The sequence below is a fragment of the Convolutriloba macropyga genome, chromosome 11 (genome assembly GCF_964194025.1).
Source record: "Convolutriloba macropyga chromosome 11, txConMacr16.3, whole genome shotgun sequence".
NCBI classification, from domain to species: domain Eukaryota; kingdom Metazoa; phylum Xenacoelomorpha; order Acoela; family Convolutidae; genus Convolutriloba; species Convolutriloba macropyga.
This window is the reverse complement of record NC_134478.1, coordinates 49,151,055-49,222,940: the sequence shown is the minus strand read 5'-3', so window position 1 is coordinate 49,222,940 and position 71,886 is coordinate 49,151,055.

Sequence of the window (71,886 nt, the reverse complement as noted above, 5' to 3'; positions counted from 1 at the left end):
TTCACGTGCGTTATTTTGAGCATGTTTTTGGTGCTGCCAGATTTTACGGGCACCAATTTTTCTTTGTTTTTGGGGGAATTTCGGGATTCATTTAATTTTCGCTCACAGTTTTTGAAGTTTGGAGTGATGGACAATTATTCTAATGGTTTCCACAGCGTCCTGTTCAATTTGATGGCTAAAGCAACATACATTAAGAATGCTTATGGGTTTGTCAAAGGGAAAATGTTGTTTTTTTAGCGAAAACTATTTGAAAATCTGTTGGAAACATAAGTTTCTAACAGATACTCTTGGTTCTGGGGGAGAGGTCTCCCAGATCCAAGAGCGCTTTTATTTTTTTTGAGACCTGTAATTTTTCTATTTCACGTGCCTTATTTTGAGCATGTTTTTGGTGCTACCAGATACATTAAGACTGCTTAGGGGTTTGTCAAAGGAAAAATATTGTTTTTTTAGTGAAAACTTTTTGAAATTCTGTTAGAAACATAGGTTTCTAACAGATACTCTTGGTTCTGGGGGAGAGGTCCCCCAGAACCAAGAGCGCTTTTATTTTTTTTGGGCTCCTTTTTTTTCCTGTTTCACGTGCGATCTTTTGAGCCTGTTTTTGGTGCTACCAGGTTTTACGGGCACCAATTTTTCTTTGTTTTTGGGGGAATTTTGGGATTCATTTAATTTTCGCTCACAGTTTTTGAAGTTTGGAGTGATGGACAATTATTCAAATGGTTTCCAAAGCGCCCTGTTCAATTTGATGGTTAAAGCAACATACATTAAGACTGCTTAGTGGTTTGTCAAAAGAAAAATTTTGTTTTTTTTAGCAAAATTTTTTTGAAAGTCTGTTGGAAACATAAGTTTCTAACAGATACTCTTGGTTCTGGGAGAGAGGTCTCCCAGAACCAAGAGCTCTTTTCTTTTTTTTGAGTTCTATTATTCTCCTGTTTCACGTGCGTTATTTTGAGCATGTTTTTGGTGCTGCCAGATTTTACGGGCACCAATTTTTCTTTGTTTTTGGGGGAATTTCGGGATTCATTTAATTTTCGCTCACAGTTTTTGAAGTTTGGAGTGATGGACAATTATTCTAATGGTTTCCACAGCGTCCTGTTCAATTTGATGGCTAAAGCAACATACATTAAGAATGCTTATGGGTTTGTCAAAGGGAAAATGTTGTTTTTTTAGCGAAAACTATTTGAAAATCTGTTGGAAACATAAGTTTCTAACAGATACTCTTGGTTCTGGGGGAGAGGTCTCCCAGATCCAAGAGCGCTTTTATTTTTTTTGAGACCTGTAATTTTTCTATTTCACGTGCCTTATTTTGAGCATGTTTTTGGTGCTACCAGATTTTACGAGCACCAATTTTTCTTTGTTTTTGGGGGAATTTTGGGATTCAATTAATTTTCGCTCACAGTTTTTGAAGTTTGGAATGATGGACAATTATTCCAATGGTTTCCAAAAAATCCTGTTCAATTTGATGTCTAAAGCAACATAAATTAAGACTGCTTAGGGGTTTTTCAAAGGGAAAATGTTGTTTTTTTAGCGAAAACTTTTTGAAAATCTGTTGGAAACATAAGTTTCTAAAAGATACTCTTGGTTCTGGGGGAGAGGTCTCCCAGAACCAAGAGCGCTTTTATTGTTTTTGAGTCCTGTTAATTTTCTGTTTCACGTGCGTTATTTTGAGCATGTTTTTGGTGCTACCAGATTTTACGGGCACCAATTTTTCTTTGTTTTGGGGGGAATTTCGGGATTCATTTAATTTTCGTTCACAGTTTTTGAAGTTTGGAGTGATGGACAATTATTCTAATGGTTTCCAAAGGGTCCTGTTCAATTTGATGGCTAAAGCAAAATACATTAGGACTGCTTAGGGGTTTGTCAAAGGAAAAATGTTTTTTTTTAGCGAAAACTTTTTGAAAATCTGTTAGAAACATAAGTTTCTAACAGACACTCTTGGTTCTGGGAGAGAGGTCTCCCAGAACCAAGAGCGCTTTTATTTTTTTTGAGTCCCGTTATTTTCTTGTGTCACGTGCGTTATTTTGAGCAAGTTTTTGGTGCTACCAGATTTTACGGGCACCAATTTTTCTTTGTTTTGGGGGGAATTTCGGGATTCATTTAATTTTCGTTCACAGTTTTTGAAGTTTGGAGTGATGGACAATTATTCTAATGATTTCCAAAGGGTCCTGTTCAATTTGATGGCTAAAGCAAAATACATTAGGACTGCTTAGGGGTTTGTCAAAGGAAAAATGTTGTTTTTTAAGCGAAAATTTTCGAAAATCTGTTAGAAACATAAGTTTCTGACAGATACTCTTGGTTCTGGGGGAGAGGTCCCCCAGAACCAAGAGCGCTTTTATTTTTTTTTGAGTCTCGTTATTTTTTTGTTTCGCGTGCGTTATTTTGAGCAGGTTTTTGGTGCTACCAGATTTTATGGGCACCAATTTTTCTTTGTTTTTGGGGGAATTTCGAGATTCATTTAATTTTCGTTCAAAATTTTTGAAGTTTGCAGTGATGGACAATTATTCTAATGGTTTGCAAAGCGTCCTGTTCGATTTGATGGCTAAAGCAACATACATTAGACTGCTTAGGGGCTTGTCAAAGGAAAAATGTTGTTTTTTTTAGCGAAAACTTTTTAAAAATCTGTTAGAAACATAAGTTTCTAACAGATACTCTTGGTTCTGGGAGAGAGGTCTCTCAGAACCAAGAGCGGTTTTATTTTTTTTTTGAGTTCCGTTATTTTCCTGTTTCACGTGCGTTATTTTGAGCATGTTTTTGGTGCTGCCAGATTCTACGGGGACTAATTTTTCTTTGTTTTTAGGGGAATTTCGGGATTCATTTAATTTTCTTTCATTTTTTGAAGTTTGGAGTTATGGACAATTATTCTAATGGTTTCCAAAGCGTCCTCTTCAATTTGATGGCTAAAATAACATACAAGAGGACTGCTTAGGGGTTTGTCAAAGGAACAATGCGTTTTTTTTAGCGAAAACTTTTTGAAAATCTGTTAGAAACATGAATTTCTAACAGATACTCTGGGCTCTGGGAGAGAGGTCTCCAAGAACCAAGAGCGCTTTTATTTGTTTTTGGAGTCCCGTTTTGTTATTCTATTGGTTTCAAAAGCGTCCTGTTCGATTTGATGGCTAAAGCAACATACATTTATCTGCTTAGGGGTTTGTCAAAGGAAAAATGTTGTTTTTTTAGCGAAAACTTTTTAAAAATCTGTTAGAAACATAAGTTTCTAACAGATACTCTTGGTTCTGGGAGAGAGGTCTCCCAGAACCAAGAAAGCTTTTATTTTTTTCGAGTCCCGTTATTTGCTTGTTTCACGTGCGTTATTTTGAGCATGTTTTTGGTGCTACCAGATTTTACGGGCACCAATTTTTCTTTGTTTTTGCGGGAATTTCGAGATTCATTTAATTTTCGTTCAAAATTTTTGAAGTTTGGAGTGATGGACAATTATTCTAATGGTTTCCAAAGCGTCCTGTTCAATTTGATGGCTAAAGCAACATACATTAGACTGCTTAGGGGTTTGTCAAAGGAAAAATATTGTTTTTTTAGCGAAAACTTTTTAAAAATCAGTTAGAAACATAAGTTTCTAACAGATACTCTTGGTTCTGGGAGAGAGGTCTCCCAGAACCAAGAGCGCTTTTTTTTAGTTTCGTTATTTTCCTGTCTCACGTGCGTTATTTTGAGCAGGTTTTTGGTGCTGCCAGATTTTACTGGGACCAATTTTTCTTTGTTTTTAGGGGAATTTCGGGATTCATTTAATTTTCTTTCAGTTTTTGAAGTTTGGAGTTATGGACAATTATTCTAATGGTTTCCAAAGCGTCCTCTTCAATTTGATGGCTAAAACAACATACAAGAGGACTGCTTAGGGGTTTGTCAAAGAAAAAATGTGTTTTTTTTAGCGAAAACTTTTTGAAAATCTTTGAGAAACATAAATTTCTAACAGACACTCTTGGCTCTGGGAGAGAGGTCTCCCAGAATCAAGAGCGTTTTTTTTTGTTTTGGGAGTCCCGTTTTGTTATTCCAATGGTTTCCAAAGCGTCCTGTTCGATTTGATGGCTAAAGCAACATACATTAGACTGCTTAGGGGTTTGTCAAAGGAAAAATGTTGTTTTTTTAGCGAAAACTTTTTAAAAATCTGGTAGAAACATAAATTTCTAACAGATACTCTTGGTTCTGGGAGAGAGGTCTCCCAGAAACAAGAGCGCTTTTATTTTTTTTTTGAATTCCGTTATTTTCCTGTTTCACGTGCGTTATTTTGAGCATGTTTTTGGTGCTGCCAGATTTTACGGGGACTAATTTTTCTTTGTTTTTAGGGGAATTTCGGGATTCATTTAATTTTCTTTCAGTTTTTGAAGTTTGGAGTTATGGACAATTATTCTAATGGTTTCCAAAGCGTCCTCTTCAATTTGATGGCTAAAACAACATACAAGAGGACTGCTTAGGGGTTTGTCAAAGAAAAATTGTGTTTTTTTAGCGAAAACTTTTTGAAAATCTTTGAGAAACATAAATTTCTAACAGACACTCTTGGCTCTGGGAGAGAGGTCTCCCAGAATCAAGAGCGCTTTTATTTGTTTTGGGAGTCCCGTTTTGTTATTCCAATGGTTTCCAAAGCGTCCTGTTCGATTTGATGGCTAAAGCAACATACATTAGACTGCTTAGGGGTTTGTCAAAGGAAAAATGTTGTTTTTTTAGCGAAAACTTTTTAAAAATCTGGTAGAAACATAAATTTCTAACAGATACTCTTGGTTCTGGGAGAGAGGTCTCCCAGAACCAAGAGCGCTTTTATTTTTTTTTGAGTTCCGTTATTTTCCTGTTTCACGTGCGTTATTTTGAACATGTTTTTGGTGCTGCCAGATTTTACGGGGACTAATTTTTCTTTGTTTTTAGGGGAATTTCGGGATTCATTTAATTTTCTTTCAGTTTTTGAAGTTTGGAGTTATGGACAATTATTCTAATGGTTTCCAAAGCGTCCTCTTCAATTTGATGGCTAAAACAACATACAAGAGGACTGCTTAGGGGTTTGTCAAAGAAAAAATGTGTTTTTTTTAGCGAAAACTTTTTGAAAATCTTTGAGAAACATAAATTTCTAACAGACACTCTTGGCTCTGGGAGAGAGGTTTCCCAGAATCAAGAGCGCTTTTATTTGTTTTGGGAGTCCCGTTTTGTTATTCCAATGGTTTCCAAAGCGTCCTGTTCGATTTGATGGCTAAAGCAACATACATTAGACTGCTTAGGGGTTTGTCAAAGGAAAAATGTTGTTTTTTTAGCGAAAACTTTTTAAAAATCTGTTAGAAACATAAATTTCTAGCAGATACTCTTGGTTCTGGGAGAGAGGTCTCCCAGAACCAAGAGCGCTTTTATTTTTTTTGAGTTCCGTTATTTTCCTGTTTCACGTGCGTTATTTTGAGCATATTTTTGGTGCTGCCAGATTTTACGGGCACCAATTGTTCTTTGTTTTTGGGGGAATTTCAGGATGTAATTATTTTTCGTTCACTGTTTTTGCAGTTTGGAGTTATGGACAATTAATCTAATGGTTTCCAAAGCGTCCTCTTCAATTTGATGGCTAAAACAACATACAAGAGTACTGCTTAGAGGTTTGTCAAAGGAAAAATGTGTTTTTTTAGCGAAAAGTTTTTGAAAATCTGTTAGAAACATAAATTTCTAACAGATACTCTTGGTTCTGGGAGAGAGGTCTCCCAAAACCAAGAGCGTTTTTATTTGTTTTTGGAGTCTCGTTTTTTTCCTGTTTCACGTGCGTTATTTTGAGCATGTTTTTGGTGCTACCAGATTTTACTGGCACCAGTTTTTCTTTGTTTTTGGGGGAATTTCAGGATTCATTTAATTTTGGTTCACAGTTTTTGAAGTTTGGAGTGATGGACAATTATTCTAATGGTTTCCAAAGCGTCCTGTTCAATTTGATCGCTAAAGCAAAATACATTGGGCCTGCTTAGGGGTTTGTCAAAGGAAAAATGTTGTTTTTTTTAGCGAAAACTTTTCGAAAATCTGTTAGAAACATATGTTTCTAACAGATACTCTTGGTTCTGGGAGAGAGGCCTCCCAGAACCAAGAGCGGTTTTATTTTTTTTGTTGAGTCCCGTTATTTTCTTGTGTCACGTGCGTTATTTTGAGCAAGTTTTTGGTGCTACCAGATTTTACGGGCATTAATTTTTTTTGTTTTTGGGGGAATATCGAGATTCATTTAATTTTCGTTCACAGTTTTTGAAATTTGGAGTGATGGACAATTATTCTAATGGTTTCCAAAGCGTCCTGTTCAATTTGATGGCTAAAGCAACATTGATTAGACTGCTTAGGGGTTCGTCAAAGGAAAAATGTTGTTTTTTTTAGCGAAAACTTTTTAAAAATCTGTTAGAAACATAATTTTCTAACAGATACTCTTGGTTCTGGGAGAGAGGTCTCCCAGAATCAAGAGCGCTTTTATTTTTATTTTTTGAGTTCCGTTATTTTCCTGTTTCACGTGCGTTATTTTGAGCATGTTTTTGGTGCTGCCAGATTTTACGGGGACTAATTTTTCTTTGTTTTTAGGGGAATTTCGGGATTCATTTAATTTTCGTTCAGTTTTTGAAGTTTGGAGTTATGGACAATTATTCTAATGGTTTCCAAAGCGTCCTGTTCATTTTGATGGCTAAAACAACATACAACAGGACTGCTTAGGGGTTTGTCAAAGGAAAAGTGTTGTTTTTTAGCGAAAACTTTTTGAAAATCTGTTAGAAACATAAGTTTCTGACAGATACTCTTGGTTCTGGGAAAGAGGTCTCCCGGAACCAAGAGCGCTTTTATTTGTTTTTGGAGTCCCGTTTTTTCCTGTTTCAGGTGCGTTATTTTGAGCATGTATTTGGTGCTACCAGATTTTAAGGGCACCAATTATTCTTTGTTTTTGGGGGAATTTCGGGATTCGTTTAATTTTCGTTCACAGTTTTTGAAGTTTGGAGTGATGGACAATTATTCTAATGGTTTCCAAAGCATCCTGTTCAATTTGATGGCTAAAGCAACATATGTTAGGACTGCTTAGGGGTTTGTCAACGGAAAAATATTTTTTTAGCGAAAACTTTTTAAAAATCTGTTAGAAACATAAGTTTCTGACAGATACTCTTGGTTCTTTGAGAGAGGTCTCCCGGAACCAAGAGCGCTTTTATTTGTTTTTGGAGTCCCGTTTTTTCCTGTTTCAGGTGCGTTATTTTGAGCATGTATTTGGTGCTACCAGATTTTAAGGGCATCAATTATTCTTTGTTTTTGGGGGAATTTCGGGATTCGTTTAATTTTCGTTCACAGTTTTTGAAGTTTGGAGTGATGGACAATTATTCTAATGGTTTCCAAAGCCTCCTGTTCAATTTGATGGCTAAAGCAACATACGTTAGGACTGCTTAGGGGTTTGTCAAAGGAAAAATTTTTTTTTTAGCGAAAACGTTTTGGAAATCTGTTAAACGTAAGTTTCTAACAGATACTCTTGGTTCTGGGAGAGAGGTCTCTCAGAACCAAGAGCGCTTTTATATGTTTTTGGAGTCCCGTTTTTTTCCTGTTTCACGTGCGTTATTTTGAGCATGTTTTTGGTGCTACCAGATTTTATGGGCACCAATTATTCTTTGTTTTTGGGGGAATTTCGGGATTCGTTTAATTTTCGTTCACAGTTTTTGAAGTTTGGAGTTATTGACAATTATTCTAATGGTTTCCAAAGCGTCCTGTTCATTTTGATGGCTAACACAACATACAACAGGACTGCTTAGGGGTTTGTCAAAGGAAAAGTGTTGTTTTTTAGCGAAAACTTTTGAAAATCTGTTAGAAACATAAGTTTCTGACAGATACTCTTGGTTCTGGGAGAGAGGTCTCCCGGAACCAAGAGCGCTTTTATTTGTTTTTGGAGTCCCATTTTTTCCTGTTTCAGGTGCGTTATTTTGAGCTTGTTTTTGGTGCTACCAGATTATACGGGCACCAGTTCTTTTTGTTGTTGGGGGAATTTCGGGATTCGTTTAATTTTCGTTCACAGTTTTTGAAGTTTGGAGTTATGGACAATTATTCTAATGGTTTCCAAAGCGTCCTGTTCTTTTTGATGGCTAAAACAACATACAACAGGACTGCTTAGGGGTTTGTCAAAGGAAAAGTGTTGTTTTTTAGCGAAAACTTTTTGAAAATCTGTTAGAAACATAAGTTTCTGACAGATACTCTTGGTTCTGGGAGAGAGGTCTCCCGGAACCAAGAGCGCTTTTATTTGTTTTTGGAGTCCCGTTTTTTCCTGTTTCAGGTGCGTTATTTTGAGCATGTATTTGGTACTACCAGATTTTAAGGGCATCAATTATTCTTTGTTTTTGGGGGAATTTCGGGATTCGTTTAATTTTCGTTCACAGTTTTTGAAGTTTGGAGTTATGGACAATTATTCTAATGGTTTCCAAAGCGTCCTGTTCATTTTGATGGCTAAAACAACATACAACAGGACTGCTTAGGGGTTTGTCAAAGGAAAAGTGTTGTTTTTTAGCGAAAACTTTTGAAAATCTGTTAGAAACATAAGTTTCTGACAGATACTCTTGGTTCTGGGAGAGAGGTCTCCCGGAACCAAGAGCGCTTTTATTTGTTTTTGGAGTCCCGTTTTTTCCTGTTTCAGGTGCGTTATTTTGAGCATGTATTTGGTGCTACCAGATTTTAAGGGCACCAATTATTCTTTGTTTTTGGGGGAATTTCGGGATTCATTTAATTTTCGTTCACAGTTTTTGAAGTTTGAAGTGATGGACAATTATTCTAATTGTTTCCGAAGCGTCCTGTTCAATTTGATGGCTAGAGCAACATACATTAGGACTGCTTAGGGGTTGGCCAAAGGAGAAATGTTGTTTTTTTAGCGAAAACTTTTTGAAAATCTGTTAGAAACATAAAATTCTAACAGATACTCTTGGTTCTGGGAGAAAGGTCTCCCAGAACCAAGAGCGCTTTTATTTTTTTGAGTCCCGTTATTTTCCTGTTTCACGAGCGTTATTTTGAGCATGTTTTTGGTGGCGCCAGATTTTACGGGGACCAATTTTTCTTTGTTTTGTGGGAATTTCGGGATTCATTTAATTTTCGTTCACAGTTTTTGAAGTTTGGAGTGATGGACAATTATTCTAATGGTTTCCGAAGCGTCCTGTTCAATTTGATGGCTAGAGCAACATACATTAGGACTGCTTAGGTGTTGGCCAAAGGAAAAATGTTTTTTTAGCGAAAACTTTTTGAAAATCTGTTAGAAACATAAAATTCTAACAGATACTCTTGGTTCTGGGAGAAAGGTCTCCCAGAACCAAGAGCGGTTTTATTTTTTTGAGTCCCGTTATTTTCCTGTTTCACGTGCGTTGTTTTGAGCATGTTTTTGGCGCTACCAGATTTTACAGGCACCAATTATTCTTTGTTTTTGGAGGAATTTCAGGATTCATTTAATTTTCGGTCACAGTTTTTGAAATTTGGAGTGATGGACAATTATTCTAATGGTTTCCAATGCATCCTGATCAAATTGATGGCCAACGCAACATACATTATGCCTGCTGAGGTGTTTGTCAAAGGAAAAATGGTGTTTATTTTAGGGAAAACTTTTCGAAAATCTGTTACAAATATAAGTTTTTAACAGATACTGTTGGTTCTGGGAGAGAGGTCTCCCAGAACCAAGAGCGCTTTTTTTGAGTCCCGTTATTTTCCTGTTTCAGGTGCGTTATTTTGAGCATGTTTTTGGTGCTGCCAGATTTTTCGGGGACCAATTTTTCTTTGTTTTGGGGGAATTTCGGGATTCATTTAATTTTCGTTCACAGTTTTTGAAGTTTGGAGTGATGGACAATTATTCTATTGGTTTCCAAAGCATCGTGTTCAATTTGATGGCTAACGCAACTTATATTAGGACTGCTGAGTGGTTTGACATAGGAAAAATGTTGTTTTTTAGCGAAAACTTTTTGAAAATCTGTTAGAAACATAAATTTCTAACGGATACTCTTAGTTCTAAGAGAGAGGTCAGCCATAACCAAGAGCGCTTTTATTTTTTTGAGTCCCGTTTTTTTCCTGTTTCACGTGCGTTGCTTTGAGCATGTTTTTGGTGCTACCAGATTTTACAGGCACCAATTATTCTTTGTTTATGGGGGGATTTCGGGACTCATTTAATTTTCGTTCACAGTTTTTGAAGTTTGTAGTGATTGACAATTATTCTAATGGTTTCCAAAGCATCCTGTCCAATTTGATGGCTAAAGCAACATACGTTAGGACTGCTTAGGGGTTTGTCAAAGGAAAAATTTTTTTTTAGCGAAAACGTTTTGGAAATCTGTTAAACGTAAGTTTCTAACAGAAACTCTTGGTTCTGGGAGAGAGGTCTCTCAGAACCAAGAGCGCTTTTATATGTTTTTGGAGTCCCGTTTTTTTCCTGTTTCACGTGCGTTATTTTGAGCAGGTTTTTGGTGCTACCAGATTTTATGGGCACCAATTATTCTTTGTTTTTGGGGGAATTTCGGGATTCGTTTAATTTTTGTTCACAGTTTTTGAAGTTTGGAGTGATGGACAATTATTCTATTGGTTTCCAAAGCATCGTGTTCAACTTTATGGCTAAAGCAACATACATTAGGACTGCTGAGGGGTTTGCCAAAGGAAAAATGTTGTTTTTTAGCGAAAACTTTTTGAAAATCTGTTAGAAACATCGATTTCTAACGCATACTCTTAGTTCTGTGAGAGTGGTCTCCCAGAACCAAGAGCGCTTTTGTTTTTTTAGTCCAGTTATTTTCCTGTTTCACGTGCGTTGTTTTGGGCATGTTTTTGGTGCTACCAGATTTTACAGGCACCAATTATTCTTTGTTTTTGGGAAATTTCGGGATTCATTTAATTTTCGTTCACAGTTTTTGAAGTTTGGACTGATGGACAATTATTCTAATGGTTTCCGAACCGTTCTGTTCAATTTGGTGACTAAAGCAACATACATTAGGACTGTTTAGGGGTTTTTCAGAGGAAAAATGTTGTTTTTTAGCGAAAACTTTTTGAAAATCTGTTAGAAACATAAGTTTCTAACAGATACTCTTGGTTCTGGGAGAGAGGTCTCCCAGAACCAAGAGCGCTTTTAATTTTTTTTGAGTCCGGTTACAATCCTGTTTCACATGCGTTATTTTGAGCATGGTTTTGGTGCTACCAGATTTCACGAGCACCAATTATTCTTTGCTTTTGGGGGAATTTCGGATTCATTTAATTTTCGTTCAAAGTTTATGAAGTTTGGAGTGATGGACAAATATTCTAATGGTTTCCAAAGCACCGTGTTCAACTTTATGGCTAAAGCAACATACATTAGGACTGCTGAGGGGTTTGTCAAAGGAAAAATGTGTTTTTTTAGCGAAAACTTTTTGAAAATCTGTTAGAAACAAAAATTTCTAACAGATACTCTTGGTTCTGGGAGAGAGGTCTCCCAGAACCAAGAGCGCTTTTGTTTTTTTTAGTCCCGTTATTTTCCTGTTTCACGTGCGGTATTTTGAGCATGTTCTTGGTGCTACCAGATTTCACGAGCACCAATTATTCTTTGTTTTTGGGGAAATTTCGGGATTCATTTTATTTTCGTTCACAGTTTTTGAAGTTTGGGGTGATGGACAAATATTCTTATGGTTTCCAAAGCATCCTGTTCAACTTGATGGCTAAAACAACATACATTAGGACTGCTGAGGTGTTTGTCATAAGAAAAAATGTGTTTTTTTAAGCGAAAACTTTTTGAAAATCTGTAAGAAACATAAATTTCTAACAGATACTCTTGGTACTGGGAGAGAGGTCTCCCAGAACCAAGAGCGCTTTTATGTTTTTTGCGTCCCGTTACTTTGCTGTTTCACCTGCGTTATTTTGAGCATGTTTTATGTGCTACCAGATTTTACCTAACCAATTATTTTTTTGGGGGGAATTTCGGGATTCATTTAATTTTCGTTCACAGTTTTTGAAGTTTGGAGTGATGGACAATTATTCTAATGGTTTCCGAAGCGTCCTGTTCAATTTGATGGCTAAAGCAACATACATTAGGACTGCTGAGGGGTTTGTCAAAGGAAAAATGTGTTTTTTTTTAGCGAAAACTTTTTGAAAATCTGTATGAAACATAAATTTCTAACAGACACTCTTGGTTATGGGAGAGAAGTCTCCCAGAACCAAGAGCGTTTGTATTTTTTTTTTGAGTCCCGTTAATTTCCTGTTTCACGTGCGTTACTTTGAGCATGTTTTTGGTGTTACCAGATTTTACGGGCACCAATTAATCTTTGTTTTTGGGGAATTTCGGGATTCATTTAATTTTCGTTCACAGTTTTTGAAGTTTGTAGTGATGGACAATTTTTCTAATGGTTTCCAAAGCATCCTGTTCAATTTGATGGCTAAAGCAAAAAATATTAGGACTGCTGAGGGGCTTGTCAAAGGAAAATGTTGTTTTTATAGCGAAAACTTTTTGAAAACCTGTTAGAAACATAAATTTCTAACAGACACTCTTGGTTATGGGAGAGAAGTCTCCCAGAACCAAGAGCGTTTTTATTTTTTTTTTGAGTCCCGTTAATTTCCTGTTTCACGTGCGTTACTTTGAGCATGTTTTTGGTGTTACCAGATTTTACGGGCACCAAATTTTCTTTGTTTTTGGGAGAATTTCGTGTTTCTTTTCATTTTCGTTCACAGTTTTTGAAGTTTGGAGTAATGGACAATTATTCTTATGGTTTCCAAAGCGTCCTGTTCAATTGGATGGCTAAAGCAACATACATTAGGACTGCTGAGGTGTTTGTCATAAGAAAAAATGTGTTTTTTTAAGCGAAAACTTTTTGAAAATCTGTAAGAAACATAAATTTCTAACAGATACTCTTGGTACTGGGAGAGAGGTCTCCCAGAACCAAGAGCGCTTTTATGTTTTTTGCGTCCCGTTATTTTGCTGTTTCACCTGCGTTATTTTGAGCATGTTTTATGTGCTACCAGATTTTACCTAACCAATTATTTTTTTGGGGGGAATTTCGGGATTCATTTAATTTTCGTTCACAGTTTTTGAAGTTTGGAGTGATGGACAATTATTCTAATGGTTTCCGAAGCGTCCTGTTCAATTTGATGGCTAAAGCAACATACATTAGGACTGCTGAGGGGTTTGTCAAAGGAAAAATGTGTTTTTTTAGCGAAAACTTTTTGAAAATCTGTATGAAACATAAATTTCTAACAGATACTCTTGGTACTGGGAGAGAGGTCTCCCAGAACCAAGAGCGCTTTTATGTTTTTTGCGTCCCGTTATTTTGCTGTTTCACCTGCGTTATTTTGAGCATGTTTTATGTGCTACCAGATTTTACCTAACCAATTATTTTTTTGGGGGGAATTTTGGGATTCATTTAACTTTCGTTCACAGTTTTTGAAGTTTGGAGTGATGGACAATTATTCTAATGGTTTCCAAAGCGTCCTGTTCAATTTGATGGCTAAAGCAACATACATTAGGACTGCTTAGGGGTTTGTCAAAGGAAAAATGTTGTTCTTTTAGTGAAAACTTTTTGAAAATCTGTCAGAAACATAAGTTTCTAACAGATACTCTTCGTTCTGGGGAGAGGCCTCCCAGAACCAAGAGCGCTTTTATTTTTTTGTGTCCCGTTATTTTCTTGTTTCACGTGCGTTATTTTGAGCATGTTTTTGGTGTTACCAGATTTTACGGGCACCAATTAATCTTTGTTTTTGGGGAATTTCGGGATTCATTTAATTTTCGTTCACAGTTTTTGAAGTTTGGAGTGATGGACAATTTTTCTAATGGTTTCCAAAGCATCTTGTTCAATTTGATGGCTAAAGCAAAAAACATTAGGACTGCTGAGGGGCTTGTCAAAGGAAAATGTTGTTTTTATAGCGAAAACTTTTTGAAAACCTGTTAGAAACATAAATTTCTAACAGATACTCTTGGTTCTAGGAGAGAGGTCTCCCAGAACCAAGAGCGCTTTCATTTTTTTGCGTCCCGTTATTTTCCTGTGTCACATGCGTTATTTTGAGCATGTTTTCGGTGCTGCCAGATTTTACGTAACCAATTATTCTTCGTTTTTGTGGGAATTTCGGGATTCATTTAATTTTTGTTCACAGTTTTTGAAGTTTGGAGTGATGGACAATTATTCTAATGGTTTCCGAAGCGTCCTGTTCAATTTGATGGCTGAAGCAACATACATTAGGACTGCTGGGGGGTTTGTCAAAAGATAAACCTGTTTTTTTAGCGAAAACTTTTTCTAAAATCTGTAAGAAACATAAAGTTCTAACAGACACTCTTGGTTCTGGGAGAGAGGTCTCCCAGAACCAAGAGCGCTTGTATTTTTTTTTGAGTCCCGTTATTTGCATATTTCACGTGTGTTAATTTGAGCATGTTTTTGGTGCTGCCAGATTTTACGGGGACCAATTTTTCTTTGTTCTTGGGGGAACTTCGGGATTCATTTAATTTGCGTTCACAGTTTTCGAAGTTTGGAGTGATGGACAATTATTCTTATGGTTTCCGAAGCGTCCTGTTCAATTTGATGGCTAAAGCAACATACATTAGGACTGTTTAGGGGTTTTTCAAAGGAAAAGTGTTGTTTTTTTAGCGAAATCTTTTTGAAAATCTGTTAGAAACATAGGTTTCTAACAGATACTCTTGGTTCTGGGAAAGAGGTCTCCCAGAACCAAGAGCGCTTTTATTTTTTTGCGTCCCGTTATTTTCCTGTTTCACGTGCGTTATTTTGAGCATGTTTTTGGTGCTACCAGATTTTACGTAACCAATTACTCTTTGTTTTTGGGGGAATTTCGGGTTTCATTTAATTTTCGTTCACAGTTTTTGAAGTTTGGAGTGATGGACAATTATTCTAATGGTTTTGCGAAGCGTCTTGTTCAATTTGATGGCTAAAGCAACATACATTAGGACTGTTTAGGGGTTTTTCAAAGGAAAAATGTTGTTTTTTTATAGCGAAATCTTTTTGAAAATTTGTTAGAAACATAAGTTTCTAACAGACATTCTTGGTTCTGGGAGAGAGGTCTCCCAGAACCAAGAGCGTTTTTATTTTGTTGAGTCCCGTCATTTTCCTGTTTCAAGTGCGTTATTTTGAGCATGTTTTTGGTGCTACCAGATTTTACGTAACCAATTACTCTTTATTTTTGGGGGAATTTCGGTATTCAATTAAATTTCGTTCACAGTTTTTGAAGTTTGGAGTGATGGACAAATATTCTAATGGTTTCCAAAGCATCCTGTTCATTTTGATGGCTAAAGCAACATACATTAGGACTGCTGAGAGGTTTGTCAAAGGAAAAATGTGTTTTTTGAGCGAAAATTTTTTGAAAATCTGTTAGAAACATAAATTTCTAGCAGATACTCTTGGTTCTGGCAGAGAGGTCTCCCAGAACCAAGTGCGCTTTCAATTTTTTTGAGTCCCGTTTTAATTTTGTTTCACATTCGTTATTTTGAGCATGTTTTTGGTGCTACCAGATTTCACGAGCACCAATTATTCTTTGTTTTTGGAGGAATTTCGGGATTCATTTAATTTTCGTTCACAGTTTTTGAAGTTTGGAGTGATGGACAAATATTCTAATGGTTTCCAAAGCATCTTGTTCATTTTGATGGCTAAAGCAACATACTTTAGGACTGCTGAGAGGTTTGTCAAAGGAAAAATGTGTTTTTTTAGCGAAAATTTTTTGAAAATCTGTTAGAAACATAAATTTCTAGCAGATACTCTTGGTTCTGGGAAAGAGGTCTCCCAGAACCAAGAGCCTTTTTATTTTTTTTTTGAGTCCCGTTATTTTTCTGTTTCACGTGCGTTATTTTGAGCAGGTTTTTGGTGCTACAAGGTTTTCAGGCACCAATTATTCTGTGTTTTTGGGGGAGTTTCAGGATTCATATAATTTTCGTTCACAGTTTTTGCAGTTTGGAGTGATGGACAATTATTCTAATGGTTTCTGAAGCGTCCTGTTCAATTTGATGGCTAAAGCATCATACAATAGGACTGCTTAGGGATTTTTCAAAGTAAAAATGTTGTTTTTTAGCGAAAAATTTTTGAAAATCTGTTAGAAACATACGTTTATAACAGATACTCTTGGTTCTGGGAGAGAGGTCTCCCAGAACCAAGAGCTCTTTATTTTTTTTGAGTCCCGTTGTTTCCTGTTTCACGTGCGTTATTTTGAGCATGTTTCTGGTGCTGCCAGATTTTACGGGGACCAATTTTTCTTTGGTTTTGGGGGACTTTCAGGTTTCATTTAATTTTCGTTCACAGTTTTTGAAGTTTGGAGTGATGGAAAATTATTCTAAAGGTTTCCGAAGCGTCCTGTTCAATTTGATGGCTAAAGCAACATACATTAGGACTGTTTAGGGGTTTTTCAAAGGAAAAATGTTCTTTTTTTAGCGAAATCTTTTTGATAATCTGTTAGAAACATAAGCTTCTAACAGATACTCTTGGTTCTAGGAGAGAGGTCTCCCAGAACCGAGAGCGCTTTTATTTTTTTGAGTCCCGTTTTTTTTTCTGTTTCACGTGCGTTATTTTGAGCATGTTTTTGGTGCTACCAGGTTTACGGGCACCAATTATTCTTTCCTTTTGGGGGACTTTCAGGTTTCATTTAATTTTCGTTCACAGTTTTTGAAGTTTGGAGTGATGGAAAATTATTCTAAAGGTTTCCGAAGCGTCCTGTTCAATTTGATGGCTAAAGCAACATACATTAGGACTGTTTAGAGGTTTGTCAAAGGAAAAATGTGTTTTTTTAGCGAAATTTTTTTGAAAATCTGTTAGAAACATAAGTTTCTAACAGATACTCTTGGTTCTGGCAGAGAGGTCTCCCAGAACCAAGAGCGCTTTCAATTTGTTTGAGTCCCGTTATAATTCTGTTTCACATTCGTTATTTTGAGCATCCTTTTGGTGCTACCAGATTTCACGAGCACCAATTATTCTTTGTTTTTGGGGGAATTTCGGGATTCACTTAATTTTCGTTCACAGTCTTTGAAGTTTGGAGTGATGGACAAATATTCTAATGGTTTCCAAAGCATCCTGTTCAGTTTGATGGCTAAAGCAACATACATTAGGACTGCTGAGAGGTTTGTCAAAGGAAAAATGTGTTTTTTTAGCGAAAATTTTTTGAAAATCTGTTAGAAACATAAATTTCTAGCAGATACTCTTGGTTCTGGGAAAGAGGTCTCCCAGAACCAAGAGCGTTTTTATTTTTTTAGTCCCGTTATTTTACTGTTTCACGTGCGTTATTTTGAGCAGGTTTTTGGTGCTACCAGGTTTTACAGGCACCAATTATACTTTGTTTTTGGGGGAATTTCAGGATTCATTTAATTTTCGTTCACAGTTTTTGCAGTTTGGAGTGATGGACAATTATTCTAATGGTTTCCGAAGCGTCCTGTTCCATTTGATGGCTAAAGCATCATACAATAGGACTGTTTAGGGATTTTTCAAAGGAAAAAAGTTGTTTTTTTAGCAAAAACTTTTTGAAAATCTGTTAGAAACATAAGTTTATAACAGATACTCTTGGTTCTGGGAGAGAGGTCTCCCAGAACCAAGAGCGCTTTTCTTTTTCTTTTGAGTCCCGTTGTTTTCCTGTTTCACGTGCGTTATTTTGAGCATGTTTTTGGTGCTGCCAGATTTTACGGGGACCAATTTTTCTTTGGTTTTGGGGGAACTTTGGGATTCATTTAATTTTCGTTCACAGTTTTTGAAGTTTGGAGTGATGGACAATTATGCTAATGGTTTCCGAAGCCTCCTGTTCAATTTGATGGCTAAAGCAACATACATTAGGACAGTTTAGGGGTTTGTCAAAGGAAAAGTGTGTTTTTTTAGCGAAAACTTTTTGAAAATCTGTTAGAAACATAAATTTCTAGCAGATAATCTTGGTTCTGGGAAAGAGGTCTCCCAGAACCAAGCGCGTTTTTATTTTTTTAGTCCCGTTATTTTTCTGTTTCACGTGCGTTATTTTGAGCAGGTTTTTGGTGCTACCAGGTTTTACAGGCATCAATTATTCTTTGTTTTTGGGGGAATTTCAGGATTCATTTAATTTTCGTTCACAGTTTTTGCAGTTTGGAGTGATGGACAGTTATTCTAATGGTTTCCGAAGCGTCCTGTTCAGTTTGATGGCTAAAGCATCATACAATAGGACTGTTTAGGGATTTTTCAAAGGAAAAATGATGTTTTTTTAGCGAAAACTTTTTGAAAATCTGTTAGAAACATAAGTTTATAACAGATACTCTTGGTTCTGGGAGAGAGGTCTCCCAGAACCAAGAGCGCTTTTAATTTTTTTTGAGTCCCGTTGTTTTCCTGTTTCACGTGCGTTATTTTGAGCATGTTTTTGGTACTGCCAGATTTTACGGGGACCAATTTTTCTTTGGTTTTGGGGGAACTTCGGGATTCCTCTAAATTTCGTTCACAGTTTTTGAAGTTTGGAGTGATGGACAATTATTCTAATGGTTTCCGAAGCGTCCTGTTCAATTTGATGGCTAAAGCAACATACATTAGGACTGTTTAGGAGTTTGTCAAAGGAAAAATGTGTTTTTTTAGCGAAAACTTTTTGAAAATCTGTTAGAAACATAAATTTCTAGCAGATACTCTTGGTTCTGGGAAAGAGGTCTCCCAGAACCAAGAGCGTTTTTTATTTTTTTTTGAGTTCCGTTATTTTTCTGTTTCACGTGCGTTATTTTGAGCATGTTTTTGGTGCTACCAGGTTTTACGGGCACCAATTATTCTTTGTTTTTGGGGAATTTCAGGATTTATTTATTTTTCGTTCACAGTTTTTGCTGTTTGGAGTGATGGACAATTATTCTAATGGTTTCCGAAGCGTCCTGTTCATATTGATGGCTAAAGCATCATACAATAGGACTGTTTAGGGATTTTTCAAAGGAAAAATGTTGTTTTTTTTAGCAAAAACTTTTTGAAAATCTGTTAGAAACATAAGTTTATAACAGATACTCTTGGTTCTGGGAGAGAGGTCTCCCAGAACCAAGAGCGCTTTTATTTTTTTTTGAGTCCCGTTGTTTTCCTGTTTCACGTGCGTTATTTTGAGCATGTTTTTGGTGCTGCCAGATTTTACGGGGACCAATTTTTCTTTGGTTTTGTGGGAACTTCGGGATTCAATTAATTTTCGTTCACAGTTTTTGAAGTTTGGAGTGATGGACAATTATTCCAATAGTTTCCGAAGCTTCCTGTTCAATTTGATGGCTAAAGCAACATACATTAGGACTGTTTAGGGGTTTATCAAAGGAAAAATGTGTTTTTTTAGCGAAAACCTTTTGAAAATCTGTTAGAAACATAAATTTCTAGCAGATACTCTTGGTTCTGGGAAAGAGTTCTCCCAGAACCAAGAGCGTTTTTATTTTTTTTTAGTCCCGTTCTTTTTCTGTTTCACGTGCGATATTTTGATCAGGTTTTTGGTGCTACCAGGTTTTACAGGCATCAATTATTCTTTGTTTTTGGGGGAATTTCAGGATTCATTTAATTTTCGTTCACAGTTTTTGCAGTTTGGAGTGATGGACAGTTATTCTAATGGTTTCCGAAGCGTCCTGTTCAGTTTGATGGCTAAAGCATCACACAATAGGACTGTTTAGGGATTTTTCAAAGGAAAAATGATGTTTTTTTAGCGAAAACTTTTTGAAAATCTGTTAGAAACATAAGTTTATAACAGATACTCTTGGTTCTGGGAGAGAGGTCTCCCAGAACCAAGAGCGCTTTTATATTTTTTGAGTCCCGTTGTTTTCCTGTTTCACGTGCGTTATTTTGAGCATGTTTTTGGTACTGCCAGATTTTACGGGGACCAATTTTTCTTTGGTTTTGGGGGAACTTCGGGATTCCTTTAATTTTCGTTCACAGTTTTTAAAGTTTGGAGTGATGGACAATTATTCTAATGTTTTCCGAAGCGTCCTGTTCAATTTGATGGCTAAAGCAACATACATTAGGACTGTTTAGGAGTTTGTCAAGGGAAAAATGTGTTTTTTCAGCGAAAACTTTTTGAAAATCTGTTAGAAACATAAGTTTCTAACAGATACTCTTGGTCCTGGGAAAGAGGTCTCCCAGAACCAAGAGCGTTTTTATTTTTTTTGAGTCCCAATATTTTTCTGTTTCACGTGCGTTATTTTGAGCATGTTTTTGGTGCTACCAGGTTTTACGGGCACCAATTATTCTTTGTTTTTGGGGAATTTCAGGATTTATTTATTTTTCGTTCACAATTTTTGCTGTTTGGAGTGATGGACAATTATTCTAATGGTTTCCGAAGCGTCCTGTTCATATTGATGGCTAAAGCATGATACAATAGGACTGTTTAGGGATTTTTCAAAGGAAAAATGTTGTTTTTTTTAGCAAAAACTTTTTGAAAATCTGTTAGAAACATAAGTTTATAACAGATACTCTCGGTTCTGGGAGAGAGGTCTCCCAGAACCAAGAGCGCTTTTATTTTTTTTTGAGTCCCGTTGTTTTCCTGTTTCACGTGCGTTATTTTGAGCATGTTTTTGGTGCTGCCAGATTTTACGGGGACCAATTTTTCTTTGGTTTTGTGGAAACTTCGGGATTCATTTAATTTTCGTTCACAGTTTTTGAAGTTTGGAGATGGACAATTATTCCAATAGTTTCCGAAGCGTCCTGTTCAATTTGATGGCTAAAGCAACATACACTAGGACTGTTTAGGGGTTTGTCAAAGGAAAAATGTGTTTTTTTAGCGAAAACTTTTTGAAAATCTGTTAGAAACATAAATTTCTAGCAGATACTCTTGGTTCTGGGAAAGAGGTCTCCCAGAACCAAGAGCGTTTTTATTTTTTTTTGAGTCCCGTTATTTTTCTGTTTCACGTGCGTTATTTTGAGCATGTTTTTGGTGCTACCAGGTTTTACGGGCACCAATTGTTCTTTGTTTTTGGGGGAATTTCAGGATGTAATTATTTTTTGTTCACTGTTTTTGCAGTTTGGAGTGATGGACAATTATTCTAATGGTTTCCGAAGCGTCCTGTTCAATTTGATGGCTAAAGCATCATACAATAGGACTGTTTAGGGATTTTTCAAAGGAAAAATTTTGTTTTTTTAGCAAAAACTTTTTGAAAATCTGTTAGAAAGATAAGTTTATAACAGATACTCTTGGTTCTGGGAGAGAGGTCTCCCAGAACCAAGAGCGCTTTTATTTTTTTTGAGTCCCGTTGTTTTCCTGTTTCACGTGCGTTATTTTGAGCATGTTTTTGGTGCTGCCAGATTTTACTGGGACCAATTTTTCTTCGGTTTTGTGGGAACTTCGGGATTCATTTAATTTTCGTTCACATTTTTTGAAGTTTGGAGTGATGGACAATTATTCTAATGGTTTCCGAAACGTGCTGTTCAATTTGATGGCTAAAGCAACATACATTAGGACTGTTTAGGAGTTTGTCAAAGGAAAAATGTGTTTTTTTAGCGAAAACTTTTTGAAAATCTGTTAGAAACATAAATTTCTAGCAGATACTCTTGGTTCTGGGAAAGAGGTCTCCCAGAACCAAGAGCGTTTTTATTTTTTTTTTGAGTCCCAATATTTTTCTGTTTCACGTGCGTTATTTTGAGCATGTTTTTGGTGCTACCAGGTTTTACGGGCACCAATTATTCTTTGTTTTTGGGGAATTTCAGGATTTATTTATTTTTCGTTCACAGTTTTTGCTGTTTGGAGTGATGGACAATTATTCTAATGGTTTCCGAAGCGTCCTGTTCATATTGATGGCTAAAGCAACATACATTAGGACTGTTTAGGGGTTTGTCAAAGGAAAAATGTGTTTTTTTAGCGAAAACTTTTTGAAAGTCTGTTAGAAACATAAATTTCTAGCACATACTCTTGGTTCTGGGAAAGAGGTCTCCCAGAACCAAGAGCCTTTTTATTTTTTTTGAGTCCCGTTATTTTTCTGTTTCACGTGCGTTTTTTTGAGCATGTTTTTGGTGCTACCAGGTTTTACGGGCACCAATTTTTCTTTGGTTTTGTGGGAATTTCGGGATTCATTTAATTTTCGTTCACAGTTTCTGAAGTTTGGAGTGATGGACAATTATTCCAATAACTTCCGAAGCGTCCTGTTCAATTTGATGGCTAAAGCAACATACATTAGGACTGTTTAGGGGTTTGTCAAAGGAAAAATGTGTTTTTTTAGCGAAAACTTTTTGAAAATCTGTTAGAAACATAAATTTCTAGCACATACTCTTGGTTCTGGGAAAGAGGTCTCCCAGAACCAAGAGCGTTTTTATTTTTTTTGAGTCCCGTTATTTTTCTGTTTCACGTGCGTTTTTTTGAGCATGTTTTTGGTGCTACCAGGTTTTACGGGCACCAATTGTTCTTTGTTTTTGGGGAATTTCAGGATTTATTTATTTTTCGTTCACAGTTTTTGCTGTTTGGAGTGATGGACAATTATTCTAATGGTTTCCGAAGCGTCCTGTTCAATTTGATGGCTAAAGCAACATACATTAGGACTGTTTAGGGGTTTGTCAAAGGAAAAATGTGTTTTTTTAGCGAAAACTTTTTGAAAATCTGTTAGAAACATAAATTTCTAGCACATACTCTTGGTTCTGGGAAAGAGGTCTCCCAGAACCAAGAGCGTTTTTATTTTTTTTTGAGTCCCGTTATTTTTCTGTTTCACGTGCGTTTTTTTGAGCATGTTTTTGGTGCTACCAGGTTTTACGGGCACCAATTGTTCTTTGTTTTTGGTGGAATTTCAGGATTTAATTATTTTTCGTTCACTGTTTTTGCAGTTTGGAGTGATGGACAATTATTCTAATGGTTTCCGAAGCGTCCTGTTCAATTTGATGGCTAAAGCATAATACAATGGGACTGTTTAGGGATTTTTCAAAGGAAAAATGCTGTTTTTTTAGCAAAAACTTTTTGAAAATCTGTTAGAAAGATAAGTTTATAACAGATACTCTTGGTTCTGGGAGAGAGGTCTCCCAGAACCAAGAGCGCTTTTATTTTTTTTGAGTCCCGTTGTTTTCCTGTTTCACGTGCGTTATTTTGAGCATGTTTTTGGTGCTGCCAGATTTTACTGGGACCAATTTTTCTTTGGTTTTGTGGGAACTTCGGGATTCATTTAATTTTCGTTCACAGTTTTTGAAGTTTGGAGTGATGGACAATTATTCCAATGGTTTCCGAAGCGTCCTGTTCAATTTGATGGCTAAAGCAACATACATTAGGACTGTTTAGGGGTTTGTCAAAGGAAAATGTGTTTTTTTAGCGAAAACTTTTTGAAAATCTGTTAGAAACATAAATTTCTAGCAGATACTCTTGGTTCTGGGAAAGAGGTCTCCCAGAACCAAGAGCGTTTTTATTTTTTTTGAGTCCCGTTATTTTTTTGTTTCACGTGCGTTATTTTGAGCATGTTTTTGGTGCTACCAGGTTTTACGGGCACCAATTATTCTTTGTTTTTGGGGGAATTTCAGGATTTATTTATTTTTCGTTCACAGTTTTTGCAGTTTGGAGTGATGGACAATTATTCTAATGGTTGCCGAAGCGTCCTGTTCAATTTGATGGCTAAAGCATCATACAATAGGACTGTTTAGGGATTTTTCAAAGGAAGAATGTTGTTTTTTTAGCAAAAACTTTTTGAAAATCTGTTAGAAACATAAGTTTATAACAGATACTCTTGGTTGTGGGAGAGAGGTCTCCCAGAACCAAGAGCGCTTTTATTTTTTTTGAGTCTCGTTGTTTTCCTGTTTCACGTGCGTTATTTTGAGCATGTTTTTGGTGCTGCCAGATTTTACGGGGACCAGTTTCTCTTTGGTTTTGTGGGAACTTCGGGATTTATTTAATTTTCGTTCACAGTTTTTAAAGTTTGGAGTGATATACAATTTTTCTAATCGTTTCCAAAGCATCCTGTTCAATTTGATGGCTAAAGCAACATACATTAGAACTGTTAAGGGGTTTGTCAAAGAAAAAATGTTGTTTTTTTAGCGAAAACTTTTTGAAAATCTGTTAGAAACATAAATTTCTAACAGATACTCTTGGTTTTGGGAGAGAGGTCTCCTAGAACCAAGAGCGTTTTTATTTTTTTTGAGTCTCGTTATTTTTTTGTTTCACGTGCGTTATTTTGAGCATGTTTTTGGTGCTACCAGGTTTTACGGGCACCATTTATTCTTTGTTTTTGGGGGAATTTCAGGATTTATTTATTTTTCGTTCACAGTTTTTGCAGTTTGGAGTGATGGACAATTATTCTAATGGTTGCCGAAGCGTCCTGTTCAATTTGATGGCTAAAGCATCATACAATAGGACTGTTTAGGGATTTTTCAAAGGAAGAATGTTGTTTTTTTAGCAAAAACTTTTTGAAAATCTGTTAGAAACATAAGTTTATAACAGATACTCTTGGTTGTGGGAGAGAGGTCTCCCAGAACAAAGAGCGCTTTTATTTTTTTTGAGTCTCGTTGTTTTCCTGTTTCACGTGCGTTATTTTGAGCATGTTTTTGGTGCTGCCAGATTTTACGGGGACCAGTTTCTCTTTGGTTTTGTGGGAACTTCGGGATTTATTTAATTTTCGTTCACAGTTTTTAAAGTTTGGAGTGATACACAATTTTTTTAATCGTTTCCAAAGCATCCTGTTCAATTTGATGGCTAAAGCAACATACATTAGAACTGTTTAGGGGTTTGTCAAAGAAAAAATGTTGTTTTTTTTAGTGAAAACTTTTTGAAAATCTGTTAGAAACATAAATTTCTAACAGATACTCTTGGTTTTGGGAGAGAGGTCTCCTAGAACCAAGAGCGTTTTTATTTTTTTTGAGTCTCGTTATTTTTCTGTTTCACGTGCGTTATTTGGAGCATGTTTTTGGTGCTACCAGGTTTTTCGGGCACCAATTATTCTTTGTTTTTGGTGGAATTTCAGGATTTATTTATTTTTTGTTCACAGTTTTTGCAGTTTGGAGTGATGGACAAATATTCTAATGGTTGCCGAAGCGTCCTGTTCAATTTGATGGCTAAAGCATCATACAATAGGACTGTTTAGAGATTTTTCAAAGGAAGAATGTTGTTTTTTTTAGCAAAAACTTTATGAAAATCTGTTAGAAACATAAGTTTATAACAGATACTTTTGGTTGTGGGAGAGAGGTCTCCCAGAACCAAGAGCGCTTTTATTTTTTTTTGAGTCTCGTTGTTTTCCTGTTTCACGTGCGTTATTTTGAGCATGTTTTTGGTGCTGCCAGATTTTACGGGGACCAATTTTTCTTTGGTTTTGTGGGAACTTCGGGATTTATTTAATTTTCGTTCACAGTTTTTAAAGTTTGGAGTGATATACAATTTTTCTAATCGTTTCCAAAGTATCCTGTTCAATTTGGTGGCTAAAGCAACATACATTAGAACTGTTTAGGGGTTTGTCAAAGGAAAAATGTTGTTTTTTTAGCGAAAACTTTTTGAAAATCTGTTAGAAACATAAATTTCTAACAGATACTCTTGGTTTTGGGAGTGAGGTCTCCTAGAACCAAGAGCGTTTTTATTTTTTTTTGGGTCTCGTTATTTTTCTGTTTCACGTGCGTTATTTTGAGCATGTTTTTGGTGCTACCAGGTATTACGGGCACCAATTATTCTTTGTTTTTTTCGGGGAATTTCAGGATTCATTTAATTTTCGTTCACAGTTTTTGCAGTTTAGAGTGATGGACAATTATTCTAATGGTTTCCGAAGCGTCCTGTTCAGTTTGATGGCTAAAGCAACATACATTAGGACTGATTAGTGGTTTTTCAAAGGAAAAATGTTGTTTTTTTAGCGATATCTCTTTGAAAATCTGTTAGAAACATAAGTTTCTAACAGATACTCTTGGTTCTCGGAGAGAGGTCTTCCAGAACCAAGAGCGCTTTTAATTTGTTTTGAGTCCCGTTAAAATCTTGTTTCACATGCTTTATTTTGAGCATGTTTTTTGGTGCTACCAGATTTCACGAGCACCAATTATTCTTTTTGTTTTGGGGGGAATATCGGGATTCATTTAATTTTCGTTCACAGTTTTCGAAGTTTGGAGTGATAGACAAATATTCTAATGGTTTCCAAAGCTTCCTGTTCAATTTGATCGCTAAAGCAACATACATTAGGACTGCTGAGGGGTTTGTCAAATGAAAAATGTGTTTTTTCATCGAAAACTTTTTGAAAATCTGTTAGAAACATAAATTTCTAACAGATACTCTTGGTTCTGGGAGAGAGGCCTCCCAGAACCAAGAGAACTTTCGTTTTTTTTGAGTATCGTTATTTTCCTATTTCACGTGCGTTATTTTGAGCATGTTTTCGGTGCTGCTAGATTTTACGGGGACCAATTTTTCATTGTTTTTGGGGGAACTTCGGGATTCATTTAATTTTCGTTCACAGTTTTTGAAGTTTGTAGTGATGGACAATTAATTCTAGTGGTTTCCAAACGTCCTGCTCAAATTGATTGCTAAAGCAACATACATTAGGAATGCTTAGGGGTTTGTAAAAGGAAAAATGTTATTTTTTTAGCGAAAACTTTTGGAAAATCTGTTAGAAACATAAATTTCTAACAGATACTCTTGGTTCTGGGAGAGAGGCCTCCCAGAACCAAGAGAACTTTCGTTTTTTTTTTGAGTATCGTTATTTTCCTATTTCACGTGCGTTATTTTGAGCATGTTTTTGGTGCTGCCAGATTTTACGGGCACCAATTATTCTTTGTTTTTGGGGGAATTTCGGGTTTCAATTAATTTTCGTTCACAGTTTTTGAAGTTTGGAGTGACGAACAATTATTCTAATGGTTTCCAAAGTATCCCGTTCATTTTGATGACTTAAGCAACATACATTAGGACTGCTTAGGGGTTTGTCAAAGGAAAAATGTTGTTCTTTTAGTGAAAATTTTTTGAAAATCTGTTAGAAACATAAGTTTCTAACAGATACTCTTGGTTTTGGGAGAGAGGTCTCCTAGAACCAAGAGCGTTTTTATTTTTTTTTGAGTCTCGTTATTTTTCTGTTTCACGTGCGTTATTTTGAGCATGTTTTTGGTGCTACCAGGTTTTACGGGCACCAATTATTCTTTGTTTTTGGGGGAATTTCGGTTTCAATTAATTTTCGTTCACACTTTTTGCAGTTTGGAGTGATGGACAATTATTCTAATGGTTTCCGAAGCGTCCTGTTCGATTTGATGGCTAAAGCGACATTCATTAGGACTGATTAGGGGTTTTTCAAAGGAAAAATGTTGTTTTTTTTTAGCGATATCTTTTTGAAAATCTGTTAGAAACATAAGTTTCTAACAGATACTCTTGGTTCTGGGAGAGAGGTCTCCCAGAACCAAGAGCGCTTTTAATTTTTTTTGAGTCCCTTTAAAATCTTGTTTCACATGCTTTATTTTGAGCATGTTTTTGGTGCTACCAGATTTCACGAGCACCAATTATTCTTTGTTTTGGGGGGAATATCGGGATTCATTTAATTTTCGTTCACAGTTTTTGAAGTTTGGAGTGATGGACAAATATTCTAATGGTTTCCAAAGCATCCTGGTCAATTTGATGGCTAAAGCAACATACATTAGGACTGCTGAGGGGTTTGTCAAATGAAAAATGTGTTTTTTTATCGAAAACTTTTTGAAAATTTGTTAGAAACATAAATTTCTAACAGATACTCTTGGTTCTGGGAGAGAGGCCTCCCAGAACCAAGAGCACTTTTGCTTTTTTTTGAGTCCCGTTATTTTCCTGTTTCACGTGCGTTATTTTGAGCATGTTTTTGGTGCTGCTAGATTTTACGGGGACCAATTTTCCATTTTTTTTGGGGAACTTCGGGATTCATTTAATTTTCGTTCACAGTTTTTGAAGTTTGGAGTGATGGACAATTATTCTAGTGGTTTTCAAACGTCCTGTTCAAATTAATTGCTAAAGCAACATACATTAGGAATGCTTAGGGGTTTGTAAAAAGAAAAAAGTTATTTTTTTAGCGAAAACTTTTGGAAAATCTGTTAGAAACATAGTTTTTAACAGATACTCTTGGTTCACATGCTTTATTTTGAGCATGTTTTTGGTGCTACCAGATTTCACATGCTTTATTTTTAGCATGTTTTTGGTGCTACCAGATTTCACGAGCACCAATTATTCTTTGTTTTGGGGGGGATATCGGGATTCAATTAATTTTCGTTCACAGTTTTTGAAGTTTGGAGTGATGGACAATTATTCTAATGGTTTCCGAAGCGTCCTGTTCAATTTGATGGCTAAAGCAACATATATTAGGACTGATTAGGGGTTTTTCAAAGGAAAAATGTTTTTTTTAGCGATATCTTTTTGAAAATCTGTTAGAAACATAAGTTTCTAACAGATACTCTTGGTTCTGGGCGAGAGGCCTCCCAGAACCAAGAGCACTTTTGTTTTTTTTTTAGTCCCGTTATTTTCCTGTTTCACGTGCGTTATTTTGAGCATGTTTTTGGTGCTGCTAGATTTTACGGGGACCAATTTTTCATTGTTTTTGGGGGAACTTCGGGATTCATTTAATTTTCGTTCACAGTTTTTGAAGTTTGGAGTGATGGACAATTATTCTAGTGGTTTCCAAAGCATCCTGTTCAATTTGATGGCTAAAGCAACATACATTAGGACTGCTGAGGGGTTTGTCAAATGAAAAATGTGTTTTTTTATCGAAAACTTTTTGAAAATCTGTTAGAAACATAAATTTCTATCAGATACTCTTGGTTCTGGGAGAGAGGCCTCTCAGAACCAAGAGCACTTTTGTTTTTTTAGTCCCGTTATTTTCCTGTTTCACGTGCTTTATTTTGAGCATGTTTTTGGTGCTGCTAGATTTTACGGGGACCAATTTTTCATTGTTTTTGGGGGAACTTCGGGATTCATTTAATTTTCGTTCACAGTTTTTGAAGTTTGGAGTGATGGACAATTATTCTAGTGGTTTCCAAGCGTCCTGTTCAAATTAATTGCTAAAGCAACATACATTAGGAATGCTTAGGGGTTTGTAAAAGAAAAAATGTTATTTTTTTTAGCGAAAACTTTTGGAAAATCTGTTAGAAACATAAGTTTTTAACAGATACTCTTGGTTCTGGGAGAGAGTTCTCCCAGAACCAAGAGCGCTTTTGTTCTTTTTTTAGTCCAGTTAGTTTGCTGTTTCACGTGCGTTATTTTGAGCACGTTTTTGGTGCTGCCAGATTTTACGGGCACCAATTATTCTTTGTTTTTGGGGGAATTTCGGGTTTCAATTAATTTTCGTTCACAGTTTTTGAAGTTTGGAGTGACGAACAATTATTCTAATGGTTTCCAAAGTATCCTGTTCATTTTGATGACTTAAGCAACATACATTAGGACTGATTAGGGTTTGTCAAAGGAAAAATGTTGTTCTTTTAGTGAAAACTTTTTGAAAATCTGTTAGAAACATAAGTTTCTAACAGATACTCTTCGTTCTGGAGAGAGATCTCCCAGAACCAAAAGCACTTTTCTGATTTTTGAGTCCCGTTATTTTCTTGTTTCACGTGCTTTATTTTGAGCATGTTTTTGGTGCTGCTAGATTTTACGGGGACCAATTTTTCATTGTTTTTGGGGGAACTTCGGGATTCATTTAATTTTCGTTCACAGTTTTTGAAGTTTGGAGTGATGGACAATTATTCTAGTGGTTTCCAAACGTCCTGTTCAAATTAATTGCTAAAGCAACATACATTAGGAATGCTTAGGGGTTTGTAAAAGAAAAAATGTTATTTTTTTAGCGAAAACTTTTGGAAAATCTGTTAGAAACATAAGTTTTTAACAGATACTCTTGGTTCTGGGAGAGAGTTCTCCCAGAACCAAGAGCGCTTTTGTTCTTTTTTTAGTCCAGTTAGTTTGCTGTTTCACGTGCGTTATTTTGAGCACGTTTTTGGTGCTGCCAGATTTTACGGGCACCAATTATTCTTTGTTTTTGGGGGAATTTCGGGTTTCAATTAATTTTCGTTCACAGTTTTTGAAGTTTGGAGTGACGAACAATTATTCTAATGGTTTCCAAAGTATCCTGTTCATTTTGATGACTTAAGCAACATACATTAGGACTGATTAGGGTTTGTCAAAGGAAAAATGTTGTTCTTTTAATGAAAACTTTTTGAAAATCTGTTAGAAACATAAGTTTCTAACAGATACTCTTCGTTCTGGAGAGAGATCTCCCAGAACCAAGAGCGGTTTTTTTCAGTCCTGTTATTTTCCTGTTTCAGGTGCGTTATATTGAGCATGTTTTTGGTGCCGCCAGATTTTACGGAGATCAATTTTTCTTTGTTTTTGTGGGAATTTTGGGATTCATTAAATTTTCGTTCAAAGTTTTTGAAGTTTGGAGTAATGGGCAATTATTCTAATGGTTTTCAATGCGTCCTGTTCAATTTGATGGCTAAAGCAAGATACATTAGGACTGCTTAGGGGTTTGTCAAAGGAAAAATGTCGTTTTTTTAGCAAAAAATTTCTGAAAATCTGTTAGAAACATAAGCTTCTAACAGATACTCTTGGTTCTGGAGAGAGGTCTCCCAGAACCAAGAGCGCTTTTATTTTTTTTTAGTCCCGTTGTTTTCCTGTTTCACGTGCGTTATTTTGAGCATGTTTTTGGTGCCGCCAGATTTTACGGACACCAATTTTTCTTTGTTTTTTGGGGGAATTTCGGGATTCATTTAATTTTTGTTCACAGTTTTTGAAGTTTGGAGTAATGGACAATAATTCTAATGGTTTCCAAAGCGTCCTGTTCAATTTGATGGCTAAAACAACATACATTAGGACTGCTTAGGGGTTTGTCAAAGGAAAACTGTTTGTTTTTTTAGCGAAAACTTTTTGAAAATCTGTTAGATTCATAAGTTTCTAACAGATATTCTTGGTTCTGGGGACAAGTCTCCCAGAACCAAGAGCGCTTCTATCTTTTTTGAGTCCCGTTATTCTATTGCTTCACGTGCGTTATTTTGAGCATGTTTTGGTGCTACCAGATTTTACGGGCACCAATTTTTCTTTGTTTTGGGGGTAAATTCGGGATTTTTTTAATTTTCGTTCACAGTTTTTGAAGTTTGGAGTAATGGACAATTATTCTAATGGTTTCCAAAGCGTCCTGTTCATTTTGATGGCTAAAGCAACATACATTAGGACTGCTTAGGGGTTTGTCAAAGGAAAAATGTTGTTTTTTAGCAAAAAATTTCTTTAAGTCTGTTAGAAACATAAGTTTCTAACAGATACTCTGGGTTCAGGAGAGGAATACTCTTGTTTTCCTGTTTCTTGTGCGTTAATTTGAGCATGTTTTTGGTGCTGCCAGATTTTACGGGGACCAATTTTTCTTTGTTTTTGGTGGAAATTTGGAGTTCATTTAATTTTCGTTCAAAATTTTTGAAGTTTGGAGTGATGGACAATTATTCTAATGCTTTCCAAAGCGTCTTGTTCAATTTGACGGCTAAAGCAACATACATTAGAACTGCTTAGGTGTTTGTCAAAGGAAAGATGTTGTTTTTTTTAGTGAAAACTTTTTGAAAATCTGTTAGAAACATAAGCTTCTAACAGATACTCTTGGTTCTGGAGAGAGGTCTCCCAGAACCAAGAGCGCTTTTATTTTTTTTTAGTCCCGTTGTTTTCCTGTTTCACGTGCGTTATTTTGAGCATGTTTTTGGTGCCGCCAGATTTTACGGACACCAATTTTTCTTTGTTTTTTGGGGGAATTTCGGGATTCATTTAATTTTTGTTCACAGTTTTTGAAGTTTGGAGTAATGGACAATAATTCTAATGGTTTCCAAAGCGTCTTGTTCAATTTGACGGCTAAAGCAACATACATTAGAACTGCTTAGGTGTTTGTCAAGGGAAAGATGTTGTTTTTTTTAGTGAAAACTTTTTGAAAATCTGTTAGAAACATAAGCTTCTAACAGATACTCTTGGTTCTGGAGAGAGGTCTCCCAGAACCAAGAGCGCTTTTATTTTTTTTAGTCCCGTTGTTTTCCTGTTTCACGTGCGTTATTTTGAGCATGTTTTTGGTGCCGCCAGATTTTACGGACACCAATTTTTCTTTGTTTTTTGGGGGAATTTCGGGATTCATTTAATTTTTGTTCACAGTTTTTGAAGTTTGGAGTAATGGACAATAATTCTAATGGTTTCCAAAGCGTCCTGTTCAATTTGATGGCTAAAACAACATACATTAGGACTGCTTAGGGGTTTGTCAAAGGAAAACTGTTTGTTTTTTTAGCGAAAACTTTTTGAAAATCTGTTAGATTCATAAGTTTCTAACAGATATTCTTGGTTCTGGGGAGAAGTCTCCCAGAACCAAGAGCGCTTCTATCTTTTTTGAGTCCCGTTATTCTATTGCTTCACGTGCGTTATTTTGAGCATGTTTTGGTGCTACCAGATTTTACGGGCACCAATTTTTCTTTGTTTTGGGGGTAAATTCGGGATTTTTTTAATTTTCGTTCACAGTTTTTGAAGTTTGGAGTAATGGACAATTATTCTAATGGTTTCCAAAGCGTCCTGTTCATTTTGATGGCTAAAGCAACATACATTAGGACTGCTTAGGGGTTTGTCAAAGGAAAAATGTTGTTTTTTAGCAAAAAATTTCTTTAAGTCTGTTAGAAACATAAGTTTCTAACAGATACTCTGGGTTCAGGAGAGGAATACTCTTGTTTTCCTGTTTCTTGTGCGTTAATTTGAGCATGTTTTTGGTGCTGCCAGATTTTACGGGGACCAATTTTTCTTTGTTTTTGGTGGAAATTTGGAGTTCATTTAATTTTCGTTCAAAATTTTTGAAGTTTGGAGTGATGGACAATTATTCTAATGCTTTCCAAAGCGTCTTGTTCAATTTGACGGCTAAAGCAACATACATTAGAACTGCTTAGGTGTTTGTCAAAGGAAAGATGTTGTTTTTTTTAGTGAAAACTTTTTGAAAATCTGTTAGAAACGTAAGTTTCTAACAGAAATTCTTCGTTCTGGGGAGAGGCCTCCCAGAACCAAGAGCGCTTTTATTTTTTTGTGTCCCGTTATTTTCTTGTTTCACGTGCGTTATTTTGAGCTTGTTTTTGGTGCTACCAGATTTTACGGGCACCAGTTTTTTTTGTTGTTGGGGGAATTTTGGGATTCATTTAACTTTCGTTCACAGTTTTTGAAGTTTGGAGTGATGGACAATTATTCTAATGGTTTCCAAAGCGTCCTGTTCAATTTGATGGCTAAAGCAACATACATTAGGACTGCTTAGGGGTTTGTCAAAGGAAAAATGTTGTTCTTTTAGTGAAAACTTTTTGAAAATCTGTCAGAAACATAAGTTTCTAACAGATACTCTTCGTTCTGGGGAGAGGCCTCCCAGAACCAAGAGCGCTTTTATTTTTTTGTGTCCCGTTATTTTCTTGTTTCACGTGCGTTATTTTGAGCTTGTTTTTGGTGCTACCAGATTTTACGGGCACCAGTTTTTTTTTGTTGTTGGGGGAATTTCGGGATTCATTTAATTTTCGTTCACAGTTTTTGAAGTTTGGAGTGATGGACAATTATTCTAATGGTTCCCAAAGCGTCCTGTTCAATTTGATGGCTAAAGCAACATAGATTAGGACTGCTTAGGGGTTTGTCAAAGGAAAAATGTTGTTTTTTAGCAAAAAATTTCTTTAAGTCTGTTAGAAACATAAGTTTCTAACAGATACTCTGGGTTCAGGAGAGGAATACTCTTGTTTTCCTGTTTCTTGTGCGTTAATTTGAGCATGTTTTTGGTGCTGCCAGATTTTACGGGGACCAATTTTTCTTTGTTTTTGGTGGAAATTTGGGGTTCATTTAATTTTCGTTCAAAATTTTTGAAGTTTGGAGTGATGGACAATTATTCTAATGCTTTCCAAAGCGTCTTGTTCAATTTGACGGCTAAAGCAACATACATTAGAACTGCTTAGGTGTTTGTCAAAGGAAAGATGTTGTGTTTTTTAGTGAAAACTTTTTGAAAATCTGTTAGAAACGTAAGTTTCTAACAGAAACTCTTCGTTCTGTGGAGAGGCCTCCCAGAACCAAGAGCGCTTTTATTTTTTTTGTGTCCCGTTATTTTCTTGTTTCACGTGCGTTATTTTGAGCTTGTTTTTGGCGCTACCAGATTTTACGGGCACCAGTTTTTTTTTGTTGTTGGGGGAATTTCGGGATTCATTTAATTTTCGTTCACAGTTTTTGAAGTTTGGAGTGATTGACAATTATTCTAATGGTTTCCAAAGCGTCCTGTTCAATTTGATGGCTAAAGCAACATACATTAGGACTGCTTAGGGGTTTGTCAAAGGAAAAATGTTGTTCTTTTAGTGAAAACTTTTTGAAAATCTGTTAGAAACATAAGTTTCTAACAGATACTCTTCGTTCTGGGGAGAGGCCTCCCAGAACCAAGAGCGCTTTTATTTTTTTTGTGTCCCGTTATTTTCTTGTTTCACGTGCGTTATTTTGAGCTTGTTTTTGGTGCTACCAGATTTTACGGGCACCAGTTTTTTTTTGTTGTTGGGGGAATTTCGGGATTCATTTAATTTTCGTTCACAGTTTTTGAAGTTTGGAGTGATGGACAATTATTCTAATGGTTTCCAAAGCGTCCTGTTCAATTTGATGGCTAAAGCAACATACATTAGGACTGCTTAGGGGTTTGTCAAAGGAAAAATGTTGTTTTATAGCAAAAAATTTCTTTAAGTCTGTTAGAAACATAAGTTTCTAACAGATACTCTGGGTTCAGGAGAGGAATACTCTTGTTTTCCTGTTTCTTGTGCGTTAATTTGAGCATGTTTTTGGTGCTGCCAGATTTTACGGGGACCAATTTTTCTTTGTTTTTGGTGGAAATTTGGGGTTCATTTAATTTTCGTTCAAAATTTTTGAAGTTTGGAGTGATGGACAATTATTCTAATGCTTTCCAAAGCGTCTTGTTCAATTTGACGGCTAAAGCAACATACATTTGAACTGCTTAGGTGTTTGTCAAAGGAAAGATGTTGTTTTTTTTTAGTGAAAACTTTTTGAAAAACTGTTAGAAACATAAGTTTCTAACAGATACTCTTCGTTCTGGAGAGAGGTCTCCCAGAAACAAGAGCGGTTTTTTTGAGTCCTGTTATTTTCCTGTTTCAGGTGCGTTATTTTGAGCATGTTTTTGGCGCCGCCAGATTTTACGGAGATCAATTTTTCTTTGTTTTTGTGGGAATTTTGGGATTCATTAAATTTTCGTTCAAAGTTTTTGAAGTTTGGAGTAATGGACAATTATTCTAATGGTTTTCAAAGCGTCCTGTTCAATTTGATGGCTAAAGCAACATACATTAGGACTGCTTAGGGGTTTGTCAAAGGAAAAATGTTGTTCTTTTAGCAAAAAATTTCTGAAAATCTGTTAGAAACATAAGCTTCTAACAGATACTCTTGGTTCTGGGGAGAGGTCTCCCAGGACCAAGAGCGCTTCTATCTTTTTTGAGTCCCGTTATTCTATTGCTTCACGTGCGTTATTTTGAGCATGTTTTGGTGCTACCAGATTTTACGAGCACCAATTTTTCTTTGTTTTGGGGGTAAATTCGGGCTTTTTTTAATTTTCGTTCACAGTTTTTGAAGTTTGGAGTAATGGACAATTATTCTCATGGTTTCCAAAGCGTCCTGTTCAATTTGATGGCTAAAGCAACATACATTAGGACTGCTTAGGGGTTTGTCAAAGGAAAAATGTTGTTCTTTTAGTGAAAACTTTTTGAAAATCTGTTAGAAACGTAAGTTTCTGACAGAAACTCTTCGTTCTGGGTAGAGGCCTCCCAGAACCAAGAGCGCTTTTATTTTTTTTTGTGTCCCGTTATTTTCTTGTTTCAGGTACTTTATTTTGAGCATGTTTTTTGTGCTGCCAGATTCTACGGGGACCAATTTTTCGTTGTTTTTGGGGAATTTCGGGATTCATTTAATTTTCGTTCACAGTTTTTGAAGTTTGGAGTGATGGAAAATTATTCTAATGGTTTCCAAAGCGTCCTGTTCAATTTGATGGCTAAAGCAACATACATTAGGACTGCTTAGGGGTTTGTCAAAGGAAAAATGTTGTTTTTTTTAGTGAAAACTTTTTGAAATTCGGTTAGAAACATAGGTTTCTAACAGATACTTTTGATTCTGGGGAGAGGTCTCCCAGAACCAAGAGCGCTTTTATTTTTTTTGAGTCCCGGTATTTTCTTGTTTCACGTGCGTTATTTTAAGCATGTTTTTGGTCCTACCAGATTTTACGGGCACTAGTTTTTCTTTGTTTTTGGGGCAATTTCGGTATTCAATTAATTTTCGTTCACAGTTTTTGAAGTTTGGAGTAATGGACAATTATTCTAATGGTTTCCAAAGCGTCCTGTTCAATTTGATGGCTAAAGCAACATACATTAGGACTGCTTAGGGGTTTGTCAAAGGAAAAATATTGTTCTTTTAGTGAGAACTTTTTGAAAATCTGTTAGAAACATAGGTTTCTAACAAATACCCTTGGTTTTGGGGAGAGGTCTCCCTGAACCAAGAGCGCTTATATTTTTTTTGAGTCCCGTTAATTTCTTGTTTCACGTGCGTTATTTTGAGCATGTTTTTGGTGCTACCAGATTCTACGGGCACCAGTTTTTCTTTGTTTTGAGGGGAATTTCGGGATTCATTTATTTTTCCCAGTTATTGTTCACAGTTATATTGTTCACAGTTTTTGAGGTTTGGAGTAATGGACAATTATTCTCATGGTTTCCAAAGCGTCCTTTTCAATTTGATGGCTAAATCAACATACATTAGGACTGCTTAGGGGTTTGTCAAAGGAAAAATGTTGTTCTTTTAGTGAAAACTTTTTGAAAGTCTGTTAGAAACATAGGTTTCTAACAAATACCCTTGGTTCTGGGAAGAGGTCTCCCAGAACCAAGAGCGCAAATATTTTTTTGAGTCCCGTTAATTTCTTGTTTCACTTGCGTTATTTTGATCATGTTTTCGGTGCTACCAGATTTTACGGGCACCAGTTTTTCTGTGTTTTGAGGGGAATTTCGGGATTCATTTATTTTTCATTCACAGTTTTTGAGGTTTGGAGTAATGGACCATTATTCTAATGGTTTCCAAAGCGTCCTTTTCAATTTCATGGCTAAATCAACATACATTAGGACTGCTTAGGGGTTTGTCAAAGGAAAAATGTTGTTCTATTAGTGAAAACTTTTTGAAAATCTGTTAGAAACATAGGTTTCTAACAACTACCCTTGGTTCTGTGGAGAGGTCTCCCAGAACCAAGAGCGCAAATATTTTTTTTGAGTCCCGTTAATTTCTTGTTTCACTTGCGTTATTTTGAGCATGTTTTCGGTGCTACCAGATTTTACGGGCACCAATTTTTCTTTGTTTTTGGGGGAATTTCGGGATTCATTTAATTTTCGTTCACAGTTTTTGAAGTTTGGAGTGATGGACAATTATTCTAATGGTTTCCAAAGTATCCCGTTCATTTTTATGGCTTAAGCAACATACATTAGGACTGCTTAGGGGTTTGTCAAAGGAAAAATGCTGTTTTTTTAGTGAAAATTTTTTGAAAATCGGTTAGAAACATAGGTTTCTAACAAATACCCTTGGTTCTGGGGAGAGGTCTCCCAGAACCAAGAACGCTTATCTTTTTTTTCGGTCCCGTTAATTTCTTGTTTCACGTGCGTTATTTTGAGCATGTTTTTGGTGCTACCAGATATTACGGGCACCAATTTTTCTTTGTTTTTGGGGGAATTTCGGGATTCATTTAATTTTCGTTCACAGTTTTTGAAGTTTGGAGTGATGGACAATTATTCTAATGGTTTCCAAAGTATCCCGTTCATTTTGATGGCTTAAGCAACATACATTAGGACTGCTTATGGGTTTGTCAAAGGAAAAATGTTGTTTTTTTAGTGAAAATTTTTTGAAAATCTGTTAGAAACATAGGTTTCTAAGAGATACTCTTGGTTCTGGGGAGAGGTCTCCCAGAACCAAGAGCGCTTTTATTTTTTTTTGAGTCCCGTTGTTTTCTTGTTTCACGTGAGTTATTTTGAGCATGTTTTTGGTGCTACCAGATTTTACGGGCACCAGTTTTTCTTTGTTTTTGGGTGAATTCCGGGATTCTTTTTATTTTCGTTCACAGTTTTTGAAGTTTGGAGTGATGGACAATTATTCTAATGCTTTCCAAAGCGTCTTGTTCAATTTGACGGCTAAAGCAACATACATTAGAACTGCTTAGGTGTTTGTCAAAGGAAAGATGTTGTTTTTTTTAGTGAAAACTTTTTGAAAATCTGTTAGAAACGTAAGTTTCTAACAGAAATTCTTCGTTCTGGGGAGAGGCCTCCCAGAACCAAGAGCGCTTTTTGTTTTTTTTTGAGTCCCGGTATTTTCTTGTTTCACGTGCGTTATTTTGAGCATGTTTTTGGTGCTACCAGTTTTTATGGGCACCAGCTTTCTTTGTTTTTGGGTGAATTCCGGGATTCTTTTTATTTTCGTTCACAGTTTTTGAAGTTTGGAGTGATGGACAATTTTTCTAATGGTTTCCAAAGTATCCCGTTCATTTTGATGGCTTAAGCAACATACATTAGAAATGCTTAGGGGTTTGTCAAAGGAAAAATGTTGTTTTTTTAGTGAAAACTTTTTGAAAATCTGTTGGAAACATAGGTTTCTAACAGATACTCTTGGTTCTGGGGAGAGATCTCCCAGAACCAAGAGCGCTTTTATTTTCTTTTTGAGTCCCGTTGTTTTCTTGTTTCACGTGCGTTATTTTGAGCATGTTTTTGGTGCTACCAGATTTTACTGGCACCAGTTTTTCTTTGTTTTTGGGGGAATTTCGGGATTCATTTAATTTTCGTTCACAGTTTTTGAAGTTTGGAGTAATGAAAAATTATTCTAATGGTTTCTAAAGCGTCCTGTTCAATTCGATGGCTAAAGCAACATACATTAGGACTGCTTAGGGAATTGTCAACGGAAAAATTTGATTTTTTAGCGAAAACTTTTTGAAAGTCTGTTAGAAACATAGGTTTCTAACACATACTCTTGGTTCTGGGGAGAGGTCTCCCAGAACCAAGAGCGCTTTCTGTTTTTTTTTTGAGTTCCGGTGTTTTCTTGTTTCACGAGCGTTATTTTGAGCATGTTTTTGGCGCTACCAGTTTTTACGGGCACCAGCTTTCTTTGTTTTTGGGTGAATTCCGGGATTCATTTTATTTTCGTTCACAGTTTTTGAAGTTTGGAGTAATGGAAAATTATTCTAATGGTTTCCAAAGCGTCCTGTTCAATTTGATGGCTAAAGCAACATACATTAGGACTGCTTAGGGATTTGTCATAGGAAAAAATTTGTTTTTTTTTGCGAAAACTTTTTGAAAATCTGTTAGAAACATAGGTTTCTAACAGATACTTTTGGTTCTGGGAGAGGTCTCCCAGAACCAAGAGCGCTATTATTTTTTTTGAGTCCCGTTTTTTTCTTGTTTCACTTGCGTTATTTTGAGCATGTTTTTGGTGCTACCAGATTTTACTGGCACCAGTTTTTCTTTGTTTTTGGGGGAATTTCAGGATTCATTTAATTTTCGTTCACAGTTTTTGAAGTTTGGAGTAATGAACAATTATTCTAATGATTTCCAAAGCGTCCTGTTCAATTTGATGGCTAAAGAAACATACATTAGGACTGCTTAGGGATTTGTCAAAGGAAAAATTTTGTTTTTTTAGCGAAAACTTTTTGAAAGTCTGTTAGAAACATAGGTTTCTAACAGATACTCTTGGTTCTGGGGAGAAGTCTCCCAGAACCAAGAGCACTTTTTGTTTTTTTTTGAGTCCCAGTGTTTTCTTGTTTCACGTGCGTTATTTTGAGCATGTTTTTGGTGCTACCAGTTTTTACGAGCACCAGCTTTCTTTTTTTGGGTGAATTCCGGGATTCATTTTATTTTCGTTCACAGTTTTTGAAGTTTGGAGTGATGGATAATTATTCTAATGGTTTCCAAAGCGTCCTGTTCAATTTGATGGCTAAAGCAACATACATTAGGACTGCTTAGGTATTTGTCATAGGAAAAAATTTGTTTTTTTTTGCGAAAACTTTTTGAAAATCTGTTAGAAACATAGGTTTCTAACAGATACTTTTGGTTCTGGGAGAGGTCTCCCAGAATCAAGAGCGCTATTATTTTTTTTGAGTCCCGTTTTTTTCTTGTTTCACTTGCGTTATTTTGAGCATGTTTTTGGTGCTACCAGATTTTACTGGCACCAGTTTTTCTTTGTTTTTGGGGGAATTTCAGGATTCATTTAATTTTCGTTCACAGTTTTTGAAGTTTGGAGTAATGAACAATTATTCTAATGATTTCCAAAACGTCCTGTTCAATTTGATGGCTAAAGCAACATACATTAGGACTGCTTAGGGATTTGTCAAAGGAAAAATTTTGTTTTTTTAGCGAAAACTTTTTGAAAGTCTGTTAGAAACATAGGTTTCTAACAGATACTCTTGGTTCTGGGGAGAAGTCTCCCAGAACCAAGAGCACTTTTTGTTTTTTTTGAGTCCCAGTGTTTTCTTGTTTCACGTGCGTTATTTTGAGCATGTTTTTGGTGCTACCAGTTTTTACGAGCACCAGCTTTCTTTTTTTTGGGGGAATTTCGGGATTCATTTAATTTTTGTTCACAGTTTTTGAAGTTTGGAGTAATGGACAATAATTCTAATGGTTTCCAAAGCGTCCTGTTCAATTTGATGGCTAAAGCAACATACATTAGGACTGCTTGGGGAATTGTCAACGGAAAAATTTGATTTTTTAGCGAAAACTTTTTGAAAGTCTGTTAGAAACATAGGTTTCTAACACATACTCTTGGTTCTGGGGAGAGGTCTCCCAGAACCAAGAGCGCTTTCTGTTTTTTTTTGAGTTCCGGTGTTTTCTTGTTTCACGAGCGTTATTTTGAGCATGTTTTTGGCGCTACCAGTTTTTACGGGCACCAGCTTTCTTTGTTTTTGGGTGAATTCCGGGATTCATTTTATTTTCGTTCACAGTTTTTGAAGTTTGGAGTGATGGACAATTATTCTAATGGTTTCCAAAGCGTCCTGTTCAATTTGATGGCTAAAGCAACATTTATTAGGACTGCTTAGGGATTTGTCATAGGAAAAAATTTGTTTTTTTTTTTGCGAAAACTTTTTGAAAATCTGTTAGAAACATAGGTTTCTAACAGATACTTTTGGTTCTGGGAGAGGTCTCCCAGAACCAAGAGCGCTATTATTTTTTTTGAGTCCCGTTTTTTTCTTGTTTCACTTGCGTTATTTTGAGCATGTTTTTGGTGCTACCAGATTTTACTGGCACCAGTTTTTCTTTGTTTTTGGTGGAATTTCAGGATTCATTTAATTTTCGTTCACAGTTTTTGAAGTTTGGAGTAATGAACAATTATTCTAATGATTTCCAAGGCGTCCTGTTCAATTTGATGGCTAAAGCAACATACATTAGGACTGCTTAGGGATTTGTCAAAGGAAAAATTTTGTTTTTTTAGCGAAAACTTTTTGAAAGTCTGTTAGAAACATAGGTTTCTAACAGATACTCTTGGTTCTGGGGAGAAGTCTCCCAGAACCAAGAGCACTTTTTGTTTTTTTTGAGTCCCAGTGTTTTCTTGTTTCACGTGCGTTATTTTGAGCATGTTTTTGGTGCTACCAGTTTTTACGAGCACCAGCTTTCTTTTTTTGGGTGAATTCCGGGATTCATTTTATTTTCGTTCACAGTTTTTGAAGTTTGGAGTGATGGATAATTATTCTAATGGTTTCCAAAGCGTCCTGTTCAATTTGATGGCTAAAGCAACATACATTAGGACTGCTTAGGTATTTGTCATAGGAAAAAATTTGTTTTTTTTTTGCGAAAACTTTTTGAAAATCTGTTAGAAACATAGGTTTCTAACAGATACTTTTGGTTCTGGGAGAGGTCTCCCAGAATCAAGAGCGCTATTATTTTTTTTTGAGTCCCGTTATTTTCTTGTTTCAGGTGCGTTATTTTGAGCATGTTTTTGGTGCTGCCAGATTTTACGGGGACCAATTTTTCTTTGTTTTGGGGGGAATTTCGGGATTCATTTTATTTTCGTTCTCAGTTTTTGAAGTTTGGAGTGATGTTTTTCTTAAGCAACATACATTAGGACTGCTTAGGGGTGTGTCAAAGGAAAAATGTTGTTTTCTTTAGTGAAAACTTTTTGCAAATCTGTTAGAAACATAGGTTTCTAACAGATACTCTTGGTTCTGGGGAGAGGTCTCCCAGAACCAAGCGCGCTTTTATTTTTTTTTTGAGTCCCGTTGTTTTCTTGTTTCACGTGCGTTATTTTGAGCATGTTTTTGGTGCTACCAGATTTTACGGGCACCAGTTTTTCATTGTTTTTGGGGGAATTTCGGGATTCATTTAAATTTCGTTCACAGTTTTTGAAGTTTGGAGTAATGAACAATTATTCTAATGGTTTCCAAAGCGTCCTGTTCAATTTGCTGGCTAAAGCAACATACATTAGGACTACTTAGGGATTTGTCTAAGGAAATATTTTGTTTTTTTTAGCGAAAACTTTTTGAAAGTCTGTTAGAAACATAGGTTTCTAACAGATACTTTTGGTTCTGGGAGAGGTCTCCCAGAACCTAGAGCGCTTTTATTTTTTTGGGTCCCGTTATTTTCTTGTTTCAGGTGCGTTATTTTCAGCATGTTTTTGGTGCTGCCAGATTTTACGGGGACCAATTTAACTTTGTTTTTGGGGGAATTTCGGGATTCATTTAATTTTCGTTCACAGTTTTTGAAGTTTGGAGTGATGGACAATTCTTCTAATGGTTTCCAAAGCGTGCTGTTCAAATTGATGGCTAAAGCAACATACGTTAGGAGTGCTTAGGGGTTTGTCAAAGGAAAAATGATGTTTTTTAGTGAAAACTTTTTGAAAATCTGTTAGAAACATAGGTTTCTAACAGATACTCTTGGTTCTGGGAGAGGTCTCCCAGAACCAAGAGCCCTTTTATTTTTTTTGAGTCCCGGTATTTTTTTGTTTCACGTGAGTTATTTTGAGCATGTTTTTGGTGCTACCAGTTTTTACGGGCACCAGCTTTCTTTGTTTTTGGGTGAATTCCGGGATTCATTTAATTTTCGTTCACAGTTTTTGAAGTTTGGAGTGATGGACAATTATTCTAATGGTTTCCAAAGCGTCCTGTTCAATTTGATGGCTAAAGCAACATACATTAGAAATGCTTTGGGGTTTGTCAAAGGAAAAATGTTGTTTTTTTAGTGAAAACTTTTTGAAAATCTGTTAGACACATAGGTTTCTAACAGACACTCTTGGTTCTGGGAGAGAGGTCTCCCAGAACCAAGAGCGCTTTCTCCCAGAACCAAGAGCGCTTTTATTTTTTTTAATTCCCGTTGTTTTCTTGTTTCACGTGCGTTATTTTGAGCATGTTTTTGGTGCTACCAGATTTTACGGTCTCCAGTTCTTCTTTGTTTTTGGGGGAATTTCGGGTTTTATTCAATTTTTGTTCACAGTTGTTGAAGTTTGGAGTAATGGACAATTTTTCTAATGGTTTCCAAAGCGTGCTGTTCAAATTGATGGCTAAAGCAACATACATTAGGAGTGCTTAGGGGTTTGTCAAGGAAAAATGCTGTTTTTTAGTGAAATCTTTTTGAAAATCTGTTAGAAACATAGGTTTCTAACAGATACTCTTGGTTCTGGGGAGAGGTCTCCCAGAACCAAGAGCGCTTTTATTTTTTTGAGTCCCGTTATTTTCCTGTTTTAGGTGCGTTATTTTGAGCATGTTTTTGGTGCTGCCAGATTCTCTGGCAACCAATTTTTTTTTTTGGTGGGGGGGGGGGGGAATTCCGGGATTCATTTAATTTTCGTTCACAGTTTTTGAAGTTTGGAGTGATGGACAATTATTCTAATGGTTTCCAAAGTATCCCGTTCATTTTGATGGCTTAAGCAACATACATTAGGACTGCTTAGGGGTTTGTCAAAGGAAAAATGTTGAGTTTTTTAGTGAAAACTTTTTGACAATCTGTAAGAAACATAGTTTTCTAACAGATACTCTTGGTTCTGGGGAGAGGTCTCCCAGAACGAACAGCGCTTTTATTTTTTTTTGAGTCCCGTTATTTTTTTGTTTCACGTGCGTTATTTTGAGCACGTTTTAGGTGCTACCAGCTTTTACGGGCACCAGTTTTTCTTTGTTTCTGGGGGAATTTCGGGATTCATTTAATTTTCGTTCACAGTTTTTGAAGTTTGGATTAATGGACAATTATTCTAATGGTTTCCAAAGCGTCTTGTTCAATTGGATGGCTAAAGCAACATACATTAGGACTGCTTAGGGGTTTGTCAAAGGAAAAATGTTGAGTTTTTTAGTGAAAACTTTTTGACAATCTGTAAGAAACATAGTTTTCTAACAGATACTCTTGGTTCTGGGGAGAGGTCTCCCAGAACGAACAGCGCTTTTATTTTTTTTGAGTCCCGTTAATTTTTTGTTTCACGTGCGTTATTTTGAGCACGTTTTAGGTGCTACCAGATTTTACGGGCACAAGTTTTTCTTTGTTTTTGGGGGAATTTCGGGATTCATTTGATTTTCGTTCACAGTTTTTGAAGTTTGGATTAATGGACAATTATTCTAATGGGTTCCAAAGCGTCCTGTTCAATTTGATGGCTAAAGCAACATACATTAGGACTGCTTAGGGATTTGTCAAAGGAAAAATTTTGTTTTTTTAGCAAAAAATTTTTGGAAATCTGTTGGAAACATAAGTTTCTAACAGATACTCTTGGTTCTGGGGAGAGGTCTCCTAGAACGAAGAGCGCTTTTATTTATTTTTTTTTGAGTTCCGTTATTTTCTTGTTTCACGTGCGTTATTTTGAGCATATTTTCGGTGCTGCCAGATTCTACGGGGACCAATTTTTCTCTGTTTTTGGGGGAATTTAGGGATTCATTTGATTTCCGTTCACAATTTTTGAAGTTTGGAGTGATGGACAATTATTCTAATAGTTTCCAAAGTATCCCGTTCATTTTGAAGCCTTGAGCAACATACATTAGGACTGCTTAGGCGTTTGTCAAAGGAAAAATGTTGTTTTTTTAGTGAAAACTTTTTGAAAACCTGTTGGAAACATAGGTTTTTAACAGATACTCTTGGTTCTGGGTAGAGGTCTCCCAGAACCAAGAGCGCTTTTCTTTTTTCTTTTGAGTCCCGTTATTTTCTGGTTTCACGTGCTTTATTTTGAGCATGTTTTTGGTGCTACCAGATTTTACGGGCGCCAGTTTTTCTTTGTTTTTGGGGGAATTTCGGGATTCATTTAATTTTCGTTCACAGTTTTTGAAGTTTGGAGTAATGGACAATTGTTCTAATGGTTTCCAAAGCGTCCGGTTCAATTTGATGGCTGAAGCAACATACATTAGGACTGCTTAGGGATTTGTCAAAGGAAAAATTTTGTTTTTTTTAGCGAAAACATTTTGAAAATCTGTTAGAAACATAGTTTTCTAACAGATACTCTTGGTTCTGGGGAGAGGTCTCCCAGAACCAAGAGAGCTTTTATTTTTTTGAGTCCCGTTAATTTCTTGTTTCAGATGCGTTATTTTGAGCATGTTTTTTTTTGGTGCTGCCAGATTTTACAGGGACTAATTTTTTGTTTTTGGGGGAATTTCGGGATTCATTTAATTTTCGTTCACAGTTTTTGAAGTTTGGAGTGATGGACAATTATTCTAATGGTTTCGAAAGTATCCCGTTCTTTTTGATGGCTTAAGCAACATACATTAGGACTGCTTAGGGGTTTTTCAAAGAAAAAATTTTTGTTTTTTCAGCTAAAATTTTTTGAAAATCTGTTAGAAACATAAGTTTCTAACAGATACTCTTGGTTCTGGAGAGTTCTCCCAGAACCAAAAGCACTTTTCTGATTTTTGAGTCCCGTTATTTTCTTGTTTCGCGTGCGTTATTTTGAGCATGTTTTTGGCGCTGCCAGATTTTACGGGCACCAATTTTTCTTTGTTTTTGGGGGAATTTCGGGTTTCTGTTAATTTTCGTTCACAGTTTTTGAAGTTTGGAGTAATTGACAATTATTCTTATGGTTTCCAAAGCGTCCTGTTCAATTTGATGGCTAAAGCAACATACATTAGGACTGCTTAGGGATTTGTCAAAGGAAAAATTTTGTTTTTTTTAGCGAAAACTTTTTGAAAATCTGTTAGAAACATAGGTTTCTAACAGATACTCTTGGTTCTGGCGAGAGGTCTCCCAGAACCAAGAGTGCTTTTACTTTTTTTGAGTCCCGTTGTTTTCTTGTTTCAGAAGCGTTATTTTGAGCTTGTTTTTGGTGCTGCCAGATTTTACGGGGACAAATTTTTCTTTGTTTTTGGGGGATTTTCGGGTTTCTTTTAATTTTCGTTCACAGTTTTTGAAGTTTGGAGTAATGGACAATTATTCTAATGGTTTCCAAAGCGTCCTGTTCAATTTGATGGCTAAAGCAACATACATTAGGACTGCTTAGGGATTTGTCAAAGGAAAATTTTTTTTTTTTTTTAGCGAAAACTTTTTGAAAATCTGTTAGAAACATAGGTTTCTAACAGATACTCTTGGTTCTGTGGAGAGGTCTTCCAGAACCAAGAGCGCTTTAATTTTTTTTTTCGAGTCCCGTTATTTTCTTGTTTCAGATGCGTTATTTTGAGCATGTTTTTGGTGCTGCCAGATTTTACGGGGACTAATTTTTCTTTGTTTTTGGGGGAATTTCGGGATTAATTTAATTTTCGTTCACAGTTTTTGAAGTTTGGAGTGATGGACAATTATTCTAATGGTTTCGAAAGTATCCCGTTCTTTTTGATGGCTTAAGCAACATACATTAGGACTGCTTAGGGGTTTTTCAAAGAAAAAATTTTGTTTTTATAGCTAAAATTTTTTGAAAATCTGTTAGAAACATAAGTTTCTAACAGATACTCTTGGTTCTGGGGAGAGTTCTCCCAGAACCAAAAGCACTTTTCTGATTTTTGAGTCCCGTTATTTTCTTGTTTCGCGTGCGTTATTTTGAGCATGTTTTTGGCGCTGCCAGATTTTACGGACACCAATTTTTCTTTGTTTTTGGGGGAATTTCGGGTTTCTGTTAATTTTCGTTCACAGTTTTTGAAGTTTGGAGTAATGGACAATTATTCTTATGGTTTCCAAAGCGTCCTGTTCAATTTGATGGCTAAAGCAACATAAATTACGACTGCTTAGGGATTTGTCAAAGAAAAACTTTTGTTTTTTTAGCGAAACTTTTTTGAAAATCTGTTAGAAACATAGGTTTCTAACAGATACTCTTGGTTCTGGCGAGAGGTCTCCCAGAACCAAGAGCGCTTTTATTTTTCTTCAGTCCCGTTATTTTCTTGTTTCAGAAGCGTTATTTTGAGCATGTTTTTGGTGCTGCCAGATTTTACGGGGACATATATTTCTTTGTTTTTGGGGGATTTTCGGGTTTCTTTTAATTTTCGTTCACAGTTTTTGAAGTTTGGAGTAATGGACAATTATTCTTATGGTTTCCAAAGCGTCCTGTTCAATTTGATGGCTAAAGCAACATACATTACGACTGCTTAGGGATTTGTCAAAGGAAAAATTTTGTTTTTTTTTGCAAAAATTTTTGAAAATCTGTTAGAAACATAGGTTTCTAACAGATACTCTTGGTTCTGGCGAGAGGTCTCCCAGAACCAAGAGCGCTTTTATTTTTTTTGAGTCCCGTTATTTTCTTGTTTCAGAAGCGTTATTTTGAGCATGTTTTTGGTGCTGCCAGATTTTACGGGGACAAATTTTTCTTTGTTTTTGGGGGATTTTCGGGTTTCTTTTAATTTTCGTTCACAGTTTTTGAAGTTTGGAGTAATGGACAATTATTCTAATGGTTTCCAAAGCGTCCTGTTCAATTTGATGGCTAAAGCAACATACATTAGGACTGCTTAGGGATTTGTCAAAGGAAAAATTTTGTTTTTTTTTGGGAAAATTTTTGAAAATCTGTTAGAAACATAGGTTTCTAACAGATACTCTTGGTTCTGGGGAGAGGTCTTCCAGAACCAAGAGCGCTTTAATTTTTTTTTGAGTCCCGTTATTTTCTTGTTTCAGATGCGTTATTTTGAGCATGTTTTTGGTGCCGCCATATTTTACGGGGACTAATTTTTCTTTGTTTTGGGGGGAATTTCGGGTTTCTTTTCATTTTCGTTCACAGTTTTTGAAGTTTGGAGTAATGGACAATTATTCTAATGGTTTCCAAAGCGTCCTGTTCAATTTGATGGCTAAAGCAACATAAATTAGGACTGCTGAGGGTTTGTCAAATGAAAAATGTGTTTTTTATCGAAAACTTTTTGAAAATCTGTTAGAAACATAAGTTTCTAACAGATACTCTTGTTTCTGGGGAGAGGTCTCCCAGAACCAAGAGCGCTTTTCTGATTTTTGAGTCCCGTTATTTTTTTGTTTCACGTGCGTTATTTTGAGCATGTTTTTGGCGCTACCAGATTTTACGGGCACCAAATTTTCTTTGTTTTTGGGAGAATTTCGTGTTTCTTTTCATTTTCGTTCACAGTTTTTGAAGTTTGGAGTAATGGACAATTATTCTAATGGTATCCAAAGCGTCCTGTTCAATTTGATGGCTAAAGCAACATACATTAGGACTGCTGAGGGGTTTTTCAAATGAAAAATGTGTTTTTTTAGCGAAAACTTTTTGAAAATCTGTTAGAAACATAAGTTTCTAACAGATACTCTTGTTTCTGGGGAGAGGTCTCCCAGAACCAAGAGCGCTTTTCTGATTTTTGAGTCCCGTTATTTTTTTGTTTCACGTGCGTTATTTTGAGCATGTTTTTGGCGCTACCAGATTTTACGGGCACCAAATTTTCTTTGTTTTTGGGAGAATTTCGTGTTTCTTTTCATTTTCGTTCACAGTTTTTGAAGTTTGGAGTAATGGACAATTATTCTAATGGTATCCAAAGCGTCCTGTTCAATTTGATGGCTAAAGCAACATACATTAGGACTGCTGAGGGGTTTGTCAAATGAAAAATGTGTTTTTTTAGCGAAAACTTTTTGAAAATCTGTTAGAAACATAAGTTTCTAACAGATACTCTTGTTTCTGGGGAGAGGTCTCCCAGAACCAAGAGCGCTTTTCTGATTTTTGAGTCCCGTTATTTTTTTGTTTCACGTGCGTTATTTTGAGCATGTTTTTGGCGCTACCAGATTTTACGGGCACCAAATTTTCTTTGTTTTTGGGAGAATTTCGTGTTTCTTTTCATTTTCGTTCACAGTTTTTGAAGTTTGGAGTAATGGACAATTATTCTTATGGTTTCCAAAGCGTCCTGTTCAATTGGATGGCTAAAGCAACATACATTACGACTGCTTAGGGATTTGTCAAAGGAAAAAATTTGTTTTTTTGTCGAAAATTTTTGAAAATCTGTTAGAAACATAGGTTTCTAACAGATACTCTTAGTTCTGGCGAGAGGTCTCCCAGAACCAAGAGCGCTTTTATTTTTTTTGAGTCCCGTTATTTTCTTGTTTCAGGAGCGTTATTTTGAGCATGTTTTTGGTGCTGCCAGATTTTACGGGGACAAATTTTTCTTTGTTTTTGGGGGATTTTCGGGTTTCTTTTAATTTTCGTTCACAGTTTTTGAAGTTTGGAGTAATGGACAATTATTCTAATGGTTTCCAAAGCGTCCTGTTCAATTTGATGGCTAAAGCAACATACATTAGTACTGCTTAGGGATTTGTCAAAGGAAAAATTTTGTTTTTTTTTGCGCAAACTTTTGAAAATCTGTTAGAAACATAGGTTTCTAACAGATACTCTTGGTTCTGGGGAGAGGTCTTCCAGAACCAAGAGCGCTTTAATTTTTTTTGAGTCCCGTTATTTTTTTGTTTCACGTGCGTTATTTTGAGCATGTTTTTGGCGCTACCAGATTTTACGGGCACCAAATTTTCTTTGTTTTTGGGAGAATTTCGCGTTTCTTTTCATTTTCGTTCACAGTTTTTGAAGTTTGGAGTAATGGACAATTATTCTAATGGTATCCAAAGCGTCCTGTTCAATTGGATGGCTAAAGCAACATACATTAGGACTGCTGAGGGGTTTGTCAAATGAAAAATGTGGTTTTTTAGTGAAAACTTTTTGAAAATCTGTTAGAAACATAAGTTTCTAACAGATACTCTTGTTTCTGGGGAGAGGTCTCCCAGAACCAAGAGCGCTTTTCTGATTTTTGAGTCCCGTTATTTTTTTGTTTCACGTGCGTTATTTTGAGCATGTTTTTGGCGCTACCAGATTTTACGGGCACCAAATTTTCTTTGTTTTTGGGAGAATTTCGTGTTTCTTTTCATTTTCGTTCACAGTTTTTGAAGTTTGGAGTAATGGACAATTATTCTAATGGTATCCAAAGCGTCCTGTTCAATTTGATGGCTAAAGCAACATACATTAGGACTGCTGAGGGGTTTGTCAAATGAAAAATGTGTTTTTTTAGCGAAAACTTTTTGAAAATCTGTTAGAAACATAAGTTTCTAACAGATACTCTTGTTTCTGGGGAGAGGTCTCCCAGAACCAAGAGCGCTTTTCTGATTTTTGAGACCCGTTATTTTTTTGTTTCAAGTGCGTTATTTTGAGCATGTTTTTGGCGCTACCAGATTTTACGGGCACCAAATTTTCTTTGTTTTTGGGAGAATTTCGTGTTTCTTTTCATTTTCGTTCACAGTTTTTGAAGTTTGGAGTAATGGACAATTATTCTTATGGTTTCCAAAGCGTCTTGTTCAATTGGATGGCTAAAGCAACATACATTACGACTGCTTAGGGATTTGTCAAAGGAAAAAATTTGTTTTTTTTGCGAAAATTTTTGAAAATCTGTTAGAAACATAGGTTTCTAACAGATGCTCTTGGTTCTGGCGAGAGGTCTCCCAGAACCAAGAGCGCTTTTATTTTTTTTGAGTCCCGTTATTTTCTTGTTTCAGAAGCGTTATTTTGAGCATGTTTTTGGTGCTGCCAGATTTTACGGGGACAAATTTTTCTTTGTTTTTGGGGGATTTTCGGGTTTCTTTTAATTTTCGTTCACAGTTTTTGAAGTTTGGAGTAATGGACAATTATTCTAATGGTTTCCAAAGCGTCCTGTTCAATTTGATGGCTAAAGCAACATACATTAGTACTGCTTAGGGATTTGTCAAAGGAAAAATTTTGTTTTTTTTTGCGCAAACTTTTGAAAATCTGTTAGAAACATAGGTTTCTAACAGATACTCTTGGTTCTGGGGAGAGGTCTTCCAGAACCAAGAGCGCTTTAATTTTTTTTTGAGTCCCGTTATTTTTTTGTTTCACGTGCGTTATTTTGAGCATGTTTTTGGCGCTACCAGATTTTACGGGCACCAAATTTTCTTTGTTTTTGGGAGAATTTCGCGTTTCTTTTCATTTTCGTTCACAGTTTTTGAAGTTTGGAGTAATGGACAATTATTCTAATGGTATCCAAAGCGACCTGTTCAAGTGGATGGCTAAAGCAACATACATTAGGACTGCTGAGGGGTTTGTCAAATGAAAAATGTGGTTTTTTAGCGAAAACTTTTTGAAAATCTGTTAGAAACATAAGTTTCTAACAGATACTCTTGTTTCTGGGGAGAGGTCTCCCAGAACCAAGAGCGCTTTTCTGATTTTTGAGTCCCGTTATTTTCTTGTTTCACGTGCGTTATTTTGAGCATGTTTTTGGCGCTACCAGATTTTACGGGCACCAAATTTTCTTTGTTTTCGGGGGAATTTCGTATTTCTTTTCATTTTCGTTCACAGTTTTTGAAGTTTGGAGTAATGGACAATAATTCTAATGGTATCCAAAGCGTCCTGTTCAATTTGATGGCTAAAGCAACATACATTAGGACTGCTGAGGGGTTTGTCAAATGAAAAATGTGTTTTTTTAGCGAAAACTTTTTGAAAATCTGTTAGAAACATAGGTTTCTAACAGATACTCTTGTTTCTGGGGAGAGGTCTCCCAGAACCAAGAGCGCTTTTATTTTTTTTAGTCCAGTTATTTTCTTGTTTCAGATGCGTTATTTTGAGCATGTTTTTGGTGCTGCCAGATTTTACGGGGACTAATTTTTCTTTGTTTTTGGGGGATTTTCGGGATTCATTTAATTTTCGTTCACAGTTTTTGAAGTTTGGAGTAATGGACAATTATTCTAATGGTTTCCAAAGCGTCCTGTTCAATTTGATGGCTAAAACAACATACATTAGGACTGCTTAGGGGTTTGTCAAAGGAAAACTGTTGTTTTTTTAGCGAAAACTTTTTGAAAATCTGTTAGAAACATAAGTTTCTAACAGATATTCTTGGTTCTGGGGAGAGATCTCCCAGAACCAAGAGCGCTTCTATTTTCTTGAGTCCCGCTTTTTTCATGCTTCACGTGCGTTATTTCGAGCATGTCTTTGGTGCTACCAGATTTTACGGGCACCAATTTTTCTTTGTTTTTGGGGGAATTTAGGGATTCATTTAATTTTCGTTGACAGTTTTTGAAGTTTGAAGTAATGGACAATTATTCTAAAGGTTTCCAAAGCGTCCTGTTCAATTTGATGGCTAAAGCAACATACATTAGGACTGCTTAGGGGTTTGTCAAAGGAAAAATGTTGTTTTTTTAGTGAAAATTTTTTGAAAATCTGTTAGAAACATAAGTTTCTAACAGATACTCTTGGTTCTGGAGAGAGGTCTCCCAGAACCAAGAGCGCTTCTATTTTTTGTTGAGTCGCGTTATGTTTCTGATTCACGTGCGTTAATTTGAGCATGTTTTTGGTGCCGCCAGATTTTACGGGGACCGATTTTTATTTGTTTTTGGGGGAATTTTGGGATTCATCTAATTTTCGTTCACAGTTTTTGAAGTTTGGAGTGATGGACAATTGTTCTAATGGTTTCCAAAGCATCCTGTTCAATTTGATGACTAAAACAACATACATTAGGACTGCGTAGTGGTTTGTCAAAGGAAAAATGTTGTTTTTTTAGCGAAATCATTTTGAAAATCTGTTAGAAACAAAAGTTTCTAACAGATAAGATACTCTTTGTTCTGGGAGAGAGGTCTCCCAGAACCAAGAGCGCTTTTATTTGTTTTGAGTCCCATTATTGTCTTGTTTTATGTGCGTGGTTTTGAGCATGTTTTTGGTGCTAGCAGATTTTACGGGCACATATTTTTGTTTGTTTTTGTGGGAATTTCAGGATTAATTTAATTTTTGTTCACATCTTTCGAAGTTTGAAGTAATGGACAATTATTTTAATGGTTTCCAAAGCGTCCTGTTCAATTTGATGGCTAAAGCAACATACATTAGGACTGCTTAGGGGTTTGTCAAAGGAAAAATGTTGTTTTTTTAGCAAAAAAATTTTTGAAAATCTGTTAGAAACATAAGTTTCTAACAGATACTCTTGGTTCTGGAGAGAGGTCTCCCAGAACCAAGAGCGCTTTTATTTTTTGTTTAGTCGCGTTATGTTTCTGATTCACGTGCGTTATTTTGAGCATGTTCTTGGTGCCGCCAGATTTTACGGGGACCGATTTTTATTTGTTTTTGGGGGAATTTTGGGATTCATCTAATTTTCGTTCACAGTTTTTGAAGTTTGGAGCGATGGACAAAATTTCTAATGGCTTCCAAAGCGTCCCGTTCATTTTGATGGCTAAGACAACATACATTAGGACTGCTTAGGGGTTTGTCAAAGGAAAACTGTTGTTTTTTTAGCGATTACTTTTTGAAAATCTGTTAGAAACATAAGTTTCTAATAGATACTCTTGGTTCTGGGAAAGAGCTCTCCCAGAACCAAGAGCGCTTCTATTTTATTTGAGTTCCGTTATTTTCATGCTTCACGTGCGTTAATTTGAGCATGTTTTTGGTGCCGCCAGATTTTACGGGGACCGATTTTTATTTGTTTTTGGGGGAATTTTGGGATTCATCTAATTTTCGTTCACAGTTTTTGAAGTTTGGAGTGATGGACAATTGTTCTAATGGTTTCTAAAGCATCCTGTTCAATTTGATGACTAAAACAACATACATTAGGACTGCGTAGTGGTTTGTCAAAGGAAAAATGTTGTTTTTTAGCGAAATCATTTTGAAAATCTGTTAGAAACAAAAGTTTCTAACAGATAAGATACTCTTTGTTCTGGGAGAGAGGTCTCCCAGAACCAAGAGCGCTTTTATTTGTTTTGAGTCCCATTATTGTCTTGTTTTATGTGCGTGGTTTTGAGCATGTTTTTGGTGCTAGCAGATTTTACGGGCACATATTTTTGTTTGTTTTTGTGGGAATTTCAGGATTAATTTAATTTTTGTTCACATCTTTCGAAGTTTGAAGTAATGGACAATTATTTTAATGGTTTCCAAAGCGTCCTGTTCAATTTGATGGCTAAAGCAACATACATTAGGACTGCTTAGGGGTTTGTCAAAGGAAAAATGTTGTTTTTTTAGCAAAAAAATTTTTGAAAATCTGTTAGAAACATAAGTTTCTAACAGATACTCTTGGTTCTGGAGAGAGGTCTCCCAGAACCAAGAGCGCTTTTATTTTTTGTTTAGTCGCGTTATGTTTCTGATTCACGTGCGTTATTTTGAGCATGTTCTTGGTGCCGCCAGATTTTACGGGGACCGATTTTTATTTGTTTTTGGGGGAATTTTGGGATTCATCTAATTTTCGTTCACAGTTTTTGAAGTTTGGAGCGATGGACAAAATTTCTAATGGCTTCCAAAGCGTCCCGTTCATTTTGATGGCTAAGACAACATACATTAGGACTGCTTAGGGGTTTGTCAAAGGAAAACTGTTGTTTTTTTAGCGATTACTTTTTGAAAATCTGTTAGAAACATAAGTTTCTAATAGATACTCTTGGTTCTGGGAAAGAGCTCTCCCAGAACCAAGAGCGCTTCTATTTTATTTGAGTTCCGTTATTTTCATGCTTCACGTGCGTTATTTTGAGCATGTCTTTGGTGCTACCAGATTTCACGGGCACCAATTTTTCTTTGTTTTTGGGGGAATTTAGGGATTCATTTAATTTTCGTTGACAGTTTTTGAAGTTTGAAGTAATGGACAATTATTCTAATGGTTTTCAAAGCGCCCTGTTCAATTTGATGGCTAAAGCAACATACATTAGGACTGCTTAGGGGTTTGTCAAAGGAAAAATGTTTTTTAGCAAAAAATTTTTGAAAGTCTGTTAGAAACATAAGTTTCAAACAGATACTCTTGGTTCTGGAGAGAGGTCTCCCAGAACCAAGAGCGCTTTTTTGAGTCGCGTTATTTTCCTGTTTCACGTTCGTTATTTTGAGCACGTTTTTGGTGCCGCCAGATTTTACGGGGACCGATTTTTATTTGTTTTTGGGGGAATTTTGGGATTCATCTAATTTTCGTTCACAGTTTTTGAAGTTTGGAGTGATGGACAATTATTCTAATGGTTTCCAAAGGATCCTGTTCAATTTGATGACTGAAGCAACATACATTGGGACTGCTTAGGGGTTTGTCAAAGGAAAATTGTTGTTTTCCTGGCGGAAACTTTTTGAAAATCTGTTAGAAACATATGATTCTAACGGATACTCTTGGTTAAGGGAGGGAGTTCTCCCAGAACAAAGAACCCTTTTTTGAGTCGCGTTATTTTTCTGTTTCACGTGCGTTATTTTGAGCATGTTTTTGGTGCTAGCAGATTTTACGGGCATCAATTTTTCTTTGTTTTTGGGGGAATTTCAGGATTCATTTAATTTTCGTTCACAGTTTTTGAAGTTTGGAGCGATGGACAAAAATTCTAATGGTTTCCAAAGCGTCCTGTTCCTTTTGATGGCTAAAACAACATACATTAGGACTGCTTAGGGGTTTGTCAAAGGAAAACTGTTGTTTTTTTAGCGATTACTTTTTGAAAATCTGTTAGAAACATAAGTTTCTAATAGATACTCTTGGTTCTGGGAAAGAGCTCTCCCAGAACCAAGAGCGCTTCTATTTTATTTGAGTTCCGTTATTTTCATGCTTCACGTGCGTTATTTTGAGCATGTCTTTGGTGCTACCAGATTTCACGGGCACCAATTTTTCTTTGTTTTTGGGGGAATTTAGGGATTCATTTAATTTTCGTTGACAGTTTTTGAAGTTTGAAGTAATGGACAATTATTCTAAAGGTTTCCAAAGCGTCCTGTTCAATTTGATGGCTAAAGCAACATACATTAGGACTGCTTAGGGGTTTGTCAAAGGAAAAATGTTGTTTTTTAGCAAAAAATTTTTGAAAATCTGTTAGAAACATAAGTTTCAAACAGATACTCTTGGTTCTGGAGAGAGGTCTCCCAGAACCAAGAGCGCTTTTGTTGAGTCCCGTTATTTTCCTGATTCACGTGCGTTATTTTGAGTATGTTTTTGGTCTTACCAGATTTTACCTGCACTAGTTTTTCTTTGTTTTCGGGGGAATTTCGGGATTCAATTGATTTTTGTTAACAGTTTTTGAAGTTTGGATTGATGGGAATTTATTCAAATAGTTTCCAAAGCATCCTGTTCATTTCGATGGCTAAAACAACATACGTTAGGACTGCTTAGGGGTTTGTCAAAGGAAAAATGTTGTTTTTTTAGCGAAAACTTTTTGAAAATCTGTTAGAAACATATGTTTCCAACAGATATTCTTGGCTAAGGGAGGGAGGTTTCCTAGAACAAAGAACCCTTTTTTGAGTCGCGTTATTTTCCTGTTTCACGTGCGTTATTTTGAGCATGTTTTTGGTGCTACCAGATTTTACCGGGACCAATTTTTCTTTGTTTTTGGGGGAATTTCGGGATTCATTCAATTTTCGTTCACAGTTTTTGAAGTTTGGAGTGATGGACAATTATTCTAATGGTTTCCAAAGCATCCTGTTCAATTTGATGACTAAAACAACATACATTAGGACTGCGTAGTGGTTTGTCAAAGGAAAAATGTTTTTTAGCAAAAAATTTTTGAAAGTCTGTTAGAAACATAAGTTTCAAACAGATACTCTTGGTTCTGGAGAGAGGTCTCCCAGAACCAAGAGCGCTTTTTTGAGTCGCGTTATTTTCCTATTTCACGTGCGTTATTTTGAGCACGTTTTTGGTGCCGCCAGATTTTACGGGGACCGATTTTTATTTGTTTTTGGGGAAATTTTGGGATTCATCTAATTTTCGTTCACAGTTTTTGAAGTTTGGAGTGATGGACAATTATTCTAATGGTTTCCAAAGCATCCTGTTCAATTTGATGACTGAAGCAACATACATTGGGACTGCTTAGGGGTTTGTCAAAGGAAAATTGTTGTTTTCCTGGCGGAAACTTTTTGAAAATCTGTTAGAAACATATGATTCTAACAGATACTCTTGGTTAAGGGAGGGAGTTCTCCCAGAACAAAGAAGCCTTTTTTGAGTCGCGTTATTTTTCTGTTTCACGTGCGTTATTTTGAGCATGTTTTTGGTGCTAGCAGATTTTACGGGCATCAATTTTTCTTTGTTTTTGGGGGAATTTCAGGATTCATTTAATTTTCGTTCACAGTTTTTGAAGTTTGGAGCGATGGACAAAAATTCTAATGGTTTCCAAAGCGTCCTGTTCCCTTTGATGGCTAAAACAACATACATTAGGACTGCTTAGGGGTTTGTCAAAGGAAAACTGTTTTTTTTTAGCGATTACTTTTTGAAAATCTGTTAGAAACATAAGTTTCTAATAGATACTCTTGGTTCTGGGAAAGAGCTCTCCCAGAACCAAGAGCGCTTCTATTTTATTTGAGTTCCGTTATTTTCATGCTTCACGTGCGTTATTTTGAGCATGTCTTTGGTGCTACCAGATTTCACGGGCACCAATTTTTCTTTGTTTTTGGGGGAATTTAGGGATTCATTTAATTTTCGTTGACAGTTTTTGAAGTTTGAAGTAATGGACAATTATTCTAAAGGTTTCCAAAGCGTCCTGTTCAATTTGATGGCTAAAGCAACATACATTAGGACTGCTTAGGGGTTTGTCAAAGGAAAAATGTTGTTTTTTAGCAAAAAATTTTTGAAAATCTGTTAGAAACATAAGTTTCAAACAGATACTCTTGGTTCTGGAGAGAGGTCTCCCAGAACCAAGAGCGCTTTTTTTGAGTCCCGTTATTTTCTTGATTCACGTGCGTTATTTTGAGTATGTTTTTGGTCTTACCAGATTTTACCTGCACTAGTTTTTCTTTGTTTTCGGGGGAATTTCGGGATTCAATTGATTTTTGTTAACAGTTTTTGAAGTTTGGATTGATGGGAATTTATTCAAATAGTTTCTAAAGCATCCTGTTCATTTCAATGGCTAAAACAACATACGTTAGGACTGCTTAGGGGTTTGTCAAAGGAAAAATGTTGTTTTTTTAGCGAAAACTTTTTGAAAATCTGTTAGAAACATATGTTTCCAACAGATTTTCTTGGTTAAGGGAGGGAGGTCTCCCAGAACAAAGAACCCTTTTTGAGTCGCGTTATTTTCTTGTTTCACGTGCGTTATTTTGAGCATGTTTTTGCTGCTACCAGATTTTACCGGGACCAATTTTTCTTTGTTTTTGTGGGAATTTCGGGATTCATTTAATTTTCGTTCACAGTTTATGAAGTTTGGAGCGATGGATAATTATTCTAATGGTTTCCAAAGGGTCCTGTTCATTTCGATGGCTAAAACAACATACGTTAGGACTGCTTAGGGGTTTGTCAAAGGAAAAATGTTGTTTTTTTAGCGAAAACTTTTTGAAAATCTGTTAGAAACATATGTTTCTAACAGATACTCTTGGTTAAGGGAGGGAGGTCTCCCAGAACAAAGGACCCTTTTTTGAGTCGCGTTATTTTCTTGTTTCAAGTGCGTTATTTTGAGCATGTTTTTGGTGCTACCAGATTTTACCGGGACCAATTTTTCTTTGTTTTTGGGGGAATTTCGGGATTCATTTACTTTTCGTTCACAGTTTTTGAAGTTTGGAGTGATGGACAATTATTCTAATGGTTTCCAAAGCATCCTGTTCAATTTGATGGCTAAAACAACATACATTAGGACTGCTTAGGGGTTTGTCAAAGCAAAAATGTTGTTTTTTTAGCAGAAACTTTTTGAAAATCTGTTAGAAACATATGTTTCTAACAGATATTCTTGGTTAAGGGAGGGAGGTCTCCCAGAACAAAGAGCGCTTTTATTTTTTTTTGAGTCCCATTATTGTCTTGTTTTACGTGCGTGGTTTTGAGCATGTTTTTGGTGCTAGCAGATTTTATGGGCACCAATTTTTCTTTGTTTTTGGGGTGGGGGAATTTCGGGATTCATTTAATTTTTGTTCACAGTTTTTGAAGTTTGGAGTGATGGACAATTATTCTAATGGTTTCCAAAGCATCCTGTTCAATTTGATGGCTAAAGCAACATACATTAGGACTGCTTAGGGGTTTGTCAAAGGAAAAATGATGTTTTTTAGCAGAAACTTTTTGAAAATCTGTTAGAAACATATGTTTCTAACAGATATTCTTGGTTAAGGGAGGGAGGTCTCCCAGAACAAAGAGCGCTTTTATTTTTTTTGAGTCCCATTATTGTCTTGTTGTACGTGCGTGGTTTTGAGCATGTTTTTGGTGCTAGCAGATTTTATGGGCACCAATTTTTCTTTGTTTTTGGGGTGGGGGAGTTTCGGGATTCATTTAATTTTTGTTCACAGTTTTTGAAGTTTGGAGTGATGGACAATTATTCTAATGGTTTCCAAAGCATCCTGTTTAATTTGATGGCTAAAGCAACATACATTAGACTGCTTAGGGTTTGTCAAACGAAAAATGTTTTTTTTTAGCGGAAACTTTTTGAAAATCTGTTAGTAACATATGTTCCTAACAGATATTCTTGGTTAAGGGAGGGAGGTCTCCCAGAACAAAGAACACTTTTTTGAGTCGCGTTATTTTCTTGTTTCAAGTGCGTTGTTTTGAGCATGTTTTTGGTGCTACCAGATATTACCGGGACCGATTTTTCTTTGTTTTTGGGGGAATTTTGCGATTCATTTAATTTTCGTTCACAGTTTTTGAAGTTTGGAGTGATGGACAATTATTCTAATGGTTTCCAAAGCATCCTGTTCAATTTTTTGGCTAAAGCAACATACATTAGGACTGCTTAGGGGTTTGTCAAAGGAAAAATGTTGTTTTTTTAGCAGAAACTTTTTGAAAATCTGTTAGAAACATATGTTTCTAACAGATATTCTTGGTTAAGGGAGGGAGGTCTCCCAGAACAAAGAGCGCTTTTATTTTTTTTGAGTCTCATTATTGTCTTGTTTTACGTGCGTGGTTTTGAGCATGTTTTTGGTGCTAGCAGATTCTTATGGGCACCAATTTTTCTTTGGTTTTGGGGTGGGGGAATTTCGGGATTCATTTATTTTTCGTTCACAGTTTTTGAAGTTTGGAGTGATGGACAATTATTCTAATGGTTTCCAAAGCATCCTGTTCAACTTGATGGCTAAAGCAACATACATTAGGACTGCTTAGGGGTTTGTCAAAGGAAAAATGTTGTTTTTTTAGCAGAAATTTTTTGAAAATCTGTTAGAAACATATGTTTCTAACAGATATTCTTGGTTAAGGGAGGGAGGTCTCCCAGAACAAAGAGCGCTCTTATTTTTTTGAGTCCCATTATTGTCTTGTTTTACGTGCGTGGTTTTGAGCATGTTTTTGGTGCTAGCAGATTCTTATGGGCACCAATATTTCTTTGTTTTTGGGGTGGGGGAATTTCGGGATTCATTTATTTTTCGTTCACAGTTTTTGAAGTTTGGAGTGATGGACAATTATTCTAATGGTTTCCAAAGCATCCTGTTCAATTTGATGGCTAAAGCAGCATACATTAGACTGCTTAGGGTTTGTCAAACGAAAAATGTTGTTTTTTTAGCGGAAACTTTTTGAAAATCTGTTAGTAACATATTTTTCTAACAGATATTCTTGGTTAAGGGAGGGAGGTCTCCCAGAACAAAGAACACTTTTTTGAGTCGCTTTATTTTCTTGTTTCAAGTGCGTTATTTTGAGCATGTTTTTGGTGCTACCAGAGTTTACCGGGACCAATTTTTCTTTGTTTTTGGGGGAATTTCGCGATTCATTTAATTTTCGTTCACAGTTTTTGAAGTTTGGAGTGATGGACAATTATTCTAATGGTTTCCAAAGCATCCTGTTCAATTTTATGGCTAAAGCAACATACATTAGGACTGCTTAGGGGTTTGTCAAAGGAAAAATGTTGTTTTTTTAGCAGAAACTTTTTGAAAATCTGTTAGAAACATATGTTTCTAACAGATATTCTTGGTTAAGGGAGGGAGGTCTCCCAGTACAAAGAGCGCTTTTATTTTTTTTTTGAGTCCCATTATCGTCTTGTTTTACGTGCGTGGTTTTGAGCATGTTTTTGGTGCTAGCAGATTCTTATGGGCACCAATTTTTCTTTGTTTTTGGGGTGGGGGAATTTCGGGATTCATTTTTTTTTCGTTCACAGTTTTTGAAGTTTGGAGTGTTGGACAATTATTCTAATGGTTTCCAAAGCATCCTGTTCAATTTGATGGCTAAAGCAACATACATTAGGACTGCTTAGGGGTTTGTCAAAGGAAAAATGTTGTTTTTTTAGCAGAAACTTTTTGAAAATCTGTTAGAAAGATATGTTTGTAACAGATATTCTTGGTTAAGGGAGGGAGGACTCCCAGAACAAAGAGCGCTTTTTTTTTCTTTAGTCCCATTATTGTCTTGTTTTACGTGCGTGGTTTTGAGCATGTTTTTGGTGCTAGCAGATTTTATGGGCACCAAATTTTCTTTGTTTTTGGGGGAATTTCGTGTTTCTTTTCATTTTCGTTCACAGTTTTTGAAGTTTGGAGTAATGGACAATTATTCTAATGGTATCCAAAGCATCCTGTTCAATTTGATGGCTAAAGCAACATACATTAGGACTGCTGAGGGGTTTGTCAAATGAAAAATGTGTTTTTTTAGCGGAAACTTTTTGAAAATCTGTTAGCAACATATGTTTCTAACAGATATTCTTGGTTAAGGGAGGGAGGTCTCCCAGAACAAAGAGCGCTTTTATTTTTTTCAGTCCCATTATTGTCTTGTTTTACGTGCGTGGTTTTGAGCATGTTTTTGGTGCTAGCAGATTTTATGGGCACCAATTTTTCTTTGTTTTTGGGGTGGGGGAATTTCGGGATTCATTTAATTTTCGTTCACAGTTTTTGAAGTTTGGAGTGATGGATAATTATTCTAATGGTTTCCAAAGCATCCTGTTCAATTTGATGGCTAAAGCAACATACATTAGGACTGCTTAGGGGTTTGTCAAAGGAAAAATGTTGTTTTTTTAGCAGAAACTTTTTGAAAATCTGTTAGAAACATATGTTTGTAACAGATATTCTTGGTTAAGGGAGGGAGGTCTCCCAGAACAAAGAGCGCTTTTATTTTTTTTTAGTCCCATTATTGTCTTGTTTTACGTGCGTGGTTTTGAGCATGTTTTTGGTGCTAGCAGATTTTATGGGCACCAATTTTTCTTTGTTTTTGGGGTGGGGGAATTTCGGGATTCATTTAATTTTCGTTCACAGTTTTTGAAGTTTGGAGTGATGGACACTTATTCTAATGGTTTCCAAAGCATCCTGTTCAATTTGATGGCTAATGCAACATACATTAGACTGCTTAGGGTTTGTCAAACGAAAAATGTTGTTTTTTTAGCGGAAACTTTTTGAAAATCTGTTAGTAACATATGTTTCTAACAGATATTCTTGGTTAAGGGAGGGAGGTCTCCCAGAACAAAGAACCCTTTTTTGAGTCGCGTTATTTTCCTGTTTCACGTGCGTTATTTTCAGCATGTTTTTGGTGCTACCAGATTTAACGGGCACCAATTTTTCTTTGTTTTTGCGGGAATTTCGAGATTCATTTAATTTTCGTTCACAGTTTTTGAAGTTTGGAGCGATGGACAATTATTCTAATGGTTTCCAAAGGGTCCTGTTCATTTCGGTGGCTAAAACAACATACGTTAGGACTGCTTAGGGGTTTGTCAAAGGAAAAATGTTGTTTTTTTAGCGAAAACTTTTTGAAAATCTGCTAGAAACATATGTTTCCAACAGATATTCTTGGTTAAGGGAGGGAGGTCTCCCAGAAAAAAGAACCCTTTTTTGAGTCGCGTTATTTTTCTGTTTCACGTGCGTTATTTTGAGCATGTTTTTGGTGCTACCAGATTTTACCGGGACCAATTTTTCTTTGTTTTTGGGGGAATTTCGGGATTCATTTAATTTTCGTTCACAGTTTTTGAAGTTTGGAGCGATGGACAATTATTCTAATGGTTTCCAAAGGGTCCTGTTCATTTCGGTGGCTAAAACAACATACGTTAGGACTGCTTAGGGGTTTGTCAAAGGAAAAATGTTGTTTTTTTAGCGAAAACTCTTTGAAAATCTGTTAGAAACATATGTTTCTAACAGATACTCTTGGATGCGATGGACAATTATTCTAATGGTTTCCAAAGGGTCCTGTTCATTTCGGTGGCTAAAACAACATACGTTAGGACTGCTTAGGGGTTTGTCAAAGGAAAAATGTTGTTTTTTTAGCGAAAACTCTTTGAAAATCTGTTAGAAACATATGTTTCTAACAGATACTCTTGGTTAAGGGAGGGAGGTCTCCCAGAACAAAGGACCCTTTTCTGAGTCGCGTTGTTTTCTTGTTTCAAGTGCGTTATTTTGAGCATGTTTTTGGTGCTACCAGATTTTACCGGGACCAATTTTTCTTTGTTTTTGGGGGATTTTTGGGATTCATTTAATTTTCGTTCACAGTTTTTGAAGTTTGGAGTGATGGACAATTATTCTAATGGTTTCCAAAGCATCCTGTTCAATTTGATGGCTAAAGCAACATACATTAGGACTGCTTAGGGGTTTGTCAAGGGAAAAATGTTGTTTTTTTAGCGAAAACTTTTTCAAAATCTGCTATAAACATAAGTTTCTAATAGATACTCTTGGTTCTGGGAGAGAGGTCTCCCAGAACGAAGAGCGCTTTTATTTTTCTTTGAGTCCGTTATTTTCTTGTTTCACGTGCGTTATTTTGAGCATGTTTTTGGTGCTACCAGATTTTACCGGGACCAATTTTTCTTTGTTTTTGGGGGAATTTCGGGATTCATTTAATTTTCGTTCACAGTTTTTGAAGTTTGTAGCGATGGACATTTATTCTAATGGTTTCCAAAGGGTCCTGTTCATTTCGATGGCTAAAACAACATACGTTAGGACTGCTTAGGGGTTTGTCAAAGGAAAAATGTTGCTTTTTAGCGAAAACTTTTTCAAAATCTGTTATAAACATAAGTTTCTAATAGAATCTCTTGGTTCTGGGAGAGAGGTCTCCCAGAACCAAGAGCGTTTTTTTAGTCCGTTATTTTCCTATTTCACGAGCGCTATTTTGAGCTTGTTTTTGGTGCTGCCAGATTTTACCGGGACCAATATTTCTCTGTTTTCGTGGGAATTTGGGGACTCAATTAATTTTCGTTCACAGTTTTTGAAGTTTGGAGCGATGGACAATTATTCTAATGGTTTCCAAAGGGTCCTGTTCAATTTGATGGCTAAAACAACATACATAAGGACTGCTTAGGGGTTTGTCAAAGGAAAAATGTTGTTTTTTTAGCGAAAACTTTTTGAAAATCTGTTAGAAAGATAAGTTTCTAACAGATACGTTTGGTTCTGGGAGAGAGTTCTCCCAGAACCAAGAGCGCTTTTATTTTTTTTTGAGTCCCGTTATTTTTTTGTTTCACATGCGTTATTTTGAGCATGTTTTTGGTGCTGCCAGATTTTACGGGAACCATTTTTTTTGTTTTTGGGGAATTTCGGGATTTTTTGAGTATTCCCATTGGGTTTTTCAGATTTCCCGGAGTTCCCAGCGGGAATCTTACCGCTTCCCAGATTTTCCCGGAATTCTCAATGGGTGACTTGTTTTCCCCACATTTCTCAGTGGAAAAAACTGAGAACTTGCTTATACTGACTTATACTTGCAAATCCCGCTATTTTCCCACTTGCATTTCCCGGTGGGAAACAAAAGAAAAATATTGAGAAGAAATGAGAACTTGGCAATTTTTTTGGGAAACGATACACCGGGTCGGTTTTTGTCGCTTTCAAACGCAAGAAACGTCGGTTTCTCCGGTTTCAAAACGTAGGAAGCGTCGGTTTCGTCGGTTTCAATACGCAGCTTTTAAGATGATGATATAACATTATAAGGAAAATTTATCTCAAGTTGAAAAACCAACTTTTTATCTCAAATTGAAAAACCAACTTTTGAGATTTTTCCGTATCTTTTCGATGTGTTTCCTCCTCCTTTCTCATTCGGTCTGGGGACTGGCTGCGGCGCAGTTACAAACAAGCAACTATAGGAGAACTGAGTTCAAGTAAACGGTAAAAATACGCGCTCTAAGACTCTCCTCAAGTTAAACCAAACCAAACAATACAAATTATAACTTAAATAGCTAAAGTTATGTCGGAGACTTATCTTATGTTGATGGAAAAAAACCAACCTTTGAGATTTTCTTGTTTTTTCTGGTGTTGTTTCCGTTCTCTTTTTTCATTCAGGCTGGGGACCGGCTACGTCGGAGTTCCAAACAAATAAACATAGAAGAATTGAGTTCAAGCAAACGCTAAAATCCATGCTCATAAATACAAGCAAACGGCGTTGTTATGGGCGAAAATGAAAGTCACAGAAAAGGATATAGCACAAAACCAATTGGACAGGACAAAATTTTAGTGGAATGTAGGCGTTAGCTCCACCAGTGTAAAATATAGTTGCTACATGTGTGTAGCGCAAACCAAAGCGAAAAAGTATTCAAATATTGGAGTGTATAGAATTCCTCAAATACACAAATTTCAATGATTTTCTTTAGATAATAACCCAATAACTTGACCATTTTTGCAGAGACACAGCTCTAATCCCCCAAAAAAATCTCAACAAGGAAATACAAAACTTGGTCCTGACTTCCGTCACCTCTTTTGTCTGCTCTGGGATAAATTTGAAAATAATTGCCAAAATATCGAAATTGCAATATACAGAAATGTTCACATTTAGGTTTAACTTGGTGTTAAATTTTGCATCAGATATTTCCAACACTATCTCTGCCTTTTAGGTCAAAGCAATGTTTGTACGTTTGGAATCGACAAAAACCGACGGTACTCACATTCATAACCGAAGACAAAAAACGGATTCTGCATTTAAAACCGACATTTCCTATGCTTAAACTGTCGAAAACCGACAATTCGTACGTTTAATTGCCGTCGAAAACCAATAAAAAAACCAAATCCTCAGCACTGGAGAGCACTGGATTAATTTTTAGGCTAAGCTGCTGAGAGTATGTCATCACATTGTTTTCCCTATATCAGTTGGGGTGGTCTGGGGAACCTTATGAGAACATTGACAAATCTTTTGCTTTCGTCGGTTTCAAAGCGTAAGAAGCTTCGTTTTCGTGGGCTTCAAAACGTAGAAAGCGTCGGTTTCATCGGTTTCAAAGCCCAGCTTTTAAGATGATGACATAACCTTTTTTTTGAAATTTTATCTCAAGTTGACTGATAAACCAACTTTTGAGATTTTTCTGTATTTTTTGATGTGTTTCCTCCATTTTTCTCATCCGGGCTGGGGACTGGCTACTGTGGAGTTACAAGCAAGCAACTATAGGAGTACTGAGTCCAAGCAAACGATAAATATCCGCGCTCTAAGACTCTCCTCAAGTTAAACCAAACAAAACAAAACAAGTTATAAAATAAAATAGCTAAAGTTATGTCGGAAACTTATGTTATGTAAGGGAGGGAGGTCACCCAGAACAAAGAACCCTTTTTTGAGTCGCGTTATTTTCCTGTTTCACGTGCGTTATTTTCAGCATGTTTTTGGTGCTACCAGATTTAACGGGCACCAATTTTTCTTTGTTTTTGCGGGAACTTCGAGATTCATTTAATTTTCGTTCAAAATTTTTGAAGTTTGCAGTGATGGACAATTATTCTAATGGTTTCCAAAGCGTCCTGTTCGATTTGATGGCTAAAGCAACATACATTAGAATGCTTAGGGGTTTGTCAAAGGAAAAATGTTGTTTTTTTTAGCGGAAAATTTTTGAAAATCTGTTAGTAACATATGTTTCCAGCAGATATTCTTGGTTAAGGGAGGGAGGTCTCCCAGAACAAAGAACACTTTTTTGAGTCGAGTTATTTTCCTGTCTCACGTGCATATTTTGAGCATGTTTTTGGTGCTACCAGATTTTATCGGGACCAATTTTTCTTTGTTTTTGGGGGAATTTCGGGATTCATTTAATTTTCGTTCACAGTTTTTGAAGTTTGGAGCGATGGACAATTATTCTAATGGTTTCCAAAGGGTCCTGTTCATTTCGATGGCTAAAACAACATACGTTAGGACTGCTTAGGGGTTGGTCAAAGGAAAAATGTTGTTTTTTAGCGAAAACTTTTTGAAAATCTGTTAGAAACATAAGTTTCTAACAGATACGCTTGGTTCTGGGAGAGAGTTCTCCCAGAACCAAGAGCGCTTTTATTTTTTTTTTTTGAGTCCCGTTATTTTTTTTTGTTTCACATGCGTTATTTTGAGCATGTTTTTGGTGCTGCCAGATTTTACGGGAACCATTTTTTTTGTTTTTGGGGAATTTCGGGATTTTTTGAGTATTCCCATTGGGTTTTTCAGATTTCCCGGAGTTCCCAGCGGGAATCTTACCGCTTCCCAGATTTTCCCGGAATTCTCAATGGGTGACTTGTTTTCCCCACATTTCTCAGTGGAAAAAATTGAGAACTTGCTTATACTGACTTATACTTGCAAATCCCGCTAGTTTCCCACTTGCATTTCCCGGTGGGAAACATAAGAAAAATATTGAGAAGAAATGAGAACTTGGCAATTTTTTCGGGAAACGATACACCGGGTCGGTTTTTGTCGGTTTCAAACGCAAGAAACGTCGGTTCCTCCGGTTTCAAAACGTAGGAAGCGTCGGTTTCGTCGGTTTCAATACGCAGCTTTTAAGATGATGATATCACATTATATTGAAAATTTATCTCAAGTTGATTGAAAAACCAACTTTTGAGATTTTTCCGTATCTTTTCGATGTGTTTCCTCCTTCTTTCTCATTCGGGCTGGAGACTGGCTACGGCGCAGTTACAAACAAGCAACTATAGGAGAACTGAGTTCAAGTAAACGGTAAAAATACGCGCTCTAAGACTCTCCTCAAGTTAAACCAAACCAAACAATACAAATTATAACTTAAATAGCTAAAGTTATATCGGAGACTTATCTTATGCTGATGGAAAAAAACCAACCTTTGAGATTTTCTTGTTTTTTCTGGTATTGTTTCCGTCCTCTTTTTTCATTCAGGCTGGGGACCGGCTACGTCGGAGTTCCAAACAAATAAACATAGAAGAATTGAGTTCAAGCAAACGCTAAAATCCATGCTCATAAATACAAGCAAACGGCGTTGTTATGGGCGAAAATGAAAGTCACAGAAAAAGATATAGCACAAAACCGATTGGACAAAATTTTAGTGGAATGTAGGCGTTAGCTCCACCAGTGTAAAATTTAGTTGCTACATGTGTGTAGGGCAATACAAAGCGAAAAATATTCAAATATTGGAGTGTATAGAATTCCTCAAATACACAAATTTCAATGAATTTCTTCAGATAATAACCCAATAACTTGACCATTTTTGCAGAGACACAGCTCTAATCCCCCAAAAAAACCTCAACAAGGAAATACAAAACTTGGTCCTGACTTTCGTCAGCTCTTTAGGCTGCTCTGGGATAGTTTTGAAAATAAGTGCCAATATATCGAAATTGCAATATACAGAAATGGTCACATTTAGGGGTAACTTGGTGTTAATTTTTGCTTCAGATATTTCCAACACTATCTCTGCCTTTTAGGTCAAATTAATGTTTTGTACGTTTGGAATCGACAAAAACCGACGGTACTCACATTCATAACCGAAGACAAAAAACGGATTCTGCATTTAAAACCGACATTTCCTATGCTTAAACTGTCGAAAACCGACAATTCGTACGTTTAATTGCCGTCGAAAACCAATAAAAAAACCAAATCCTCAGCACTGGAGAGCACTGGATTAATTTTTAGGCTAAGCTGCTGAGAGTATGTCATCACATTGTTTTCCCTATATCAGTTGGGTTGGTCTGGGGAACCTTATGAGAACATTGACAAAAGCTTTTGTTTTCGTCGGTTTCAAAGCGTAAGAAGCTTCGTTTTCGTGGGCTTCAAAACGTAGAAAGCGTCGGTTTCGTCGGTTTCAAAGCCCAGCTTTTAAGATGATGACATAACCTTTTTTTGAAATTTTATCTCAAGTTGACTGAAAAACCAACTTTTGAGATTTTTCTGTATTTTTTGATGTGTTTCCTTCATTTTTCTCATCCGGGCTGGGGACTGGCTACTGTGGAGTTACAAGCAAGCAACTATAGGAGTACTGAGTCCAAGCAAACGGTAAATATCCGCGCTCTAAGACTCTCCTCAAGTTAAACCAAACAAAACAAAACAAGTTATAAAATAAAATAGCTAAAGTTATGTCGGAAACTTATGTTATGTAAGGGAGGGAGGTCTCCCAGAACAAAGAAGCCTTTTTTGAGTCGCGTTATTTTCCTGTTTCACGTGCGTTATTTTCAGCATGTTTTTGGTGCTACCAGATTTAACGGGCAGCAATTTTTCTTTGTTTTTGCGGGAATTTCGAGATTCATTTAATTTTCGTTCAAAATTTTTGAAGTTTGCAGTGATGGAAAATTATTCTAATGGTTTCCAAAGCGTCCTGTTCGATTTGATGGCTAAAGCAACATACATTAGACTGCTTAGGGGTTTTTCAATGGAAAAATGTTGTTTTTTTAGCGGAAACTTTTTGAAAATCTGTTAGTAACATATGTTTCCAACAGATATTCTTGGTTAAGGGAGGGAGGTCTCCCCGAACAAAGAACCCTTTTTTGAGTCGCGTTATTTTCCTGTTTCACGTGCGTTATTTTGAGCATGTTTTTGGTGCTACCAGATTTTACCGGGACCACTTTTTCTTTGTTTTGGCGGGAATTTCGGGATTCATTTAATTTTCGTTCACAGTTTTTGAAGTTTGGAGCGATGGACAATTATTCTAATGGTTTCCAAAGGGTCCTGTTCATTTCGATGGCTAAAACAACATACGTTAGGACTGCTTAGGGGTTTGTCAAAGGAAAAATGTTGTTTTTTTAGCGAAAACTTTTTCAAAATCTGTTATAAACATAAGTTTCTAATAGATACTCTTGGTTCTGGGAGAGAGGTCTCCCAGAACCAAGAGCGTTCTTTTAGTCCGTTATTTTCCTATTTCACGAGCGCTATTTTGAGCTTGTTTTTGGTGCTGCCAGATTTTACCGGGACCAATATTTCTCTGTTTTCGTGGGAATTTTAGGATTCAATTAATTTTCGTTCACAGTTTTTGAAGTTTGGAGCGATGGACAATTATTCTAATGGTTTCCAAAGGGTCCTGTTCAATTTGATGGCTAAAACAACATACATAAGGACTGCTTAGGGGTTTGTCAAAGGAAAAATGTTGTTTTTTTAGCGAAAACTTTTTGAAAATCTGTTAGAAACATAAGTTTCTAACAGATACGCTTGGTTCTGGGAGAGAGTTCTCCCAGAACCAAGAGCGCTTTTATTTTTTTTTGAGTCCCGTTATTTTTTTTTGTTTCACATGCGTTATTTTGAGCATGTTTTTGCTGCTGCCAGATTTTACGGGAACCATTTTTTTTGGTGTTGGGGAATTTCGGGATTTTTTGAGTATTCCCATTGGGTTTTTCAGATTTCCAGGAGTTCCCAGCGGGAATCTTACCGCTTCCCAGATTTTCCCGGAATTCTCAATGGGTGACTTGTTTTCTCCACATTTCTCAGTGGAAAAAATTGAGAACTTGCTTATACTGACTTATACTTGCAAATCCCGCTAGTTTCCCACTTGCATTTCCCGGTGGGAAACATAAGAAAAATATTGAGAAGAAATGAGAACTTGGCAATTTTTTCGGGAAACGATACACCGGGTCGGTTTTTGTCGGTTTCAAACGCAAGAAACGTCGATTTCTCCGGTTTTAAAACGTAAGAAGTGTCGGTTTCGTCGGTTTCAATACGCAGCTTTTAAGATGATGATATAACATTATAATGAAAATTTATCTCAAGTTGATTGAAAAACCAACTTTTGAGATTCTTCCGTATTTTTTCGATGTGTTTCCTCCTCCTTTCTCATTCGGTCTGGGAACTGGCTACGGCGCAGTTACAAACAAGCAACTATAGGAGAACTGTGTTCAAGTAAACGGTAAAAATACGCGCTCTAAGACTGTCATCAAGTTAAACCAAACCAAACAATACAAATTTTAACTTAAATAGCTAAAGTTATGTCGGAGACTTATCTTATGTTGATGGAAAAAAACCAACCTTTGAGATTTTCTTGTTTTTTCTGGTGTTGTTTCCGTCCTCTTTTTTCATTCATGCTGGGGACCGGCTACGTCGGAGTTCCAAACAAATAAACATAGAAGAATTGAGTTCAAGCAAACGCTAAAATCCATGCTCATAAATACAAGCAAACGGCGTTGTTATGGGCGAAAATGAAAGTCACAGAAAAGGATATTGCACAAAACCAATTGGACAAAATTTTAGTGGAATGTAGGCGTTAGCTCCACCAGTGTAAAATATAGTTGCTACATGTGTGTAGCGCAAAACAAAGCGAAAAAGTATTCAAATATTGGAGTGTATAGAATTCCTCAAATACACAAATTTCAATGATTTTCTTCAGATAATAACCCAATAACTTGACCATTTTTGCAGAGACACAGCTCTAATCCCCCAAAAAACCTCAACAAGGAATTACAAAACTTGGTCCTGACTTTCGTCAGCTCTTTAGGCTGCTCTGGGATAGTTTTGAAAATAAGTGCCAATATATCGAAATTGCAATATACAGAAATGGTCACATTTAGGTGTAACTTGGTGTTAATTTTTGCTTCAGATATTTCCAACACTATCTCTGCCTTTTAGGTCAAAGTAATGTTTTGTACGTTTGGAATCGACAAAAACCGACGGTACTCACATTCAAAACCGAAGACAAAAAACGGATTCTGCATTTAAAACCGACATTTCCTATGCTTAAACTGTCGAAAACCGACAATTCGTACGTTTAATTGCCGTCAAAAACCAACAAAAAAACCAAATCCTCAGCACTGGAGAGCACTGGATTAATTTTTAATCTAATCTGCTGAGAGTATGTCATCACATTGTTTTTCCTATATCAGTTGGGGTGGTCTGGGGAACCTTATGAGAACATTGACAAAAGCTTTTGTTTTCGTCTGTTTCAAAGCGTAAGAAGCTTCGTTTTCGTGGGCTTCAAAACGTAGAAAGCGTCGGTTTCGTCGGTT